The following is a 72,089-nucleotide window of genomic DNA, read 5'->3' as shown; positions in this document are numbered from 1 at the left end:
TAAGTGTCTGATTATTAAAAGTCAGCAGCTGCAGTATTTGTAGCTGCTGACTTTAATTTTTATTTATTTTTTATGGAAACTCCTCTTTAACAAACAAACAACATATTTGAAGTAGGAGCAACAATGTTGCAAAGGAAAAATGATTTCAGAGAAAGATACATTTCATCTCAATATTAAAAGGATTTATTTGGGTAAGTTACAATTGTACCATAAGAATCAATGGCTAAAAATTGCATTGCCGTAGTGCCGATTTTCACTTCCAAAAAATGCTCTTTAAGCCCTTGTACACACATTCGGACATTCTGACAACCAAATCCGTCACTAAATAACGTCATCCTGTTCTGAACGATCGGATTTTCCGACAACTTTGTCCGACAATCCGATCGTTCAGAACAGGATGACGTTATTTCGTTACAACGGGACTATGTTCAGGCTAGTAGCCAATAGCTTTGGTTCTGAGCATGCGCGGCACTTTGTCCGATCGGAATTCTCTACAAACGATTGGACAAAGTCCCAGCTCAGCTTTAAAACTTTGTCAGTCGGATATTCCTACGGAAACAGTCCGATGGAGCCCACACACGGTCGGATTATCCAACAACACGGTCCAATTGGACATTTTCCGTCAGAAAGCCCGACCGTGTGTACAAGGGCTAACACAGCGCTCATTTTGGTATTTACTATAGTGCCCTGTAAAAAAGACATTGTAGCTAAAATGAGAGCTATTTGCAGGTCTGAACATGCTCATCTGTATTGGCACCTAGTTGTACAAAAACTGGGAATTTATCTCTTCTCAGACTTTTAAAGCTATTTCAGTGTAGAAATCACTTTTTCACATAGTTTAAAAGCAGATTATCTTTAAATAAAATACCCCATATTTCAGTACCATTTAACCACTTAAGGACCGCCGTATTGCCAATGTACGTCATTGCAATGGCACGTACAGGCACAAGCACGTACATGTACGTGCTTGCCTTCCAGCGGGTGGGGGGTCCGATCGGACCCCCTCCCGCTGGATACGGCGGTCCGGTTCGCTTCAGAAGCGATCCAGGATGAGGGGATGGCCGTTGGTTTCTGGCCATCCCCTCTCGATCGCTCCTGGCGAATGAGAAGCTTCCTCCCACTGTGTATTGTATACACAGGCAGGGAGGAAGTGATGTCATTCTCCTCGGGGCGGACTTTTTGACCGGACTATGAGGAGAAGACAGAAAGTAAGTGTGCACCAACACTACACTAACATGTAGGCACACACAGGCACACAAACCCCCCCCGATCCCCCCCAATCGCCCCCCAATCCCCCCCGCCCCCCTCCTCCGCCCAGTCACAGTGTCACTGATTGCAGTGATCATTTATTTACTGATCACTGCATTCAGTGTCAGTTGTAAAAGTAAAAACTGTCAGGGCAGTTAGTGTTAGGTCCAGGGTAGCCCCCTACCACCCCCAATAAAGGTTTAACCCCCTGATTGCCCCTAGAGTTAACCCTTTCACCCCCTTTTGCCAGTGTCACTAAGCGATCATTTTTCTGATCGCTGCATTAGTGTCGCTAGGTAGCTAGTTATTTTTTTAGGTTCACCGCCAGGTTTTTATAGCGCTAGGTACCCCAATATACTACCCAATAATGGTTTTAACCCCCGGATTGCCCCTAGTTAACCCTTTCACCCCCTTTTGCCAGTATCACTAAGCGATCGTTTTTCTGATCGCTGCATTAGTGTCACTGATGTCGCTAGGTAGCTAGTTATTTTTTTAGGTTCACCGCCAGGTTTTTATAGCGCTAGGTACCCCGATATACTACCCAATAATGGTTTTAACCCCCTGATTGCCCCTAGTTAACCCTTTCACCCCCTTTTGCCAGTGTCACTAAGCGATAATTTTTCTGATCGCTGCATTAGTGTCACTAGTGTTGCTAGGTAGCTAGTTATTTTTTTAGGTTCACCGACAGGTTTTTATAGCGCTAGGTACCCCCATATACTACCCAATAATGGTTTTAACCCCCTGATTGCCCCTAGTTAACCCTTTCACCAGCGATCACAGTATAAGTGTCACTGGTGACGCTGGTTAGCCAGTTAGTTATTTAGGTTCCCCGTCAGGTTTTTATATAGCGCCAGGGACCCCCATATACTACTTAATAAAAATTTGAACCCCCTGATTGCCCCTAGTTAACCCTTTCACCAGTAATCACCGTATAAGTGTTACGGGTGACTCTGGTTAGTTTTCTTTTTATAGCATCAGGGCACCCACCATTTATTACCCAATAAAGGTTTAACCCCCTGATCACCCGGCGGGTGATATCAATTAGGTTTTAGGGTCAGGGTCTGCGTCGCCCCAGGCAGCGCTAGGTTAGTGCCAGTACCGCTAACACCCACACGCAAAGCATAAACCTCCCATAGTGGTATCGAATCCGAACAGATCAATATCTGATCTGATCAGATCTATACTAGCATCCCCAGCAGTTTAGGGTTCCAAAAAACGCATTGTTAGCGGGATCAGCCCAGATACCTGCTGGCACCTGCGTTTTGCCCCTCTGCCCAGCCCACCCAAGTGCAGTATCGATCGATCACTGTCACTTACAAAACACTAAACACATAACTGCAGCGATCGCAGAGTCAGGCCTGATCCCTGCGATCGCTAACAGTTTTTTTTGGTAGCATTTTATATTTAAATCCGGAAGGCAGTGCTTGGTTTTCGGGGTCCCGTACGCGGCTAGGCTCCCAAAAAGTCCCCCACATGTGGTATCCCCGTACTCGGGAGAAGCAGCAGAATTTATTTTGGGGTGTAATTTGACTTATGCCCATAGCATGTGTGAGCAATATATCATTTAGTGACAACTTTGTGCAAAAAAAAAAAATTGTAAAATTCCTGCAACTTGTGGCAAAATATAAAATATATCATGGACTCAACATGCCTCTCAGTAAATAGCTTGGGGTGTCTACTTTCCAAAATGGGGTCATTTGGGGGGGGGGGGTTTGTGCTATTTTGGCATTTTATGGCCTTCGAAACTGTGATAGATAGTGAGGAGTGAAATCAAAAATTTGCACCCTTAGAAACCCTGAAGGCAGTGATTGGATTTCGGGGTGCCGTACGCAGCTAGACTCCCAAAAAGTCCCACATATGTGGTATCCTCGTACTCAGGAGAAGCAGCAGAATATATTTTGGGGTGCAATTCCACATATAACTATGGCATGTGTCAGCAATATATCATTTAGTGACAACTTTTTGTAAACTTTTTTTTTTGTGTCATTATTCAATCACTTGGGACAAAAAAAAAATATTCAATGGGCTCCACATGCCTCTCCACAACTTCCTTGGGGTGTCTACTTTCCAAAATGGGGTCATTTGGGGGGGGGGTTTGTACTGCCCTGCCATTTTAGCACCTCAAGAAATTAGATAGGCAGTCGTAAATTAAAAGCTGTGTAAATTCCAGAAAATGTACTCTAGTTTGTAGACGCTATAACTTTTGCGCAAACCAATAAATATACGCTTATTGACATTTTTTTTACTAAAGACATGTGGCTGAATAAATTTTGCCCTAAATGTATGATTAAAATTTAGTTTATTCGATTTTTCTTATAACAAAAAGTAGAAAATATAATTTTTTCCCAAAATTTTGGGTTTTTTCCATTTATATCGCAAAAAATAAAAATCGCAGAGGCAATCAAATACCATCAAAAGAAAGCTCTATTTGTGGGAAGAAAAGGACGCAAATTTCGTTTGGATACAACATTGCATGACCGCGCAATTACCAGTTAAAGCAGTGCAGTGCGAAATTGTAAAAAGACCTCTGGTCCTTAGGCTGTTAATTGGTCCGGGGCTGAAGTGGTTAATTATATCACGCTCTAAACATTATTTCCATGTGCAATTCTCCAGGTTTTAGCAGAGTAGGGGTTTGGGCGCTATTTGGTTTCAGAGAACCCCCCCCCCCCCCGACTTTGGTCCCAATGCGATGTGAATTCAGCCATACAATTTGTATGGCTGAATTTGCATCGCACAGACATCGCATGTGATTTGCACTGCAGTGTGGTGCAAATCACATGCAATGTCAGACATTGCATATATGTGAACCAGCCCTAAGGCCCCTTTCACACTGGGGTGGTGTGGGCATCGGTGGTAAAGCGCCGCTATTTTTACCGTTGTTTTAGTGGCGGCATGTGGCTGCTAGCTGGGTGGTTTTAACCCCCGCTAGCGGCCGAAAAAGGGTTAAAACCGCCCGCAAAGCACCGCTGCAGCATAACTGCGCTGTCCAATTGATTTCAATGGGTAGGAGCGGTGAATACACCGCTCCTTTCATCGCTCCAAAGATGCGGCTAGCAGGACTCCGGCTTTCACACTGGAGTGAAAGGGGTCAGTTTTTTCAGGTGCTACACAAGCGTATTTTTAGCGTTGTAGCGCCTGAAAACCGCCCCAGTGTAAAAGGGGCCTAAATGTACATTAGTTTATGTATCATTACATGTATTTTTTTTACATTTGATGTTTCTACCAGAGTCTCACTGTCACAAAGGTGTAAATTCAAGTACAATTGTCAGTTCAGTTGTGACCTACCTGCCAAACTTCACGGCAGTGTATAGTGTAGTGGTCAGTGTATAGTGTAGTGGTCCCTTCCTACAATAGTACTGACCTACCCAATTCCTAAACTGACCTACCTGATTCCTACATTGGCCACTACACTACCCTGCACACCACACTGACCACTACGCTGCACACTGACCACTACTCTACACACTGACCACTACACACTGACCATATGTATGACGTGTCCTATGATGTCATGTCTCTGCAGTCACACACATATGACCAGATCACACACACAGTCACACGCGTTTTGTAGGAAATCTCCTCCTCACCCCTCCATAATGCACACACAGCCTGGCTCTCCTTCTCACCTTCAGCGGGTCCAGCGTGTGTGTGCAGCAGGCCGCCCCGCAGGAGGCCAGGCCCCCGAAGTACTACTATCATGAGACACCCTCCGCTCTGCCATCTTCCCCCCAGCTCTTCTTCTTCTTCCCTCCCCTGAAGAAGAGCTGGGGCCAATTGGGTTGCAGCACGGGCCCCGCCCAGCCAGCGCTGCCAAACCACGAGACGTGGCCGCTTTAAATCGGCGATGGGGAGGTGTGGTGGGCCAAGGGGAAGAGGAGGGAGTACACGTTCTGAAGTGCAGATCTGTGCGGGGCTAGAAGTGGGTGAAAGGGCGGTGGAGGGTGTAGAACACTGTCAATCTGCACCCCCCTCGACCAACCCCTTGGTACGCCCCTGATTAGCGCTGCGGGCCTATGGCGCTATAGTAAATGACCCCCACGAGTCTACAATATTGAACTTTTTCTCAAAATTCAAATTTTCTAAGATACTGAATTTTGGGTTTTCACTAGCTGTAAGCCATAAGAAAAAAAATGCTTAAAGCAGAACTCTGGGAAAAAACTTTTTCCATGTCCTTGTTGCTGATCTACTACATTCACCAACTATGCCATCCATCTTCTGAGCTCTGTAGTTCCTCTGCAATAGCCTTCTGATCTTGCTGAAAAACCATTACTGCCCTGTGATATCCTGTTTGTAAGACCACTGACTGCTATGCCTCCTATATCCTCAGCCAGCGGTCTTATCACTGCCCATTTGTAGTTCTAAAGAAGGGATTTCTATGTCCTCCCTGCTCGCTGTAGTGGGAGGAGGGGTCTTGCAGCCCCCGGTTTGTACCACCCATGGAGGCGGTATCGTTCTCCTCTTCCCTCCTCCTCTGCTCCCTGCCAGCTACGCCCCCGACCTGCTGCCGCCCGCCCGCCATCTCAGAGCGGGGATCGTTACCAGACATTTTGGGCTGTGATAAATCACCCTGAACACACCATCCCCACCATGGAACATGGTGGTGGCAGTATCATGTTTTGTGGATGCTTTTCTTCATCAGGGACAGAGAAGCTGGTCAGAGTTGATAGGAAGATAGATGGAACCAAATACAGGGCAATCATAGAAGAAAACCTATTATGCCGCGTACACACGACCGGACTTTCCAGAAGACTAGATTTGACGGTCTTCCCGATGGACTTTCGGTGGAATTCCAACAGACTTTCTGAACAAACAGACTTGGCCACACACGAACGGACTAAGTCCGTTCGTTTTGAAAGTGATGACGTAAGACGGGACTAAAAAAGAAAGTTCAATAGCCAATAGCTTCCATTGCGTCCTATTTGGTCCGTAGGACCAGCATACAGACAAACGTTTTTCCCGATAGGAATTCAGTCCATTGGACAGATTTGAAACATGCTCTATTTCTAGGTCTGTCTGATTTTTTTAAACGAAAAACCAGATCAGATTAGCCCACACGATCGTATTGTTCGATGAACTGATTCCGTCGGACGTAGTCTGCCGGAAAGTCCGGTCGGCAAAAGACTGAGACTGGGGCAGAGTTTCACCTTCCAGCAGGACAACGACCCTCAACATACAGCCAGAGCTACAATGGAATGATTGAGATTGAAGCATATTCAATTGAAGCATGTGTTAGAATGGCCCAGTCTAAGTCCAGACCTAAATCCAATTGAGAATCTGTGGCAAGACTTGAAAATTGCTTTTCACAGATGCTCTTCATCCAATCTGACAAAGCTTAAGCTATTTTGCAAAGAAGAATGGGTAAAAATCTCTCTCTCTATATGTGCAAAGCTAGTGGAGACATCCCCAAAGAGACTTGCAGCTGTAATTGCAGTGAAAGGTGGTTCTACAAAGTATTGACTCAGGGGGGCTGAATACAAATGCACGCCACACTTTTCACATAATTATTTGTAAAATAAATTTGAAAACCATTTATCATTATATAGCAGTCTTGCATCCTGCTGAGCACTGGTTAAAGCTTATAGAAGGAGTTTTCATTCTGCTCTGACTGTCCTATGAGGCTGCATGACCCCTGACTTTCTGTCTGAACAGTGCTGATTGGCTTTGTGCTGATCACAAGCACCCTCCCAAAAAAAAAAAAAAAAAAAAAAACATCTTTAGCAATACACACCAAACTGAGTGCCTCCAAGGCTCTTTACTATCAGGAGATGGATTGGGGGCAGCAAAAGAAGGGGAGGATTTGAAAATACAGGATTAAACAGCCTTTTTATACAATGCGTCCCTTCCTTCCATGTCCCATAGCGTTCCTGCCTTCCACGTCCCATAGCATTCCTGCCTTTCATGTCCCATAGCACCCCTTCCTTTGCTGTCCCATAGTGTTCCTGCCTTCCATGTCCCATAGCATTTCTTCCATATGCCATAGCGTTCCTTCCTTCCCTATCCCATAGCATTCCTGCCTTTCATGTCCCATAACGTTCCTTCCTTCCATGTCCCATAGCGTTCCTTCCTTCCATGTCCCATAACATTCCTTCCATATGCCATAGCAGTCCTTCTTTCCGTATCCCATAGCATTCATGTCTTCCATGTCCCATAACGTTTATGCCATACATGTTCCATGGCATTCCTTCCATATACCATAGCATTCCTTCCTTCCATGTCCCATAGTGTTCCTGCCTTATATGTCCCATAGCGTTCTTGCCTTTCATGTCCCATAGCGTTCCCTCCTCCCATGTCCCATAGCGTTCCTTCATTCCATATCCCATAGCATTCCTGTCTTCCATGTACCCATAGTGTTCCTTTCTTCCATGTGCCATAGTGTTACTGCCTTCCATGTCCCATAGCGCTCCTGCCTTCCATGTCCCATAGCGTTCCTTCCATGTACCATAGCGTCCCTTCCTTTCATATCTCAAAGTGTCCCTTCATTCCATGTCCCATAGCGTTCCTGCCTTCCATGGGCCATAGCGTTCCTCTCTTCCATGTGCCATAGCGTTCCTTACATTTGCAATAGTGTTCCTTCTTTCCATGTCCCATAGCGTTCCTTTCTTCCATGTGCCATAGCGTTTCTGCCTGCCATGTCTCATAGCATTCTTGCCTTCCATGTCCCATGGCATTCCTTCCTTCCATGTCCCATAGCGTTCCTTCCTTCCATGTCCCATAGCGTTCCTGCCTTCCATGTCCCATAGCGTTCCTGCCTGCCATGTCTCATAGCATTCCTGCTTTCCATGTCCCATAGCGTTCCTTCCATGTACCATAGCTTCCCTTCCTTCCATGTCCCAAAGTGTCCCTGCCTTCCATGTCCCATAGCGATTTTGCCTTCCGTGATCCCATAGCGTTCTCCAGCTTGTAGCACAGCAAGCAAAGCATACTTTTAGACTATATTTAGCAGCGTTTTACCGTCATTTTACCAGTGATATTTGGCTGCTAGCGGGGCAGTTTTAACCCCCACTAGCGGCCGAGAAAGGGTTAAAACCGCCCGTATAGCTACAGTGTCGCTATGCCGGCGGTTTAGTGGCGCTGCCCCATTGTTTTTAATGGGAAGGGGCGCTTTAGGAGCTGTGCATACACCGATCTTACAGCGCTGCAAAGATACGGCTTGCAGGACTTTTTGGACCATCCTGCAAGCGCACCGCTTTCACATGGGAGACACATGAGAGGCTCTTTACAGGCTCTACACAGGTGCTATTTTTAGTGCTGTAGCACCCATAAAGGGCCTCAGTGTTAAAGTATTCTTATAGGTACAAGGAAGCCCAGGTTTTGTTTAACCATTGCTCTCAAGCCTCTCTCACTATCATATTTGGCCATACCCACTTTTTGCCGTGGCACAGACTTATTTTACTGTTGTGGGTTTAGCAACACTTTAATTGTTAAGATTTGATCTCCTGTGTACTTTCTCTAATGCCTCACACATTTCATTTTACACTCCCACATCGTATATATGTGCACAATTTGATTATCCTTTATGCTTATAATTGATATAATACTTTGAGCTTTCTGATCTTTCTCCGTCCACCCATCTGTAGGTGGGTATGGTATGGGCTCTTTTATTCACTTCCATGTTCCCTCTCTTATCAGCAGCATCTACACTTTTCAAATTCTTTCTTAAATTTCCAGGGATGGTAGTTCTGTCTTTTTGCAACTGAAAATGTTGATGATACACTGTTAGTAGCCATCATATACACTTCCTGGCCTTTTCCTTTTTCAGAGACTAAAGTGGCAGTAAACTGTGTAGCAGAGTGTCTCACAGGGATCCAGGAAAGGTCCTGTTCGGGATTTACACATCTCCCAGGCTCCACACATTTCCAAACCTCTGATCATCTGTCCACTTAGGGTTTTACACATCTCTCTTTTGGCAATTTAGACTCACCTGGGACGCACATGCAGACCTCTACAGCCTGGGGAGCAGACAGGTAATGGTTGTTGAAAGCTGTGTATGTGGAGGCTGATGAGTGTTAGGCTTGGCCAGCCTGGTAGTTAGGACTGTGATTGTGCAGTTACTCCCAGCCATGGTTAGTATTTTGCTTTCACATTCAAGGTGGATGGGGGAATTGGATTTTTTTTTCTCTTTCGTTCAACCAGTTGTGTGTGTGTGGGGTGACTTTCCCTACATGTGGGGGGCATGCTTCGTGCGGAGCACGCTCATTTATTCCCAGGACCAGACGGGGACTGTGTTCATGTGAGAATCAAACATTCCCTGGATTAGAGATGAGCTGACCCTGTGCGCAGTATTAAATGTACAGTTCCTTCTGTAAAATTGCTGTCCAGTGTCACTACACACTTTCCTTAAGTATGTTGCATTTAGGAGGGACAGTGCTGAACCCATGCCCTTTCCACCAGTCTGTACCTCTGCCCCCTCACTCCTGCATCTAGTGTAGACCTCATGCGTAGTGATGGACGAACTTCCGACGGGACGTTTCGCGAACGCGAAACGCGAACGGACACAAACGTTCGCGAAAACGACCGTTCGCCGCGGGCTCCATTGACTTCAATGGGAGGCGAATTTCGCAAACCTTTAGGTCGAATTTGCGGCCACGGGGTAATTATTAGGGGGTAGCACGTAGTCCCACCACCTGGACAATAGCATAATACATGTATGAGGTGAATTTGGGATCGATAACTACAAGCATTTTTTTTTTATTTGGGAAATTGTTCTGACAATTCAGGACTATGGAGCTAATGAAGGCAATGGAGGAGAGGGAAGGTCAGGGACCAGGGTAGGCAAACAAGAGGGTGCAGGAGATACAGAGCACTGACAGCAGCACCGTAATACAGAGCACTGACATCAGCACCGTGACATACAGCGCTGACAGCAGCTCCGTGACATACAGCGCTGACAGCAGCTCCGTGACATACAGCGCTGACAGCAGCTCCGTGACATACAGCGCTGACAGCAGCTCCGTGACATACAGCGCTGACAGCAGCTCCGTGACATACAGCGCTGACAGCAGCACCGTGACATACAGCGCTGACAGCAGCTCCGTGACATACAGCGCTGACAGCAGCTCCGTGACATACAGCGCTGACAGCAGCTCCGTGACATACAGCACTGACAGCAGCTCCGTGACATACAGCGCTGACAGCAGCTCCGTGACATACAGCGCTGACAGCAGCACCGTGACATACAGCGCTGACAGCAGCTCCGTGACATACAGCGCTGACAGCAGCTCCGTGACATACAGCGCTGACAGCAGCTCCGTGACATACAGCGCTGACAGCAGCTCCGTGACATACAGCGCTGACAGCAGCTCCGTGACATACAGCGCTGACAGCAGCTCCGTGACATACAGCGCTGACAGCAGCTCCGTGACATACAGCGCTGACAGCAGCTCCGTGACATACAGCGCTGACAGCAGCTCCGTGACATACAGCGCTGACAGCAGCTCCGTGACATACAGCGCTGACAGCAGCTCCGTGACATACAGCGCTGACAGCAGCTCCGTGACATACAGCGCTGACAGCAGCACCGTGACATACAGCGCTGACAGCAGCTCCGTGACATACAGCGCTGACAGCAGCTCCGTGACATACAGCGCTGACAGCAGCTCCGTGACATACAGCACTGACAGCAGCTCCGTGACATACAGCGCTGACAGCAGCTCCGTGACATACAGCGCTGACAGCAGCACCGTGACATACAGCGCTGACAGCAGCTCCGTGACATACAGCGCTGACAGCAGCTCCGTGACATACAGCGCTGACAGCAGCTCCGTGACATACAGCGCTGACAGCAGCTCCGTGACATACAGCGCTGACAGCAGCTCCGTGACATACAGCGCTGACAGCAGCTCCGTGACATACAGCGCTGACAGCAGCTCCGTGACATACAGCGCTGACAGCAGCTCCGTGACATACAGCGCTGACAGCAGCTCCGTGACATACAGCGCTGACAGCAGCTCCGTGACATACAGCGCTGACAGCAGCACCGTAAGCAGCCCCAGGAGGAAGTCAGCACAGCACAGGGATGGTGTGATCCCCTCATAATAAGAACCCCCAGGAGGAAGTCAGCACAGCACAGGGATGGTGGGAGCCCCTCATAATAAGAACACCCAGGAGGAAGTCAGCACAGCACAGGGATGGTGGGAACCCCTCATAATAAGCAGCCCCAGTAGAAATATGACACCGCTCAACCTCTTCAAAGAGGAGGGTAGGGGCATATAGTACGGTGTGCTTTTTTGGGTCAGGGAAGTGAGCCAAATGAATTAAGAAGGTCTGTGTGCTTGATTCCAAAAATTGTTTATAGACATATACATGGTCTACTGATCACATGTGTTGAATTCCTCCGAGATCCATGCCTCATTCATTTTTAGAAATGTGAGGTAGTTAACACTGTGGTGAGCTAGGCGAGTACGCTTATCGGTCACAATCCCCCCTGCTGCGCTGAACGTCCTTTCGGACAGGACACTGGATGAGGGGCAAGCCAACAGTTCGATTGCAAATTGGGCAAGCTCTGGCCAGAGGTCAAGCCTGCCCACCCAGTAGTCTAGGGGTTCATCACTCCTCAGAGCGTCCACATCGGCCGTTAACCCAATGTAGTCGGACACCTGACGGTCTAGGCGTTCCCTGATGCTGGATCCGGATGACACCTGTCGATGGGTCGGCTGAAAGAATGACCTCATATCCGAAGTCACCAACACATCTTCAAACCGGCCTCTTCTTGCAGGCGCTGTTGGATTGGTACCCGCAAATCCTTCTCTGGGAGTGGGAATTGCTCCTCTGCCAGCGCACGCAAAAGCAGAATGCAGCATTTCTCGAAGCAAGGCCTGGAAGTGCTGCATTCTGACAGCCCTCTGCGACGGCGGTAACATTTCCGCCATTTTGTGTTTGTACCGGGGGTCTAAGTACGTTGCCACCCAGTACTGGTCCTTGACCCTCATGCTTTTTATACGGGGGTCCCTATTAAAACACTGGAGCATGAAGGCCCCCATTTGCACTAAAGTGGAAGCGGTGTGGTGGCCTGGCTCCTGCTCATCATCCAGGATAATGTCGTCCTCTTCATTCTCCTCTCCCCATCCTCGCACAACAGGGATCCCAGAAAGGTTTAAAGCATGCTCTTCTTGCTCCTGCTCATCCGCCCCGGCACCATCCTCCTCTGACTCCTCATCAGACTCCTGTTGTTGACTTGTCTCAGATAGAGTAGCCCCCCCTGGGAATTCATCCAGCATTGCGACTTCCTCATCTTCCCGCTCCTGCTCCTCCACAGCCTGATCAATGACACGACGCAATGCACGCTCCAGAAAGAAGGCATAAGGTACCATGTCACTGATGGCGCCATGGCTGCGACTGACCAGTTTGGTGATCTCCTCAAATGGCCGCAGAAGTCTGCATGTGTCGCGCATGAGCAGCCACTGGCGCGGTGAAAAAAAACCCAGCTCCCCAGAACCGTTTCTTTCGCAGAGTTCATACAGGTAGACGTTAACTGCACGTTTCTGCTGGAGCAGCCTATCAAGCATATAGAAGGTTGAGTTCCATCGCGTCGGGCAATCGCAAATAAGACGTCTGACCGGCAGATGGTGTCGCCGCTGAATGTCAGCAAGGCGAGCCATGGCCGTGTAAGATCTTCTGAAATGGGCCGAGATTTTCCTTGCCTGCCGCAAGATGTCCTGGACCCCAGGGTATTTGACAAGGAATCGCTGCACGACCAAGTTTAAGACGTGTGCCATGCACGGCACGTGCGTGATTTTGCCCTGTTTCAATGCGCTAAGCAGATTGGCACCGTTGTCACACACCACTTTACCAACTGTCAAATTGAGCGGTGTTAGCCACTCATCTGCCTGTGAACGCAAAGCTGAAAGGAGTGCCGGGCCAGTGTGGCTCTTTGCTTCCAGGCACAACAGACGCAGCACGGCATGGCAACGTCTCACCTGGCATGTGGAATAGGTTCTGGGGAGCTTGGGCGGTGCAGTGGAAGAGACGCTAGCAGCGGAAAAGGAGGAGGCAGCTGAGGAGGAGAGGGAGGAGGATGGAGTAGGAGGAGGAGAAGAAGAGTCAGGCCTGCATGCAATCCGTGGCGGTAAAACCAAATCTACACGGGTGCCACGGGTTACATGCTTGACGGCCGTCAGAAGGTTCACCCAGTGGGCAGTAAAACTGATATACCTTCCCTGCCCGTGTTTGCTAGACCACGTGTCTGTGGTCAGATGTATCTTGGCACCGACACTGTGTGCCAGAGATACATTCACTTGCCGCTGAACATGGCCATATAGCTCTGGGATGCCCTTCTCTGAGAAATACTTCCTTCCTGGGACCTTCCATTGTGGTGTTCCAATGGCCACAAATTTGCGAAAGGCCTCCGAGTCCACCAGTTTATATGGCAGTAGTTGGCGGGCTATGAGTTCTGACAAGCCAGCCGCCAACCGTTGGGCAAGAGGGTTATCCGGCGTCATCATTTTTTTACGCTCAAACATTAGGCCCACGGAAGCCTGCCTTTTTGCAGAAAAATGTGAGCTTGGCGTGATGGAAGGTGGAGTGGAGGACAATTGTGAGGAGAGAGGAGAAGGAGAAGTAGAAGACGAGGCTGGACGGTGAGAGCCTGCAGTGTGGCTTTGTGTGTTCCGTTGCTCCCACTGGGCTCGGTGATGGCTGCTCATGTGCCTTCTTAAGGCGGTCGTCCCTAGGTGAGTATTGGGCTTACCGCGACTAACGCGTTGACTGCAAAGATTGCAGATGGCAACGCTATTGTCAGCAGCGGACACGTTAAAAAAAGCCCACACTGCGGAGCCATGTGCCGGTGTCCTGGGAGCGCCAGATGTGACCGTACATGGTCGATGACTCGCTCCTGATACATTTGCAGTCTGCTTTGTCCCTGCTGTGCAATGTAAGTCATTGCTGCTTCTCCTCCCTATCTGCTGGTCCATATCTCCCTCTGAACTCCCCTCCTCTTCCTCTCTTGTGGGCACCCACGTGACATCACTAGACACGTCATCATCAACGTCACCTTCCCCACCGCTATAAGTAGAGTAGGCAGCAACACCGGGGACCAACCTCCTCCTTGGGCTGATCTGGGTACTGGCGTCAGACTGCTGAGTAGCGCTTGTTGCTACCTCCTCTTCCTGATCCAATACCAAGAGTGGCTGCGCATCAGAAATGTCCTCTTGATATGGATCGGAAAATAATTCCAGTGACTCAAGCGGAAGGTATGTGGTGGTGGTGGTGGTGGTCGTGTTGTTGGTGGTAGTGTCTTTGGGGGTGCACATAGCAGAGAGTGAAGAAGAGGGTGCAGATCGAGAGGATGAGGAGGGTGCAGAAGAGTAAGGCTGAGCGAGCCACTCAACCAAGTCTGGTGCATCCTTTAAAGTAATTGAACGCACCTTCTGCAACTTCCCACTTTGGCTCAAGCCTGTTGCTCCTGCCCTACCCCTACCACCCCTGCGGAAGGGCCTGCCTCTTCCTCTGCATGTCATTTTTTAAATGACCCTGTGACAAAACTCTTAGTCCCTATACCGCTGAAGGACTGCTGCAGTATAGGTGAGCGGTCAGCAGTGGTGCACGTCAACCCTATCTATTGTGGACCTATAGCGGTCCTTACAGAACAGCAGACTGTACCGCACTCAAGCCTATGTACCGTAGCACCCTATACCAAGTTACCAGTCCTTATAAGAACTTTTGTGGACCAAGCAGGTTGTGTATTAGTGTTTAGCAGACTGTACGTCAGTCCCTATACCGCTGAAGGACTGCTGCAGTATAGGGCAGCGGTCAGCAGTGGTGCACGTCAACCCTATCTATTGTGGACCGATAGCGGTCCTTACAGAACAGCAGACTGTACCGCACTCAAGCCTATGTACCGTAGCACCCTATACCAAGTTACCAGTCCTTATAAGAACTTTTGTGGACCAAGCAGGTTGTGTATTAGTGTTTAGCAGACTGTACGTCAGTCCCTATACCGCTGAAGGACTGCTGCAGTATAGGGCAGCGGTCAGCAGTGGTGCACGTCAACCCTATCTATTGTGGACCGATAGCGGTCCTTACAGAACAGCAGACTGTACCGCACTCAAGCCTATGTACCGTAGCACCCTATACCAAGTTACCAGTCCTTATAAGAACTTTTGTGGAACAAGCAGGTTGTGTGTTAGTGATTAGCAGACTGTACGTCAGTCCCTATACCAATGAAGGACTGCTGCAGTATAGGGCAGCGGTCAGCAGTAGTGCACGGCAACCCTATGTATTGTGGACCGATAGCGGTCCTTACAGAACAGCAGACTGTAACGCACTCAGGCCTATGTACCGTAGCACCCTATACCAAGTTACCAGTCCTTATAAGAACTTTTGTGGACCAAGCAGGTTGTGTGTTAGTGATTAGCAGACTGTGCGTCAGTCCCTATACCGCTGAAGGACTGCTGCAGTATAGGGCAGCGGTCAGCAGTAGTGCACGGCAACCCTATGTATTGTGGACCGATAGCGGTCCTTACAGAACAGCAGACTGTAACGCACTCAGGCCTATGTACCGTAGCACCCTATACCAAGTTACCAGTCCTTATAAGAACTTTTGTGGACCAAGCAGGTTGTGTGTTAGTGATTAGCAGACTGTACGTCAGTCCCTATACCAATGAAGGACTGCTGCAGTATAGGGCAGCGGTCAGCAGTAGTGCACGGCAACCCTATGTATTGTGGACCGATAGCGGTCCTTACAGAACAGCAGACTGTAACGCACTCAGGCCTATGTACCGTAGCACCCTATACCAAGTTACCAGTCCTTATAAAAACTTTTGTGGACCAAGCAGGTTGTGTGTTAGTGTTTAGCAGACTGTGCGTCAGTCCCTATACCGCTGAAGGACTGCTGCAGTATAGGGCAGCGGTCAGCAGTGGTGCACGTCAACCCTATCTATTGTGGACCGATAGCGGTCCTTACAGAACAGCAGACTGTACCGCACTCAAGCCTATGTACCGTAGCACCCTATACCAAGTTACCAGTCCTTATAAGAACTTTTGTGGACCAAGCAGGTTGTGTATTAGTGTTTAGCAGACTGTACGTCAGTCCCTATACCGCTGAAGGACTGCTGCAGTATAGGGCAGCGGTCAGCAGTGGTGCACGTCAACCCTATGTATTGTGGACCGATAGCGGTCCTTACAGAACAGCAGACTGTAACGCACTCAGGCCTATGTACCGTAGCACCCTATACCAAGTTACCAGTCCTTATAAGAACTTTTGTGGACCAAGCAGGTTGTGTGTTAGTGATTAGCAGACTGTACGTCAGTCCCTATACCAATGAAGGACTGCTGCAGTATAGGGCAGCGGTCAGCAGTAGTGCACGGCAACCCTATGTATTGTGGACCGATAGCGGTCCTTACAGAACAGCAGACTGTACTGCACTCAGGCCTATGTACCGTAGCACCCTATACCAAGTTACCAGTCCTTATAAAAACTTTTGTGGACCAAGCAGGTTGTGTGTTAGTGTTTAGCAGACTGTGCGTCAGTCCCTATACCGCTGAAGGACTGCTGCAGTATAGGGCAGCGGTCAGCAGTAGTGCACGGCAACCCTATGTATTGTGGACCGATAGCGGTCCTTACAGAACAGCAGACTGTAACGCACTCAGGCCTATGTACCGTAGCACCCTATACCAAGTTACCAGTCCTTATAAGAACTTTTGTGGACCAAGCAGGTTGTGTGTTAGTGATTAGCAGACTGTACGTCAGTCCCTATACCAATGAAGGACTGCTGCAGTATAGGGCAGCGGTCAGCAGTAGTGCACGGCAACCCTATGTATTGTGGACCGATAGCGGTCCTTACAGAACAGCAGACTGTACCGCACCCAAGCCTATGTACCGTAGCACCCTAGACAGACCAAGTTACCAGTCCTGATAAAGAGCTTTGTGGAACAAGTGAGTTGTGAATGATTAGCAGACTGCAGCAGAAGGGCAGCAGTCAAGTATAATATTCTTTCTATATTTGGAAGAAAGAATATTATACGTGTACAAGCCTATTACCGTACCACTGATACCAGTCCTGAAAAGAACCTTTGTGGAACTAATAGTAACAGCAAGTCTTTAAAATTATCCTCACTGCCTGACACACTGCTTCCTGCCTGTCCCTATACAAATTGGCAAAAAAGAGTAGGCTGGAACGATTAGCTGGAACAGCTCTTTTGTGGACCTGATAGTAACAGCTAATGATGATGATGATGATGATGATGAAGAAAGACTAATCTGGCTGAGCTGTCCCTAAAATAGCAGCATACAGCGCTCTGTCCCTTTATCTAAACTGACAAAAGAAACTCAGGCTGCTGACCTAACACCTATACCAGTCCTGAAAAGAACTTTTGTGTACCAAATAGCTAGCGTTTTCTCTGTCCCTACTCCACACAGGATCCTTTCCCTACAGTGACAGAAGAAAGAATGTAAAATGGCCACCGGATCGGGTGTATTTATAGGTTAGGGGGAATGTCCAAGTGTCCATGAGCTGTCATGTCTCAATTGGTTGTCCTGTAACACATGATAAACGTGTCACGAAAGGTTAAAGTTCTTGTATACATTAAACACGTAAGTCCGCCGGGGCGAACGACGGAAAAAGGCGTTCGAACCCGCGGACGGCGAAAGTCGGAAATTCGCCGCGAAACGACCGCCGGGCGAACCGTTCGGCCATCACTACTCATGCGTGCACTTGTTAACTCCTTCCCTCTCAGCCAGGTATACAGGGTCTCCATGGTATGGGCTTGGTCCTGGTTGCTTTGGGAAATGGACCACTAGTGAGAGAGCCAGATCATGACCCCCTCACTTTTGGTACACCAGATACAATGCTTTACGACTGGCTGCATTGTGCCTTGCACTAGTTCTGGTTAATCCTAGCAACTGCACTCTGCCTTTAACTAGTCCTTGCCAAGTAAACCTTCCATAGTGGCATTGCTTCATACTCCATGTATTCTTTACTGACCCTATTCTTTCATACACCAGAAACCATCATAAATGACGGACCATGCTTAGAACAGTTGATGCAACATTACTTGAACATTTTGTGGCAAAGTCCAACATGAAAATTTCAATGCAACATTCCCTAACTGACTCAACTAGGCTGCCTAGGCAAACCTTAACAAGGTGGTCCATGACTGGTGTTTCCCCCAAGATTTGCCAGTTCTCCAAGCTCATGGTGACCTTTGATGGACCGCTTGGTTGCAGAGGTCCCCTTTTGGTCTTCTGCAGCAAAAGCTGCATCTTCTTGAGAGGGACCTGGAACCTGGCCTTGGCCCCCTTATTTATATCACAGGACGTATAGGCAAGGCCCCTGTAATTGACTTTCTGTTAGGTCTCATTCTTCATGATCAACCTGTGTAGAAACGTATCCACCTTCTGTGTGCATAGAGCAGTGTACGTGACCACAAATAACATGCACTGCTTGTTCCAAATGGAAGTGAAGGGGGGAAAATGAACTGTTCAGGCGCTTATGAGGATGTTAAAAGAAAAAGCCCACATCGCTGGACTGTAGGACAGGAGTGTCAGATTATTACACGTTTTGTAGCTGCTGACTTTTCCTTTTGGAATGGGGTTAGAATTCCTGCCAGATTTTTATTGCTGTCTGCATTCCCATTAAGTAGAGTCTCTGCGCGCTATGTTTTGGACAGGCAGGGCAGCCTATTCATTTGAATGGGCTGTCATGCCTCCTGAATAAGGCTGAGCTCAGGCGTGTTCGCATGGTCCATGTGCAGAGCCTGCCAGGAAGTCGGCGCTGCGCAAATCACAGGCAGTGAGACATTGCCCCGATGCGCGGCTGCAGAGATCGGGCAATGTCTCACTGCCTGTGATTAGCGATGCGCTGACTTCCTGGCGGGCTCTGCACGTGGACCATGCGAACACGCCTGAGCTCATCCCTACTCCTGAAACGCAGGGAAAAGGTCCCTGCAGCATTTTAGAAGTTGCAGCCTGCAGGGGAACTGCAATCCAGTAGGATTAACCACTTAAATACTGCCCAGTTTTATCCCTTTCCTGCCCAGGCCAATTTTCAGCTTTCAGTGCTGTCACACTTTGAATGACAATTGTGTGGTCATGTAACACTGTACCCATGACCTTTTTATCCCCTTACGTTAGTGTTTAGTTAGTAGGAAAGTTAGAGTCTGCAAACAGTTGCACACCCGCAGCAGGATCCACCTGCACAAGTATGAATAAAAGTGAGGGTAAATCCAACATTTTAATTTACCACCGAAACAAAATTAGAGGGGAAATCTTTCAAATGGATCCAGTGACTACTATCTAAAGCTGGCCATATTCACTTTTCCGGTAAGTATAACTAAATGCAAAACCTCCTTCTTTTTTTTTTTTTTTTTTTTTTTTCCCTCTTTGGATAGATTGGAGAGGGATTAGAACACCTGTCGGCTTTTATTGCTGTCTGTGTCCCTGTTAAGGAGATGCACTTTCTTTATTTGTCCTGTTTTACCATTGGAAGTATAAGCAAAACAAAATCCCACATTTTGGATTTTCCCCAGAAAAGTAATAGAGGGGGAAATCTTCCGCTGGGGGTTCCCTAAGGAATTCCCTTAATTTTCAGGGATTTCCTCTCCCTTACTGTTTGGCTATGGGATGGGAAGTGAGAGGAAATCTCCCCAATGGGACACAGATGGTAGGGAAAAAATCTGACAGGGGTTATAACCTTATCCAAAATGGGGGGGGGGGGAGGAGTTTTTACCTATTCTAAGCTAGAATGTTCAGCCACACTTGATGGGGAAATTCTCAACGTTGTTTTCTGATAGTGGAGAGACTTCCCTCCATTCAGAATACACAGATCTGCACTGCAGCACTTTGGCTGTTCTGATTGTAGAAAAATGTTTACGGCAGGACCAGTCGTGATAAAATCAACTTCTCATGAACAGGATTGACCATAAATGGATTGAACAATAATCAATCCTCAATGGTCAGCTGTATTTATTTATTTTGCTCAGTGTTTCAACAGATTTCTCCATATCAACAAACAAGGTTGATGGAGGAATCCCCCCCCCCCTCACTGGGACATTGTATTCTAAGGCTGGCCATACACTACAATTTTTTTTATTAAATTTCCTTTAGATTTACCTTCAACTACGTAGTGTGAGGGCCTGCCTGATTGCATACAAATTGAAAGGGTTTAGATTTGACCTCATATTGCATGGCTTTGGTAAATCTAAAGGAAAGTTGAACAAGAGAATTTGTATAGTGTATGGCCAGCCTAATGGTGGGATCGAGAAATGTTTTCCAGCATGTCCCTTTTGAGAGAAATTGATCAAATGAGCAACTTCTGTAAAACGGGGATGGCCACACACCGATCAAAATTTCGATCAGTGTATGACCAGCTTTAGAAGGGATTTTCTTTTCATTACAAATAGATCCTTTGGCATCCTATTCAGTCTGCAGGACAGAAAGTGAAGGAAAAGCTCCCTATGAAGATGATTGGGGGGGGGGGGGGGGAGTTTGGATGTACATTAGGGCCCCTTTTGCACTGCTCTACAGTGACCTCCCCACTGTGTGGGTGCTGTGTACTGTTTTCTGGCGAAAAACTCCAGAAAAATGATCAATAGGCCTTTTTGATGGAGTTTAGATACTTTGCACAACAATTCTAGTTGGTCATCATGGACAACTCCACTTTGGGGGGGCCCACCCCCCCCCCCCCCCCCATTAGGATCCCTGTGCTAAGAATTTCCATAACTTGCATTCAGTTATTTCTGTGTATAGTCCCAAACTATACTTTTTTTTTTTTTTTTAATTTTGGATGGAGTAGTGAAGGATTAGAACCTCTGTCAAGTGTTTATGGCTGCCTGTGTTCATGCTAGGTAGGCAATTATCCTGATGACCTTGGTCAGTAGGAAAGTGATGAGAAATACAAAGAAGAATTGTCACGAGAAGGGTGAATCTTCCATTGGGACAATGGTCTATTCATGGCACTTTGTAGAGATTTCCTCCTATTTTCTGTGGCTTTTCTGAGACGGAAATCAGTGCTTTCACCATGCTGTTCTATGAAGGGGGGGGGGGGGGAAATGTTTGCTGTACATACTGTATACCTTGTAGTGTTTCTAGTTCTGTACAATTATGAAGAATGTTGTTGCTGGTGCTGCACTATACATGGGCAGAGGTCTTTGTCCTTATCAGTCATATGACAGTTTTTTGTAATCGAGATATAGATGATTATCTGTTTTTGGTTATTCATTGATGGGAGGAGGGAAAGCTTCTTCATATGTGATGTCAGGCCAGCCTCCTAGACACTCAGCCCCTTTGTGCTGCATCACATTCTAGACACATACTGCTGAGCTGCTCAGGAGTCTCATCTAGTTCTCATTTTTACCATACAGGTTCCTCTAAAGGCGGCATCGACTATCTGCAAACATGACCGGCTCTGAGAGAAGTTTGGCTAAAGGTAGGAGTCCGGTGTGACATTTGGATGTGCAGATTGCATGCTTTCCCCTAATGAAAGGTCAGCATTCTTCCATTACAGCTGATATAAAGCATATGATATCAGGATGCACACCATATCGAGGTACAGTGTTTGTGTGATAACTAGGGCTTCTGTCCACGATGAGATTCATATGTTTTGCTGGAATGGCTGCTTGGAAGTTCTCAGAAATCATATGTGCAGGCCCCACTCTGTCTATTACAACAGCTGCTGTGCATGCAGTGAGCCGACGGCTCAGGAGGGGGCAGAACTACACACAGCCAATAGGATGGCAAGCTTGGCCTGGCTGTCATTCTTGTCCTGGCAGATCTTTCTACAGCTTGTATGTTTTCAATTAAAGACCAGAACTCTGAAAGGGACTAACATTTTGCATTGTGCCTTTATATGCTCGCTAACAAATTGCGGATCCTAATTTCAAAACTGAAATGAATGAATTAAGTCATAAGGCACATGGTGGAAGCTAAAAAAAAAAGCTACTTTTACAGGCATTTGAACTTTTTTATTTCTCTACTTAAAAGCTTTTTTGTGTGTTTTTGGGGCACTTGGTGGGTTTTCTTTTCTGCCTGTATGAAGTGGTGTTATGTGGACGTGCTTCTTATAAAAAAAAAAACACTTCATATTCAATGCAGACAGTGTTATATTAAGTATATGCCATTTATATGTAAATTTGCAGAGATGCACTTTTTAATTTTTTTCTGCATTAGCCATTTTGATACTTTAAGGCTTCATGCACACGAGACGCAGATGCAAACGCTGCTGGACACGTGTTGAAACCGGCGTTTAGAAACGCGCGTTTTGCCACGATTTTTACCGCGATTTAGCGGCGTTTTACCGCGTTTTACCGCGTTTGCGTCTAGAAGCGTTTAGTTAAGCTAACATCATAGACCCTCCCCAGCTCAAAAATTAACTATTTCAGCAATTTTGTGAGACCAGAGTGAGTAGCAGCAGCTGTGAGAGCTGCAGTGTACTTGTATTTAGCGTGTCACTTGCCACGGCACCTGCCACAAGTTGTGGATTGTCCACTTGCCACGTGACTTGCCACATCACCTGCCACGTCACTTGCCATGTCATCTGCCACAAGTTGTGGATTGTCCAAATGCCACGTCACCTGCCACAAGTTGTGGATTGTCCACTTGCCACGTGACTTGCCACATCACCTGCCACGTCACTTGCCACGTCACCTGCCACAAGTTTTGGATTGTCCACTTGCCACGTCACTTGCCACGTCACTTGCCACAAGTTGGGGATTGTCCACTTGCCACATCACCTGCCACAAGTTGTGGATTGTCCACTTGCCACGTCATTTGCCACATCACCTGCCACGTCACTTGCCACGAGATGTGGATTGTCCACTTTCCACGTCATCTGCCATGCCACCTGCCACAAGCTGTGGATTGTCCACTTGCCATGTCACCAGCCACATCACCTGCCACAAGTTGTGGATTGTCCACTTGCCACGTGACTTGCCACATCACCTGCCACGTCACTTGCCACATCACCTGCCACAAGTTGTGGATTGTCTACTTGCCACGTCACTTGCCACATCACCTGCTACGTCACTTGCCACGTCACCTGCCACAAGTTGTGGATTGTCCACTTGCCACGTGACTTGCCACATCACCTGCCACGTCACTTGCCACGTCACCTGCCACAAGTTTTGGATTGTCCACTTGCCACGTCACTTGCCACAAGTTGTGGATTGTCCACTTGCCACATCACTTGCCACCTGCCATGTCACTTACCACAAGTTGTGGATTGTCCACTTGCCACGTCACTTGCCACCTGCCACATCACTTGCCACAAGATGTGGATTGTCCACTTTCCATGTCACCTGCCATGCCACCTGCCACAAGTTGTGGATTGTCCACTTGCCACGTCACCAGCCACATCACCTGCCACAAGTTGTGGATTGTCCACTTGCCACGTGACTTGCCACATCACCTGCCACATCACCTGCCACATCACCTGCCACGTCACTTGCCACGTCACCTGCCACGTCACTTGCCACATCACCTGCCACAAGTTGTGGATTGTCTACTTGCCACGTCACTTGCCACATCACCTGCCACGTCACCTGCCACAAGTTTTGGATTGTCCACTTGCCACGTCACTTGCCACATCACCTGCCACAAGTTGTGGATTGTCCACTTGCCACGTCACTTGCCACATCACCTGCCACGTCACTTGCCACGAGATGTGGATTGTCCACTTTCCACGTCATCTGCCATGCCACCTGCCACAAGCTGTGGATTGTCCACTTGCCACGTCACCAGCCACATCACCTGCCACAAGTTGTGGATTGTCCACTTGCCACGTGACTTGCCACATCACCTGCCACGTCACTTGCCACATCACCTGCCACAAGTTGTGGATTGTCTACTTGCCACGTCACTTGCCACATCACCTGCCACGTCACTTGCCACGTCACCTGCCACAAGTTGTGTATTGTCCACTTGCCACGTCACCTGCCACGTCACCTGCCACAAGTTGTGGATTGTCCACTTGCCACGTCACTTGCCACATCACCTGCCACGTCACCTGCCACAAGTTTTGGATTGTCCACTTGCCACGTCACTTGCCACAAGTTGGGGATTGTCCACTTGCCACATCACCTGCCACAAGTTGTGGATTGTCCACTTGCCACGTCACTTGCCACATGACCTGCCACGTCACTTGCCACGAGATGTGGATTGTCCACTTTCCACGTCACTTGCCACGTCACCTGCCACAAGTTGGGGATTGTCCACATCACCTCCCACGTCACTTGCCACATCACCTGCCACAAGTTGTGGATTGTCCACTTGCCACGTCACTTGCCACATCACCTGCCACATAACTTGCCACGAGATGTGGATTGTCCACTTGCCACGTCACTTGCCACGTCACTTGCCACGTCACTTGCCACGTCACTTGCCACGTCACTTGCCACGTCACTTGCCACGTCACTTGCCACGTCACTTGCCACGTCACTTGCCACGTCACTTGCCACGTCACTTGCCACGTCACTTGCCACGTCACTTGCCACGTCACTTGCCACGTCACTTGCCACGTCACTTGCCACGTCACTTGCCACGTCACTTGCCACGTCACTTGCCACGTCACTTGCCACGTCACTTGCCACGTCACTTGCCACGTCACTTGCCACGTCACTTGCCACGTCACTTGCCACGTCACTTGCCACGTCACTTGCCACGTCACTTGCCACGTCACTTGCCACGTCACTTGCCACGTCACTTGCCACGTCACTTGCCACGTCACTTGCCACGTCACTTGCCACGTCACTTGCCACGTCACTTGCCACAAGTTTTGGATTGTCCACTTGCCACGTCACTTGCCACGTCACTTGCCACGTCACTTGCCACAAGTTTTGGATTGTCCACTTGCCACGTCACTTGCCACGTCAGCTGCCACGTCACTTGCCACAAGATGTGGATTGTCCACTTGTCACATCACCTGCCACATCACTTGCCACATCACCTGCCACGTCACCTGCCACAAGTTGTGGATTGTCCACTTGCCATGTCCCTTGCCACGTCCCTTGCCACGTCCCCTGCCACGTCACCTGCCACAAGTGGATTGTCCACTTGCCACATCACTTGCTACATCACCTGCCACAAGTTGTGGATTGTCCACTTGCCACGTCCCTTGCCACGTCCCCTGCCACGTCACCTGCCACAAGTGGATTGTCCACTTGCCACATCACTTGCCACATCACCTGCCACAAGTTGTGGATTGTCCACTTGCCACGTCACCTCACACAAGTTGTGGATAGTCCACTCGCCACGTCACTTGCCACGTCCCCTGCCACAAGTGGATTGTCCACTTGCCACGTCACTTGCCACGTCCCCTGCCACAAGTGGATTGTCCACTTGCCACGTCACTTGCCACGTCACCTGCCACAAGTTATGGATTGTCCACTTGCCACGTCACATGCCAGTCACCTGCCACAAGTTGTTGATTTTCCACTTGCCGCGTCACCTGCCAGGTCACTTGCCGCGTCACCTGCCAGGTCACTTGCCACGTCACCTGCCACAAGTTGTGGATTGTCCACTTTCCACGTCACTTGCCACTTCACCTGCCACGTCACTTGCCACAAGTTGTGGATTGTCCACTTGCCACATCACTTGCCACCTGCCATGTCACTTGCCACAAGTTGTGGATTGTCCACTTGCCACGTCACTTGCCACCTGCCATGTCACTTGCCACAAGTTGTGGATTGTCCACTTGCAATTGCAATTGTTTAAAATATTTTTCTAATGGTTTTTCATCATTTGCAATCATTTTTGTGATTTTTAATGTAAAAAAAAAGGTCACCTTTAAAAACGCATATAAACGCGGCTAAACGCGGTAGCGGCGTTTTGCCGCGTTTTACCGCGTTTTGCGTCTGAAACGTGGAAATTTTTGTTTCTGAACGCATTTTTTTGCTTCTGGAAAAACGAGACTAAACGCAACTGCATAAAAACGGAAAAAAACTAGACTGTGTGCATGGACACATAGGATAACATTGAATGAGTTCAGGGGCAGTTGAAAAAACTGTCCAACTGCATCTGAACGCGTGTTTAACTGCGTCTCGTGTGCATGAGGCCTAAAAGAATCAATAACTAGGAAGTCAAGTCTGTATTGAAATTTAATAAATATATTATCATAAATATTTTGTCTCAAATTGGCCATACACTATGCATTTTATTTCTCCAGTCTCCTTGAGGGTACTTTCACACTGGGGCAGGCTTTGGCTGTAAAGCGCCGCCATTTTTAGTGGCAATTTACTGTCGTTTTTGCAATGCATTTTGACCGCTAGTGGGGTGCTTTTAACCCCTGCTAAGGACCAAAAAGGGTTAAAAGCACCCACAAATTGCTTTGGCAGCACTGCCCATTGATTTCAGGGGCAGGTGTGCTTTAAGAGCCATGTATACACCGCTCCTACAGTGCCTCAAAGATGCTGCTTGCAGGACTTTTTTTCTTTTTTCTTAAGCGTCCTGCCAGTGCACCGCCCCAGTGTGAGGGCACTCAGGCTTTCACACTGGAGTGAGAGGAGTGGCGCTTTACAGGTGCTATTTTTAGTGCTATAGTGCCTGTAAAGCACCTCAGTGTGAAGGGGTCTAAGGGTCTATATAGTTTTGATTTATCTCCGTTGGATATATCAACACTATATAATAGGAGGACACCCAGTCTGTATCCAATCATGCAGGCCCCTGCACTACATAGTTTAAGTTAGATCTAAAGGAGATTGTACAGAGACCTTAAAGCCTTGTACACCCAGTAAGAATATTGAATGATTGTCCTTCATCCCACCAACGTGCCCCCCCCCCCCTTTTTTTTATATATTTTTTTTTTTTTTTAATATTTATTACTGATTACACTAAAATCATACGTTCTGGTATCGTACAAGCATTTCGTGCTTGTCCCTTCAGATAATTTCGGCTGGACTGTCTCCATCAGCTCTCGAAAGCAGTGTACTAATCAGATTATCATACGATTGTTTTGAAAGCGACATTTCTTTTCTGATCTTGTGTACTAGGCTTAATGTTGACCATATAGAAAAAAAGGCAACCTTTGTGTTATCCATCAACATTGTAATACAAGGAAGGGCCTGCCTGATCTGACACAGGTTGCATTGATAGGTTTTTATTTGATTTTTTTCATAGTTTGGCACAGCTAAAGCTCACCACGCATGTTACTATTTAATTGTACAATAGTCTTTAGTTCTACCAACAACTATGCAGTGCAAGGGTCGGTCTGGAAACGAACTGAGAGGGTAGATTAGGTAGGGGCCCATATTAAATTTTTGTTTCATTTTGGTAAATCTAACCTAGATTTGTACAGAGATTACATGGTCGGAGATTGTATAGTTTGTGTACTATGAACCTAAAGCCTGGAACACGCTACAGTTTTTGGGTTGCATGAAAAAAAAAAAACGCGGTCGGAGACGCTGTAGTAATGATCCGACATTAGTTCAGTGATCTTCCCCACTGAGCTATTGGGTTCTGATAGGGGGATGTCCAGAACACTCAGTCTGCTTTGAGTGTTGATGGGGAGTCTGTTGGATGCTGGTTTACCAGCACGCTCGTTCAACAGAAGCCGGCCAAACCGGCCAGCTTCTGTCGGACAGGCTGACATACACCCGTGACTAGGGTGACCACAATTCCAAACTGCTATTCAGGGACAATTTTGCCAAGGAGGGGGGGGGGGGGGTGTTGTAGTCTCGGGGTTGACGGGGATTTCAGGGGCGAGTGATCAAATCATATTATTTCTATTACTACATTGTAATATATAAAGAAATAGTTCAACTCGCCATAATGCAGAATCATTGGGAACCCTGAGCTTGTCACTTGCCACAAGATGCAGCGTGCCACCGTAGGCTGCCACCAGATGCAGTGGCACTTGCCACCCTGCGCTCTTGCTGGCTAAGTCCCTTGATCCAAGTGCCTACCTGATTCCTACACTGACCTACCTGTCCACTACAATGACCCCTACACCGACCTACCTGCCCACCACTACACTGACCCCTACGCTGACCTACCTGCCCACCACTACACTGACCCCTACGCTGACCTACCTGCCCACCACTACACTGACCCCCTACGCTGACCTACCTGCCCACCACTACACTGACCCCCTACGCTGACCTACCTGCCCACCACTACACTGACCCCTACGCTGACCTACCTGCCCACCACTACACTGACCCCTACGCTGACCTACCTGCCCACCACTACACTGACCCCTACGCTGACCTACCTGCCCACCACTACACTGACCCCTACACCGACCTACCTGTCCACTACACTGACCCCTACGCTGACCTACCTGCCCACCACTACACTGACCCCTACGCTGACCTACCTGCCCACCACTACACTGACCCCTACGCTGACCTACCTGCCCACCACTACACTGACCCCTACGCTGACCTACCTGCCCACCACTACACTGACCCCTATGCTGACCTACCTGCCCACCACTACACTGACCCCTATGCTGACCTACCTGCCCACCACTACACTGACCCCTATGCTGACCTACCTGCCCACCACTACACTGACCCCTATGCTGACCTACCTGCCCACCACTACACTGACCCCCTACGCTGACCTACCTGCCCACCACTACACTGACCCCCTACGCTGACCTACCTGCCCACCACTACACTGACCCCTACGCTGACCTACCTGCCCACCACTACACTGACCCCTACGCTGACCTACCTGCCCACCACTACACTGACCCCTACGCTGACCTACCTGCCCACCACTACACTGACCCCTACGCTGACCTACCTGCCCACCACTACACTGACCCCTACGCTGACCTACCTGCCCACCACTACACTGACCCCAACGCTGACCTACCTGCCCCCTACGCTGACCTACCTGACCCCTAAAATGGCATACCTGCCCACTATGCTGACCTACCTGACCTCTACCATGACCTGCCTGACCACTATAACCTACCTGACCTCTACCATGACCCACCTGCCCACTACACTGACTTCCCTGTCTCCTGCACCTAGCTATCTGACCCCCCTGACCACTACACTCCTTACTGCACTACTGACTACTCCCCCACACAAATATAAGGTAGATCGGTGGATTTCACTCACCACCAGGGCCGCCGTTAGAAATCATGGGGCCCCATACAGCCTACCTGATGGGGCCCCATTGACCCCGCCCACAACCCATCCTGGCTCCGCCCATAACCCCACCCCTGCCTCCACGCTGTCAGGGCAGGAGGCAGGAGCATTTAACATTTACAGCGCCCCACCAATCATAACTGCATCTGAATGGGAGAGATGTCAGTGTTTTGACATCTGTGCCCATTCAGTTTGTGTCTTCATACGGAGCTTTCAATCAGGTCTGCATGAAAAAGGACCTAATTGCAAAGCTTGGGTGAAAGGTTATGAAAGGAGAGTGGTTTGGGGGTGGTAAAAATGCAGCTTGGCTATGTATTTTTACTGTCCCTTCCCCCATCACATGTGTAAAAGTAGCATCTCACTATGTGCTCATGGTCATTATCATTATGATGATCAGAGCACAGCAGGTGCTGTGTGGCTCTGTCAGTGTAACATGACTGTGTGATGCTGACTTTGTTATGGCTGTGCTGAGTTATAGTCTGTAACACACAGTACAGTCATATATCAGGAAAGTCAGCACCACACAGTCATGTTACACTGACAGAGCCATACAGCACCTACTGTGCCCTGATCATCATAATAACCATGAGCACACAGAGTCTAGGGACTGCACATGCTACAATAGAGTGACCTGTGTGTGTGTGTGTGCGCAGGGGACTGCTTGCCTGTGCACCACTGCCATTGTCCAGATTACTCCTGCTGCTCTGTCTGTCTCAGCCGTCCCAGTGATAAGTTCCTTAAGCTGCAGCACTTACTGGATGAAGGGAGCCGTATAACAGTAATATCCATCCGCCGGAGAGGCATACAGTGAGCAGGAAGAACTTTAGTTTGTGCAGGTATACTGAGAACAGCATGCGGCACAGCATTGTATCCCTGCACCCAAAAATAGAAAAAAAGTCCCTCTTCTGCTTTCACCTCCTGGGCCCCTCTGGTAACCTGATGGGGCCCAGGAAATGAATATATATTCCTTATATATGTTAGTAATCAAGTGGGTGCAGGTTAATATAGTTATTTCGTGTTTTTTTTTTTTTTTTTTTTTTTTTTTTTTTTTTAGCTAGAAGTTAAAAGCTGCTCGGGCCCCCCCTGCTGGCCAGGCCCGGTACAACAGGGCTGGTTGTACTGCCCTATCAGCGGCCCTGCTCACCACTCCAGGCCAGGATTCCATGAAGATCATCCATAGATGTCTGCTATCCCCCAGTCGCTCCTCTGTATCCCCCGCAGGCCGGGATCTCCCCCAGCAGCCGCCATACGCTCGTCTGCATCGAGCACCGCCCCTCCCCCTCACACACATGGGCTGCCTGTGGCCCGCACCTGAGGAATCATGGGGGACAGCCAGGGCAGGCTGGATCACTGGAGTCCCTGAGCGGGGGGGGGGGGGGGGGGGGAGTGTCTGCCTCATTGGAGGTGTGTGGTGATTATATGGGCTGGAGCCTGGAAGAAGTAAATTGGGCTGCCCACCCCCACGGTACACCACTGGGCTGGCCCGGCCGAATGACATCATTGACATTCAGCAGTCAATGGAAAATCACAAAGGGCTGCATCAGTTTCATTCCGGGACACTGTATTGTCCCGGAATGAAGGTGCCCGGGACCCGGGACAGACCTGCTAATTGCGGGAATGTCCCGGGCAATCCGGGACACGTGGGCACCCTACCCGTGACGAATGTTGGCCTTCTCCTTTTTTTTTTTTTTCCCCCCCGGCCAATGTCTGACATTTGGGGCCCATGTGTACCTGGCTTTAGATGTACATAAACATTGTAGTGCAAGGGTCAGCTTGGTTTGATACTATTTGAATAGATTGTTTTAGATGTGTCCTCATATTACATAGTTTGTGCAATCTCTGTACAAATTGTTTTAGGTTTACCCAATCAGATTGTGTAGTGTATTGGTAGCTTTCATGCCTTTTCATTCTGGTGTGTTTTAAGGTAGATTTATGCTTTATTTAAAGTACACTTTTTTGTTTTTTAAGTTACTGAGCTTTATTTGTAAAGGAAACTTCAGCTTACTGTTTACATTCCTGCTCTTATGTGTTAGGCTGCTTTCACACTGAGGCCCTTTACAGGCACTATAGTGCTAAAACTAGTGCCTGTAAAGAGCCTCTCCTCTCACTCCAGTGTGAAAGCCTGCGTGCTTTCACACTGGAGCTGTGCGCTGGCAGAACTGTAAACAGTCTGCAAGCTTCGTTTGCAGCGATGTAGGAGTGGTGTATACATCGCTCTCAAAGCGCCCCTGCCTATTGAAAGAAAAACCTTTTTTCGAAAACCTGCAAAAATGACGGTAAAGCTCCCCTAAAAATAGGGGCGATTTACCGCCGACGCCCCGGTGTGAAAGTGGCCCAATGGTGTGCTTGCATAAATTACACAGTGGGCGGCACAGTGGTGTAGTGGTAGCACTCTCACCTAGCAGTAAGAAGGGTCGCTGGTTCAAATCCCAACCACGACTCTATCTGCCTGGAGTTTGCATGTTCTCCCTGTGCCTGCGTGGGTTTCCTCCGGGTACTCCGGTTTCCTCCCACAATCCAAAGACATGCAGGTAGGTTAATTGGCTTCTGTCCAAAATTGGCCCTAGTATATGAATGGGGACCTTGGATTGTGGGCTCCTTGAGGGTAGGGACTGATGTGAGTGTGTAATGTACAGGGATAGGGACACTATCTCAGGTTGCACTCACTCAGGTTGAACTGGATGGACTGGTGTCTTTATTCAACCTTACTAACTATGAAACTATGAAACATGCATTGCACTAAAAAGTAGGGCTTGTTTCTCAGTGCAGAGCACAACACGTTGGTTTAAACTGCTCCTATTGAAATACATTGCTTTTGCAATGTATATGCGCTGGCATGCGTTGATTTCAGCACACCTGGCGTGAATGTAGCTTTTACTCTTAGGCTTCATGTACACCGGACGTTTTTACAACTTCTCCTGAACGATTTAACTTGACAGATGGTAACGCACCTTGTCAGTTTTGCTGCGTTTGCATTTTAAAGGCATTTAAAAAATGAATAAAAAATTGGCAAAATGAAAAAACAGCTATAAACAAAATGCGGCTAACCGCGCATTGGAGAGCGTTTGATGCTTGAAATGCCTCTAAACTCAGCTTTTGAACCCTTGTTTTTTTGGGAAAAAAAACCCCTTTAAACTCAACTGCCTAGAAACGACTATAAACGGCCCTGTGTATATGTACTGATAAGATGACGTATAACGTAGAGGAGAGTTCAGGAGCAGTTTAAGAAAAATGCCCAACTGCTCCTAAACGTCTGTTTACCAGCAGCAGTGTACATGAGGCCTTATGTTTGATGGCTCAAAAAGACAGGCTTAGGGCAAGTACCCTTTGGGTTCAGTGTTAAGCTTGTTCAGTCTACCTAGACATGAAGCAGGTGGAGGATCCATTGAATAAGGTTTCTTTCAGCAAGGGAGCTTGGCTTTTGCAAAAGATGGGATTTATCCAAGGCTTTGAATGAGCTTTTCAGCCTTTGAACCATATGAATGCTTCACTGAAGCTTCTAACGTAAGGCCTCCTTCACCTGAGAGATCTAAATGGGTTTGACTGTCCATTTTTCAGCCGGACCTTCATTCAGCTCTATGGAGTGTCACATATAAATGATTTGTCTTTTTACACCCAGCTACCTCCAGCTCTGACCTGACAAAAAAAAAAAACGAAGGGGATCCATTCCTCTTGGGTTGGACAGATTGGATGGCTGTCTGGTATAAAACAGCCAGTCTATTTTACATCAGACTGCCCATAGAGCAGAGTGAGCTTTGCATAAGCAGACCGGTCATCTGCCTGCTCCTCTCAGCTCTGCAAGGGATCAGCAAATGGGTCCGGCCCATAAGAATGGGTCCTTAAAATTGGCTTTTCTTGCAATTACTACAGCCAGGTGAACCAGGGACTTGCGACCCTTTCGCTGCTCAATCTGTTTTTGCATTTCTTTTGCACACATCTAAAAAAAATAATTTTAGGCCTGAAGATTTAAAGTCCACCAAACACAATATAGCTCTATGTGCAACTGTTTATGAAACACAGAAATTCTGTAAAAAAAAATAGGGTTAATTTTAGGGCACAAACACATAATTTTACCCAATTTTCTGGTAAGATGGGGTTGCACCAAGTTAATACATATTAAATGCACCCGTGAAACTGCAACATACTTCATTGCCCCCCTTGTTGATGGGGACAAGGGCCTCTTCCCCACAACCATGGGTTATGGGGGTCTGCAGACGTGGGGGCTTTATCAGCCCCCAGATCCCACCCCCTATATGATTATGGGGTACTCCTACCCATTCACCCCAAAAAAATTGTAAAAGTGAATAGACATTACAAGTCAATTTCTTAACCACTTCAGTCCCGGAAGGATTTACCCCCATCCTGACCAAGCCCTTTTTTTGCAATATGGCACTGCATCGCTTTAACTGACAATTGTGTGACGTTGTACCCTAACAAAATGGACATCCTTTTTTTTAATTTTATTTTTTCCACACAAATGGCTTTCTTTTGGTAGTGTTTGATCACGTGTGTGTTCTTTTTTTTGTTTTTTTTTGCTGTAAACAAAGAGCGAACATTTTGAGGAAAAAAAGCTATATTAACTTTTTGCTATAATATCCCCCCCAAAAAAAATCAAACAAATTTCTTCCTCAGTTTAGGTTAATATGTATTCTACATATTTTTGGTACAAAAAAAAAAATCTCAAGTGTATATTGATTGGTTTGCGCAAAGGTTATTGCATCTACAAAATAGGGGATAGATTTATGGCATGTTTTTTCAGGATTGCGGCAGACACTTAACACTATTTTGGGACCATTGGCATTTATACAGCGATCAGTGCTATAAAAATGCACTGATTACTGTGTAAATGTCAGTGACAGGGAAGGGGTTAAACAGTAGGGGGCGATCAAGGGGTTAAGTGTGTTCCCTTGGCGTGTTCTAACTGTAGGGGGATGGGTTCAGTAGAACATGAGATCACTGCTCCCGATCACTGGGAGCAGTAGATCCCTGTCTTTGCTAGGCAGAACAGGGAAATGCCTGGTTTACATGGGTAGCTCCACATTCTGCCTCTTCATGTCACGATCATGGATATTGAGCCCACAGGCACGCTAGCCGATGACGCAGCAACATACAGGTACATTGTTTTGTGCACCCACGCCACTTTGCTGACGTATAGCGTGAGCCAGTTGGCAAGTGGTTACATTCCATTCCCCCTATGTAGAGCCATCATGATGCCTGCTGTCATCGCTGGACCCCAAAAAAAACTGCCGGGATGAAGGCTAACCATTGAATACCTGCTCTGCTGTTTAACAGTTCTTAAATAGCTAAGGGGTGGGGTCACCCAGCAAGGTGACCAATGGCACTGACCAGTGCATGCTGGGTCAGTGATGTCACAAGGAGGCTGTGCCACCAGGTGACATTACCGCGTGGCCCCGCTCCTTACCAAGTTTAGAATTGGCAAAGAGCGGAGCAGGCATTCAGTGGTTAGCCTGCATCATGGGCAGTATCTGGGGGGGGGGGTTCTGTTACAGGGGTACCTCTGCAGGTGGTGCTTGTGGCAGCAGCCACAGGGAGTAGTGTGACCAGCTTCCTGCAAGAATTTATGACTGGTTTCAGTGAGGTGCTGGCTCATTGTGAAATGGGTTCAGGTCCTGCAGTTGTGGTTTCCCCAGCGGCCTCATGGATGGCTGTACGAGCTCCTGTGACACAATCTGGGGCTGTGGCCAGCCTGGGATCGCCATTGGGTTCTTTGGGGCAGGATGGCGGGGTATAGGCATCGACGTCTCCTCCGTCAGGGGCTGGGCAGCATGTGGTGGCATTTACTCCTGCGGAGGCACTGCCACCTGCTCAGGACAAGGCGACTGACGAGAGCAAGAAGTTAACGGGGGACGCTGATTGTGTGTTTAGCGGATGTGGCTAGATTCAAAGTCTACATGTGTTTCGAGGGGCCGCTGGGAGTTCATTTGAAACCAGAAGTGAAAGACACAGGTTTTAGTAGGGTACATAGAGATATTCTCCCTCTTACCCCTGGAAAAATTCAACCTGGATAAGTTCAAGCCAGACGAAAGCAAGAAAGAGGAGTAGGAGGAAAAACTGCGTTATGGGCTTATTCCTAGGACGTTTGGTAATTTTGATCCAAGAGTTTAATATTCTGGCCAGTGTGATGGGCGAAAAGTCTCCCGAGCAGTGTTTGGCACTTTTTTGCTATACGGATGCGATTAGCGAGGGTCAGCGGGTGTATGGGGGTGTGGCCTGGTTGCATTATGACGAGCAGTTCAGGCAGCAAAAGGCACTCGCTTAGGTGGAACCACAAAGCTATCAGCTTGTGGATGAAGTTAATGAATCAAGCGTCTTTTTACAGGGCTTTTCTGAGCGTTTCGTGATCCCTTGCACCATGGCCAGCGTTCCTCCTGTCCCCACTAATTTGCAGTCCACAAGGCTCCATTCTGTGGTGTCTGCAAAACTGGCTAAGGACGTGGCCTTGGGGAGGATGGCAGGCCTTATCACTGCACCCACTTGGATGAGCTGGTTATCTCTCTGGTAAGGGTGGTTCCCAAGAAGGAACCCAATTCCTTCTGGCTGAGCCACCGTCTTTCCTATCCAAAGGGTGAGTCGGTCAAAGATGCCATTGACCAAGAGTTTTGTGTTGTCTCTTATGCGTCCTTTGACAAGGTGGTTGCATGGGTTCGTAGGTTCGGCAGGGGGGATCTATTGGCGAAGACTGACATTGAGTCAGTTTACCTTTTTTTTATTTTATTTTATTTTATTTTTTTTTGTGCAGCTTGCGCTTGTTGGGCTGCATATGGGACGGTCATTTTGTGGATCTCTACTTGCCCATGGGCTGTTCCATTTCCTGTTCCTTATTCAAAGCTTTCAGCTCATTCTTGGAATGGGAGGTGAAGGACGTGTCAGGCTTGCATTCCATAATTCACTACCTGGACGACTTTTCAATGATCGGCCCTTCAGTAGGTAGAGGTGTGTCATATGCTGTTGGCCACTTTGCAGTACGTCTTTGCCCTTGTACACACGGTCGGAGAATCCGTCGGAATGTGTCCTATCGGACCGTTTTGTCGGATAATCCGACTGTGTGGTATGCATCGGACTGTTTCTGTCGGAATATCCGTCGGACCAAATTTTCCAACTTGCCGGAAATATTTTCCGACAAACTGGTCCGATCGAACATACTCCGATCATGTGTAGAGAATTCCGATCGGACAAAGTGCCACGCATGCTCAGATTAAATTCCTAGACCAAAGCTATCGGCTACTAGCCTGAATGTAGTCCCGTCGTAACGAAATAACGTCATAACGTTCTGAACGATCGGATTTTCCGACAACTTTGCCCGACCATGTGTATGCAACAGTGTCGGACAAGATCCGACGGATTTGGTTGTTGGAATCTCTGACCGTGTGTACAAGGGCTTTGAGTTGTTCGGTGTGCCACTGGCGAATAAGATGACTGAAGGACCGGTCACCACACTAAAATTCCTGGAGATTGTGATGCACTGTAATGATGCAGTCGCTGCTGGGCAAGCTGAATTTTGTGTGCTGCATCATGCCCATAGGTAGGATTTTCTGCAGGCGGTTGGCCAATGCCACATCAGGGGTCAGGGCACCACACCATTATGTGCATTGACTATGGCACACATGGATGACTTGCAGATGTTCTTGGCGCAGTATGAGGGGGGTCTTTGTGGATGAAGGTGCAGGGGAAAGCTGCGCTAAAACATGAATAAATCAAAATGAAAGTGAAAAAGCTGCTGACACTCGGTTAGATGTGAATTATAGATCAAAAGTGTAGCGCTAATGTGTACAGTGAAGTGAAATAGTACATTTATCTTGATGCAAAAACAAATTGTGTGTGAACAATATGAGTGTTGGGACACATGAAGTGCATAAATCAATACAGGATAACAGTCCACGCAGATGTGAATGTGAAAAAAGGCTCTTCTTGTTGGGGTGACCCCAAACCAATGGGACAGGAAAACAACTTGTCTGTAGTCACTCTCAGCAGTACTTCAAATGTAAGTAAATACTCTTACCAACTGGGTTGGACACACATGTTGTACGATAGTGAGTCAGGCTCAGGATCCTATGGGGTCTGAAGCTGGTGCTGTGCCCAGGAGATGGTGGATTCAATCCGGTGTGAGATCACCGACTCTTGGTCCCAAGGCTCTACAAACACTTTCAAAAACAAGGTGGCATCGCCACAAGCAGCTTCTCGTGGACTCTTTTCTTTCAGGGTTCCACTTTAAAATGACTTCATATGGTTTATGCAATGTGCGTGGTTCCTTTTCTGAGGTCTTGGGTCGGAGAATTCAATTGCTGATGATCCTTGTGGATGGTGTCGGATTGCGACTTGTATCTGACTACAGATGCGGCAGGGGCGGTCGGATACAGGGCTTTTTATTTTAAATTTTTTATTTTTTTTTGTGGTGTGGGCAGATGGCCTGACTTGGTGCAAGGCAGACTTCCTGGGCAACCTAGTGCTATTTGAGTTTCCCATAGTGCTGACCTTGCCCGGACCACTTATGGGACGTTGTCTTTGAAACTGTAGCGGGTCAGATTCGGGATTCAGTTTGCACGGCCACTTGGATCGCTTACAAGAAGGTCGGGGGGGGGGGGGGGGGAATGGCAAGTGGTGAATGAGGTAGGCAGGTGTTCTGGTGATGACAATTGGCTGTGCTTGATGCTGGAGTTCATTGACAGGAACATGGAGGACAAGGTATCTATCTCCAAGTTGGGTCAAAAAATGGCCAGCTTAGCCTGTTGGTTTCAGATGTTGGGGGTCTGGGATGTCACGAAACATGCATTAGTGAAGAGGGTTCTGAAGGGCTGCAGACGGGGCAAGGCCAAGCTGGATGCTTGCCGTCCGGTCTCCCGCCACATGCTAGGCGCCCTCATAGGTAGTCTGGGTACAGTCTGCTCATTGGCTTACGAGGCTACGCTTTTTAGGATGGCGTTTTTATATTGGCATTTTTTGGGGCCTTGAGGATTGGTGAGATGGTGTACAGATCAAAACGGGGGGGAGGAGGGGTGGTGGGTTGGACATGTGTGATGTGGTTTCACTTTTCATCAACAGATCTAAAACTGACGACCGTGGTAGGGGTGCGTGGGTTACTTTGGGAGTCATTCAGGGCTCATCTGCGTGCCTGGTGAGGGTGTTTCAAGAGTGGTTCAAGCTCAGGGGGACAGAGCCTGGGCCTTTCCGAAAACTTTGGGATGTGTCCGCCTTGTCCAGGTTCCAATTTGGGTCTTTTTTTTTTTTAATTTTATTTTTTTAAAGTCTCCTGCCTGTAGGCTTCGCTACAAGGGACCATTCCTCCCATTTGTTTAGGATTGGTGTGGCTCGCTGCGGTCTGGAGGACAGGCTGGTGCGTCAGCTGGGGCACTTGGAGTTGCATCGTTTAAGGTTATATGTAAGGCCCCACCTGTTGTAGTGGTTGGAGTTCTGGTAGTAGTTCTCTCAGCCTGTGTCAAGGCTGGGTTGCAATGTTCATCTGTATTTTTATGTTTTGGTTTCGTCTTTCTGTGTCAGTGTTGTGGGGTCTGTTTGGGGTTTAACAGGAGTTTGTGTTTTTATGTTTAGGTCTTGTTTTTCAGGTTCAGAATGTTTCGTGTGGATCCTGGGCCATTATGTGTTTTGGGGGTGAAAAAGGCTGAGGTTAGGCCCGAGGGTCGGCAGTTGGGTTTCCCCAGGGACCAGGCCAGAATTGGGTGGATCGGGGTCCCGGGCATGTCATGGTCCAGGATTCTCCCTGAAGTGCATCACTATGCCAGGCTTGATTGGTCACTGGATGTGCTCCTGCTGCATGTGGGGAGTGAATTATTGGGCTCCAGGCCTCCTGGGAATTGTGCAGGGATATCAAATATGATTTAGTGTTTGCGGTCCCTGTTCCCAGGCACCATTGTGGTGTGGTTGGATATGGTGGCGAGGATGTCCTAGCATTTAGCAGTGTCCATGGAGAGGGTCCAGTGTCCATGGAGACATAAAAGTGAATAAGGCGGTAGCAAAGTTCTTTGTCCTTAACGGAGGTTTGGCGATCCATCACCAGGACTTGGAGAAGGAACCGTGGCTGTTCTTGAGGGGTTGGGGTTCATTTGAGTGCAGTGGAGATAGATCTTTGGGCCTGCAAGACGGTATTCAGCGAGCCCTGCGGGTGTGGTGGGCCACCCAGGTGTAAGATTTCACGCTTTGCATATATGGCAGAGGTCGTAGGGTTTTTGAAGGCGAGGATGGTTAGGGCCGGTTCACACTGCGAGCCGCGGCGAAGCGTCTCCGACTTCCTCGCCGCGACTTGCAGGGGGGGTCAGCGGCGACTTGCAGAGGACTTCTGCATAGAAGTCAATGCAAGTCGCCCCCGAAGTCACCCCGAAGTAGTACAGGAACCTTTTTTCTGAGTCGGAGCGACTCGAGTCGCTCCTCTCAGAACGGTTCCATAGCACTGTATGGGGGCGACTTGCGGGAGCGAGGCGAGGCGAGCCGTGTCGCCTCGCCTCGCGTCGCAGTGTGAACCGGCCCTTAAGTTCTTTGATAATTGATTCATAGTAACTTATTCATTCACATGTTATGTGTTTTTCTGCATGAGTATTTATTGATGTGTTTGAGTTTTTTACACAATCCTTTGTGAATTGAGTAATATGGCAGCATACATAATTTTTTTTAACACTATTTTTATAATATTGATAACCTTACTACTTTGAGCACAGACTAATTGAATTTATACAAATAAATAAAATTAGCATATCATTCAACGTATGTATCTAGTTGGATGGCAGGGACATTTATGGATGGACATACCAGGAGGCATATTTTTTTTAATACCCCCTTAGATCACTGGATAGGGGTAAAGTGTGAGATCACATTCAGTTTGATAAATATAAATTGGCTAATGGGGGAGCTACCATTTTCTTACCTATAAGATAACAGGGTGTATTGCATAGTAAATGCATAACACTAATTAGACATGTACTGTAGCCAGTATTGAGGCTGCTATACAGGGTTATTACAAATTAAATTTGTAGAACACTCTGAAATAGTTGGTATTGCATCAAACAGATGTCTGAGTGATTGGAGAGGTGGAACAAGCATAAAGTCAAATGAACATAAGGGTATACGCATAGGTGTGACTACAGATGGATATATATTAACATTGGTGAGTTTAAGAGGGTAAGCGTAAGACCTATAATATTGCAACCTATAGATCAATCTCTTCTTTTTGAAATATCAGGTTGAAATCTCCTCTTAGCAAGAGTTTCAACAGGTATATACTCTTAACTTGCATGCCTTCCAAACTGCCTTTCTGAAATTGTGCAGTGTCTTGCTAGGAGCATGTGTTCCCTTATATGTATGCTAAGCTGGTGTTTTTTTGTTTTCCCTACATATAGTTTCCGACGGAAACAGGTCGGCATATAGACAACCTGGCACAGTTGATAAGTTTCTTCATCTGGAATTGCTCCCCCCTCCCCATGGCATCGTCATAACCTGTATGGTTATACTGTCATGTTCCCTATGAAAAAGTATACCATTTTGGATTGACTACTGTTTGTAAAAAGATCTCTAAAGTGGTAGTGATGTGAACAGTTCATAGTTCTCTCATATGTCCTGGGTAACTTGTCTACTTCTTGAAAGTGATCAGTCATTTATTTATTTTTTTGTTTAGGCAGTGACGCCCCAGGGCCAGTGCCACAAGGATTGATTAGACTATACAGCATGAGATTCTGCCCCTTTGCCCAGAGAGCAAGACTCGTCCTACTCGCCAAAGGAATCAAGTAAGGAAATGAATTGCACACCATCTGGTGACTGAAATGTTTGTTATAGGCTTTCAAGGATCTATGTATTTAAATTTCTTATTGTACAATTTTACTTTTCAAAAAATGTTTTTACTAAATACAGGTAACTAGACGTGGTGAATGTCAACTGAGCTTTATAAATTAGGTAAAACTCTATTCACTTAGCAAGTAAGAAAATACTTTTAATTTCTATTCCATATGATTCAATGTAAACGGTTTCAACTTTTTTTGCTTTAATTGGATCCTAATATTTGTGCCTCCTGGTATCAATTGGGACTCGACATCCCCCATAATATAAATACTAGGCTGAAATATTGAGATGGGGATTTTTTTTTCAGGTGTCACACCGTTTGCTATATGAATTTACGACAGGTAGAAAATACAATTCTATTTACTACTTTAAAAAAATCTGTTTTTTAGAAAAAAAGGGGGTTACTGTTCTCTTAAATAGTACCCACGGTCTTGTAAACTGTTTTAGTTCCATACATTCTCCCCTTACTATTTACAATTAAATGGAACATTGTGATGTAAAGGTCACAGATGTGCATCAATAATTGTAAACTGGTGTCTGCTTGTTTCTCAGATCCTCAGTTGTATAAACCTATTCTTAGAACCCACAATATTACATTGTTCGTCATACCTAAATTACAACAAATGCAATAAAATCTGTAGTGGAATGTGCATGTGTAGTATCTCGTGCATACACTGACGGCAGAATATAAAAATTCTATTCAGTTACTCAAAAGAAGTGAAATAGATTTCTTTTTTTTTTCCAAAACATAATTACAAAGGTATGTAGCTACAGGCTTGTGGATACCTGTCGACGTGATATTAAAGGCATATACTGTGTGTGGCATCAACCTGGTAGGGTGTCTCTTGTAGTGGCAATTGTAGCGGCTAACTAGCTGCTCGATTGCTATTACAAGCAGCGGGCGGGGACGTTCCCCCCCCCCCCCTTCCTGCTGACTTCCGTAGATTGCTCGGGCACTCCATTACACTGGGAGACCCAAGCTACCAGCCGGCAAGTCCACCAGCTAGTCTGAGACGCATACAAAGACAGGACTATGGTAATCCAGTAGTAATAACATGACATCACTGTCGATTTACTCAGATGTCAATGGCACCATTTTCGGAAAATCAAAGGTATTCAAAAACACTGATCTTGGTGTTTTGCATGCTTTCAAGGTAAGAGGAGGGATTTGGGATCTTAGACCCCCCTCATATGCCAGCATGCAAAGGCGAAAGTGCATGTCGGTCCTGCATGCTAACAGTGATGTCCCACACGTGCGTTATCACCGCACATGTCAGGCTATTGGCAGTAATTCTAGCACTAGCCCACCTTTGTTATATAAAAAAAGTTATACTTCCCTGCTCTGTGCAATGGTTTTGCACAGATCATCCTGATCCTCCACTTCTTAGGTCTGCCCCTTCTGTCCTCTTCCTTCTGCAGAGTACCCCATAGCAAGCAGCTTGCTATAGGGGGCACCCAAGCAGGCTTTTTCCCAAGCTGCTGTTCTGTGTCAATTCACATATGGAGTCCTGCTCTCTGTATCGGTTCACTGCCTGTGATTGACAGTCAATGAGGTGGAAGAGAGCCGCTGCTGTAATCCCCATCGCTGGATCGTGATGGGGCTCGGGTAAGTATTAGGAGGGGCTGGGGGCACACAAGTGTGTGTTTTTTGTTTTTTTTTGTTTTTTTTCTGTCCTTTTAATAGAATTCATGAAAGTAAAAACATTGAGCTTTTACAACCACTTTAAACTTTTCTTAATCAGCATGTACTGTCCTCTATTTGGGACCAAATCCCTCTGTCTCTTGTGCATCCTCAGTTGTCCCTTTTTTTTTTTTTTTTTTTTTTTTTTTGTTCTGATGTGTATATCTCTATACAAAATGTACACTTTTACTAACAAGTGTTGTGCTGCGCTGAAATTTTTGCCTTTCCTCCTATATTGGCTTTTCACCATAACAAAAGCATTAATACAAAGGAAAAAAAACTGAGGTAAAAAAATGCATTTGTGTGGTTTGGTCATTAGTTTTTTTTCTCATATTAGATCTTTGTGGTCAGTGTAACTGGGGCACGGATGTGTCCTTTGACTACATACTGTGTGCTAAAAGGTAGTCTTGGTTATTTCAGAAAACTGGGAAGTATCTTAAAGGCCAAGTTAATCTTTTAGAGCATGTTGCATCCATAATTCAGACGTAACCTGCTCCAGGCTTGCCTCAGATCCTTCTCTCCCTGTGACAGCAGGTGGGAGATCTTCTCCCCCTGCACCCACTGTCACATTTTGATAATGGCATGGATCGCTGCACACAGGGCTGCGCCATTCATTCATAACGATCTGTGAAAGCGAAGACCACATACTGTTGGCTGACTGCTTGTAGTTCTGAATGGACTGTAAGGGCACTGGTGAGCACTCTAATAGTTTATTCACAAGACCTGCAGCTTGTAAACAGTCAGCCCGTATCATAGATATTGGCTGAAAGCTGCAATATTTGTGTGCAGGATCCTGACTTTGCACCCTCGATCCACTAACCATGAGTTCAATGCTTTGCAGGCTCCTGAGGGGAAAAAATAATGCTTTTTTTTTTTTTCCTGCACAAATGCGTGCATTTATTTTTTTATCCCTGAGGGCTTGTTCATGCCACAAAAATGCACTCCAGGATGCGTTTCTACATGCATGTTAACTTTTTTATATATTTTTTTTCTGCCTTTTTATTTCACTGTACTGGGGTCCGGTGCTTTTTTTTTTTTTGATGCGTTCCAGTGCATTCTTGATGTTTTACCATGTTCCACTACAGGAAAATTAAGCATGTTCTACTTTTATTTTTTGTAACTGAAAAGTTTTTGGAATTGACCACACTGGTGTGAACTATGCCATTGGAAACCAAATGAGCTACTTTCCATGCATCTTTAATGTACTGGCCCTGAATCAGTATGGCCTTGGTGTAACAATTAGAAACTGAAAATAATTTATTTGGCAGATAAATAGTTTACATATACTGTACATGCTTCAACCATACAGTATATTTACCTATTTTGCTATCATTTTTTAACCACTTCAGCCCCGGACCAATAAACACCCTAAGGACCAGAGGTCTTTTTACAATTTTGCACTGCTTTAACTGGTAATTGCGCGGTCATGCAATATTGCATCCAAACGAAATTTGCTTCCTTTTCTTCCCACAAATAGAGATTTCTTTTGATGGTATTTGATTGCCTCTGCGATTTTTTTTTTTTTTTTTTTTTTTTTTTTTTTTTTCTTTCTTTTTTTTTTTTTTTTTTTTTTTTTTTTTTTTTGGGTGATATAAATGGAAAGACCGAAAATCTTGAGGAAAAAATGATATTTTCTACTATTTGTTATAAGAAAAATCGAATAAACTCAATTTTAGTTATACATTTAGGGCAAAATTTATTCAGCCACATGTCTTTAGTAAAAAAAAAAGTCAATAAGCGTATATTTATTGGTTTGCGCAAAAGTTATAGCGTCTACAAACTAGAGTACATTTTCTGGAATTTACACAGCTTTTAATTTACGACTGCCTATCTCATTTCTTGAGGTGCTAAAATGGCAGGGCAGTACAACCCCCCCCCCCCCCCACAAATGACCCCATTTTGGAAAGTAGACACCCCAAGGAAGTTGTGGAGACGCATATTGAGCCCATTGAATATATATATATTTTTTTGTCCCAAGTGATTGAATAATGACACAAAAAAAAAAAAGTTTACGAAAAGTTGTCACTAAATGATATATTGCTCACACATGCCATAGTTGTATGTGGAATTGCACACCAAAATATATTCTGCTACTTCTCCCGAGTATGGGGATACCACATATGTGGGACTTTTTGGGAGTCTAGCCGCGTACGGCACCCCGAAATCCAATCACTGCCTTCAGGATTTCTAAGGGTGCAAATTTTTGATTTCACTCCTCACTACCTATCACAGTTTCGAAGGCCATAAAATGCCAAAATAGCACAAAAGCCCCCCAAATGACCCCATTTTGGAAAGTAGACACCCCAAGCTATTTACTGAGAGGCATGTTGAGTCCATGAAATATTTTATATTTTGCCACAAGTTGCAGGAATTAAAAAAAATTTTTTTTTTGCACAAAGTTGTCACTAAATGATATATTGCTCACACATGCTATGGGCATAAGTCAAATTACACCCCAAAATTCTGCTGCTTCTCCCGAGTACGGGGATACCACATGTGGGGGACTTTTTGGGAGCCTAGCCACGTACGGGACCCCGAAAACCAAGCACTGCCTTCCGGATTTAAATATAAAATGCTACCAAAAAAAACTTAGCGATCGCAGGGATCAGGCCTGACTCTGCGATCGCTGCAATTATGTGTTTAGTGTTTTGTAAGTGACAGTGATCGATCGATACTGCACTTGGGTGGGCTGGGCGGAGGGGCAAAACGCAGGTGCTAGCAAGTATCTGGGCTGATCCCGCTAACAATGCGTTTTTTTTTTTTTTTTTTGGAACCCTAAACTGCTGGGGACGCTAGTATAGATCTGATCAGATCAGATATTGATCTGTTCAGATTCTATACCATTACGGAGGTTTATGCTTTGCGTGTGGGTGTTAGCGGTACTGGCACTAACCTAGCACTGCCTGACGCAGTGAGACGCAGACCCTGACCCTAAAACTTAATTGATATCACCCGTCGGGTGATCAGGGGGTTAAACCTTTATTGGGTAATAAATGGTGGGTGCCCTGATGCTATAAAAGGCAAACTAACCAGAGTCACCCGTAACACTTATACGGTGATCACTGGTGAAAGGGTTAACTAGGGGCAATCGGGGGGTTCAAATTTTTATTAGGTAGTATATGGGGGGTCCCTGGCGCTATATAAAAACCTGACGGGGAACCTAAATAACTAACTGGCTAACCAGCGTCACCAGTGACACTTATACTGTGATCGCTGGTGAAAGGGTTAACTAGGGGCAATCAGGGGGTTAAAACCATTATTGGGTAGTATATTGGGGTACTTGGCGTTATAAAAACCTGGCGGTGAACCTAAAAAAATAACTAGCTACCTAGTGACACTAGCGACATTAATGCAGCGATCAGAAAAATGATCGCTTAGTGACACTGGCAAAAGGGGGTGAAAGGGTTAACTCGGGGCAATCAGGGGGTTAAATCTTTATTGGGGGGTGATAGTGTTAGGTCCAGGGTAGCCCCCTAACTGCCCTGACAGTTTTTACTTTTACAACTGACACTGAATGCAGTGATCAGTAAATAAATGATGACTGCAATCAGTGACATTGTGACTGGGGGGGGGGGGGGGGGGGAGATCGGGGGGGGTTTGTGTGCCTGTGTGTACCTACATGTCAGTGTAGTGTTGGTGCACACTTACTTTTTGTCTTCTCCTCGTAGTCCAGTCAAAAAGACCGCCCCGAGGAGAATGACATCACTTCCTCCTTCCTGTGTATACAATACACAGTGGGAGGAAGCTTCTCATTGGCCAGGAGCGATCGAGAGGGGATGGCCAGAAACTAACGGCCATCCCCTCATCACGGATCGCTCCTGCAGCGAACCGGACCGCCGTATCCAGCGGGAGGGGGTCCGTTTGGACCCCCCCACCTGCTGGAAGGCAGGCACGTACATGTACGTGCTTGTGCCTGCCTGTGCCATTGTAATGACGTACATTGGCAATACGGCGGTCCTTAAGTGGTTAATATTGGTCAGCTTGTACATTAAAGTGTTCTTAGCACTTGGTACAAATGCATTTCCTTCATGAAAGATAGATATATCTATAGATATAGATATTAAACATTTTTGCTTGGATCTTCCAGCATGAGAAGCAAAAGTATTGTTCACTATTCTGTGTTTAAGGCATCTCATTTATGAGTAGGATGCCAACACATTGCAACATAAATCCCCCCCCCCCCCCCCTTCTGGAATTTTGGTGCATCTCTAGGAAAAATTGCACTAGCGTGAACAGGGTTGACTGGTTGAAGTATAGGGCAACTAAGTGTGTGTGTGTGTGTGTGTGTGTGTGTGGTTTGCTAATGGAATAGTTGAACCATCCTGACCATGTGTGCTGGGCAAAGCTGCATGTGGCAAATGGCACACCAGTTTGACATTTTTTTTTCTCGTGTTATAGGCATGAAGTGGTGAACATTAATTTGAAGAACAAACCGGACTGGTTTTTTGAGAAGAGCCCTCTGGGTCTGGTACCTTCACTTGAGACATCTGATGGGAAGATCATCTATGAATCACCAATTGTTTGTGAATACCTGGATGATGCTTTTCCTGGGGCAAAGCTGCTTCCATCTGACCCTTATGAAAAAGCAGAACAGAAGATGTTGCTGGAAACTTTCTCTGCAGTATGTATGAGAACTGTGTTCTTTGGTGGGTGGTGGAAAGGTGCATATGAAGGTTCAAGCCTCTTTAGACCAGTTATCGCCAAGTTGCTGCCCTGCAGCATTTAACTTGACTGATCCTCAAGGCACAATTCTTCCCTGTGACGCTAACTATGGAGTGCTACTCCTCCCTCTGACACCAGCAATTGGGTGCTATTCTTTGCATTGACAACTATGATACGAAGAAAGGGAGAATTATTCCTCCCTCTGATACCAACGATGGGGCATGGATTATATACATGCTTAACCCCAGGGCACTTTACTCACCCTGGCCATAGTCTGCCTCAACCCCCCCCCCCCCCAAGTCTTAAGGACAATGAACTGGACCTTTGTTTAACCTATTCAAGGAACTCTGCCTTGGATTGAAGTTCCTGATAATCTGCTGGATATCTTGGTTATCCCAGCAAGCTGAAAGTAAGGAAGGTGGAGGTGGTGTCCCTTACAGCCTAGTTAGGTTCCAGCTTTCATTTTCAGCTTTTCACTTTTTTGCAACCAACTCTTTGCCATAATTCCAACAACATATACTCTTTCCTGCCTTTTTATTTACATTTTCCAAGGAGTAAGACTGATTTGATGCAAAATACTTTCATGTGAATGCTTTTTTCCAGCATTTAAAACAAAATAGACTGCGCTAAAATCCAATTGCAGTGGAGAAGAATTCATATAATGCCCAACGTAAAAGCGTTCTATGATATTTAGTTACTATGGGAAACGCAAAAAAAAAAAGCAACAATTTCTGGGAAAATTGTGTGAAGTGTTCTTGCCTCCACCTACAGTAGTCTACAACTGGAGTGGGCGGAGTAACTGGGTGGAATGGCTTGAGTAACTGTGTGGTTGGAGTAACACTGAAAAGTGTTAAAGCTTAATATATTAAAAAGTCTAAATGGTAGTAAAACATTCCCATCATTAACTGAAAGAGCTGAACATTTTTCAAAAAACATTTTTTTTTTCCGGGATATTTATTATAGCAACAAGTATTGCTTTTTTATTTTTTAAATTGTCACTTTATTTTTTATTTTGCTCCTTCATCCAAAGTAGTGGTGCTGTAATACAGGAGGTGTTAGTGGCTAGATTACAATGTGAAAATGGCCTAAATTAAAATGGTAAGCTGCAATATGATCTTTTTAATAGCGCTTTAAGTGTAAAGCTCATTGATGTTACTATAGCTGAATAGGTATAGGGAGGTAAACGGAATAAAACCATGGCTGTAGACAGTGGTGTAGCTGCATCGGAGCGGTTCCTAGAGTAAACTTTTTTAGGAAGACTTTCTCCCCATCCATTCACTACCATCCAGTATTATGCTGCTGTCATGTGATGCCAAGAAGAATCGTACAGGGGAAACGTCAAACACAATTTTTTTTTTTTTTTATTTTTTTTTTTTTTATTGCTAACCTTTATTGAACATGATGCTATAAACATATTTTTTTATTTTTTTTCAGATCACACCTATATTTTACAAGATCTTGCTGGCATCAAAAAACGACGTGGCAACTGAAATAAAATCACAGTTCTTTGAAAAGTTCAAAAAGTTGGAAGAGGTAAGATTTCTCAGATTGCTTAACCACTACAGCCCCGGACCAATAAACACCTTAAGGACCAGAGGTCTTTTTACAATTTCGCGCTGCTTTAACTGGTAATTGCGCGGTCATGCAATATTGCACCCAAACGAAATTTGCGTCCTTTTCTTCCCACAAATAGAGCTTTCTTTTGATGGTATTTGATTGCCTCTGCGATTTTTATTTTTTGCGATATAAATGGAAAAAGAGCGAAAATTTTGAGAAAAAATTATATTTTCTTTTTGTTATAAGAAAAATCGAATAAACTAAATTTTAGTCATACATTGAGGGCAAAATGTATTCAGCCACATGTCTTTAGTAAAAAAAAATGTCAATAAGCGTATATTTTTTGGTTTGCGCAAAAGTTATAGCGTCTACAAACTAGAGTACATTTTCTGGAATTTACACAGCTTTTAATTTGACTGCCTATCTCATTTCTTGAGGTGCTAAAATGGCAGGGCAGTATGACCCCATTTTGGAAAGTAGACAACCCAAGGAAATTGCTGATGGTTATGTTGAGCCCATTGAATATTTATATTTTTTGTCCTAAGGGATTGAATGACAAAAAATAAAAATATATATTTTTTTTTTTTTTACAAAAAGTTGTCACTAAATTATATATTGCTCACACATGCCATGGTTATATGTGGAATTGCACCCCAAAATACATTTTGCTGCTTCTCCTGAGTACGGGGATACCACATGTGTGGGACTTTTTGGGAGCCTAGCTGCGTACGGGGCCCCAAAAACCAATCGCCACCTTCTGGATTTCTAAGGGCGCAAATTTTTGATTTCACGCCTCACTACCTATTACAGTTTCGAAGGCCATAAAATGCCAAAATGGCACAAAACCCCCCCCCAAAATACCCCATTTTGGAAAGTAGACACCCCAAGCTACAGTGGCGTGAAAAAGTGTTTGCCCCCTTCCTCATTTCCTGTTCCTTTGCATGTTTGTCACACTTAAGTGTTTCGGAACATCAAACCAATTTAAACAATAGTCAAGGACAACACAAGTAAACACAAAATGCAATTTGTAAATGAAGGTGTTTATTATTAAAGGTGAAAAAAAATCCAAACCATCATGGCCCTGTGTGAAAAAGTGATTGCCCCCTAAACCTAATAACTGGTTGGGCCACCCTTAGCAGCAACAACTGCAACCAAGCGTTTGCGATAACGTGCAATGAGGCTTTTACAGCGTCCTGGAGGAATTTTGGCCCACTCATCTTTGCAGAATTGTCCTAATTCAGTTACATTAGAGGGTTTTCGAGCATGAACGGCCTTTTTAAGGTCATACCACAACATCTCAATAGGATTCAGGTCAGGACTTTGGCTAGGCCACTCCAAAGTCTTCATTTTGTTTTTCTTCAGCCATTCGGTGGTGGACTTGCTGGTGTGTTTAGGATCATTGTCCTGCTGCAGAACCCAAGTTTGTTTCAGCTTGAGTACAGGAACAGACTGTCGGACATTCTCCTTCAGGATCTCTTGGTAGACAGCAGAATTCATAGTTCCTTTTATAATGGCAAGTCTTCCAGGTCCTGAAGCAGCAAAACAGCCCCAGACCATCACACTACCACCACCATATTTTACTGTTGGTATAATGTTCTTTTTATGAAATGCAGTGTTCCTTCTACGCCAGATATACTTGGACACACACCTTCCAAAGAGTTCCACTTTTGTCTCATTGGTCCACAGAATGTTGTCCCAAAAGTCTTGGGGATCATCAAGATGTGTTGTGGAGAAATTGAGACGAGCTTTGATGTTCTTTTTGCTCAGCAGTGGTTTTCTCCTTGGAACTCTGCCATGAAGGCCATTTTTGCCCAGTCTTTTCCTGATGGTGGAGGCATGAACGCTGAACCTTAACTGAGGCAAGTGAGGCCTGCAGTTCCTTGGACGTTGTTGTGGGGTCTTTTGTGACCTCTTGGATGAGTCGTCGCTGCGCTCTTGGGGTAATTTTGGGCGGCCGGCCACTCCTGGGAAGGTTCACCACTGTTCCATGTCTTCGCCATTTGTGGATAATGGCTCTCACTGTGGTTCGCTGGATTCCCAAAGCTTTGGAAATGGCTTTATAACCCTTTCCAGACTGATAGATCTCAATTACTTTCTTTCTCAATTGTTCCTGAATTTCTTTGGGTCTCGGCATGATGTGTAGCTTTTAAGGATCTTCTGGTGGACCTTACTGTGTCAAGCAGCTCCTATTTAAGTGATGCCTTGATTGTGAACAGGTGTGGCAATAATCAGGCCTGGGTGTGGCTAGATAAATTGAACTCAGGTGTGGACAACCACAGTTATAGTATGTTTTAACAAGGGGGGCAATCACTTTTTCACACAGGGCCATGATGGTTTGGATTTTTTTTCACCTTTAATAATAAACACCTTCATTTACAAATTGCATTTTGTGTTTACTTGTGTTGTCCTTGACTATTGTTTAAATTGGTTTGATGTTCCGAAACACTTAAGTGTGACAAACATGCAAAGGAACAGGGAATGAGGAAGGGGGCAAACACTTTTTCACACCACTGTATTTGCTGAGAGTCATGTTTGAACGAAAAAGAGATTGATCGGTGGGTATGCCCACCATTAGAATACCTCCCTTCATCCACCCACTTCTAATGATGGACATACATGCACCATTTATATATGCCGAAGCATGGGGGCATCCTCCCGCAAAAAAGTTATGCCGCGTACACACGGTCAAACTTTATGTATCGTGGCAGCAAACGCTGTTGCTGTCAAGATAAATAAATCCACGCTGCAGCTAAATGGCGTACCTGAAAACATGAAAAATGGTTAACAATAAAACACAGTAAACAGTGAGGGGGAAGGAAGGAGGGGGAGGGAGGGAGAGGTTTTTTTTACACTTTTTTTGAACTGTAACATTTCGGGTCTCTCAAAATGCGATGGCATCTTGGGAGACTCTGTGTTAGTGTGCCTAGCCTGTGAAATGCTGTACCCTACGCTAATACTTCACTAGTGTGTGGTAGCGTTCAAAACACTCACCAAGGTAAAGACCAGGATTGCCAGGACAGCGTGGACAATAACAACGGGTGTCACGCCTAAATACGCGCTTGGTACAGACACATCTTTTTTGGGGGGCTCGTTGGGTAGGGGTACTGGGGATGGCATAAGCATAATGCCTCTCATGCAGCCGGCTTACTGCATTTGGATGGGAATGGTGAGGTGCAGAACTGTCTGGATACAGAAGCTCTGTGACAACCTCTCTTTGGAAGAAAAGAGAGGTTAATGTCCCGCCTGAAGTTTTGTATAGCACAAAAGCATTCAGCAAAGCCAATTGAAATAAGTAAGCAGACACTTTTTTGTACCAGCGTCTGGCCTTACGGGAAGCTAGATACGGCGCCAACAACTGGTCATTGAGGTCCATCCCTCCCATATTTTTGTTATATTCATGGACACAGAGGGGTTTCTCCACAATACCAGTCGCCGTAGATATTTGGACCGTCGTGTCTGCATGAAGGGAGGTAAGAACGAAAACATTCTTATTATCCCTCCACTTCATAGCGAGCAAATTATTACACCGATGGCAGGCTCTCTCCCCCAGCCTAAGACGGGAATCTACAAAATTAGGTCGCACTGTGCCACATGCTCCAATCTGATTATCAAACAAGTGACTAAACAGTGGCACGCTGGTGTAATAATTGTCCACGTACAAGTGGTACCCCTTTCCGAATAAGGGTGACACCAATTTCCACACTATCTTGCCAGCGCTTCCTATGTAGTCAGGGCAGTTCTCCGGCTCTACGTAACTATCTTTACCCTCATAAACCATAAAGCTCCATGCATAGCCTGTGGCCCTGTCACAGCACTTATAGAGCTTGACCCCGTATCTGGTACGCTTGTTGGGAATGTACTGTTTGAATGACAAGCGACCAGTAAATTTAATCAGGTACTCATCAACGCAGACAACTTTTTGGGGAGTAAACAAGTCTGCAAAACATTGGTTGAAGTGGTTTGAGGGGCCGAATTTTGTAGAGCCGATCGTATTCAGGGTCTCCACGATGACGACAAAGTTCATTGTCACTGAAGTGCATGAACCGCAAGATCTGCTCGTATAGTTTCCTGGACATGGAGTTAGAGAACACGGGCATGTGGTCAGTCGGATGCGTGGACCAATAAGCCCGCAACGTCATGAATTTGTGTGCCCATGTTGAGGGAAAGGCCCAGAAAGGTCTTAAATTCGGAAACCGTAACTGGTTTCCAATCTCTGGCAAGAGACGGCAACTGGGGATTAGCGGCGATGTGTTGACCAGCATATAAATTGGTTTGGTCCACAATAGATCTATAGAGATCTTCCGTGAAATACAGAGAATAAAAATCAAGTGGCGTAAAATCATCTGTGTCCACCTGAATACCGGGTTGGGCAGTGAATGGGGGAAGTACTGGTGCTGCAGAAGTGGTGGGCACCCAATCAGGATTGGCGAATTCTGCAGGAAGGGCACTATGGGAACGACGGGCCTGTCTTCGTCTTCTTGGTGGCAGCGGGACACTACTTGTGCTTGCCACCTCGCCAGCTTGAACTGCACTTATGGGACTCGCCACATCACCACGTGATACTGCAGTGCTGGATGTATGCCCAGGGTGTACTAGGCCGCTGGTGCTTGCCAGTTCACCAAAAGGATGAGCGGCGCTAGTACTGGCTCTATACTCCATACGAGGGACTTGCGGTTCCTGCACCTCAACAACATCAGAAGATCGAGGTCGGGTAAGCCTGACGTTAGCAGGGACCTCTTCTTCGTCGTCAGAGCTATCTGACATGGAGGCGTTGTCCTCTACAGGTTCGTATTCTGAGCCTGAATCTGACAGATCGGTGTCTTCCTCTTCACTATCTGTCATGCTCAGAAATGTGTAGGCCTCTTCACTAGTGTACCTTCGCTTTGCCATTTTGGGCTCTAAATTTAGGGGTACAGTAGTGACTCACAGGTAAAAAAGCACCTAGCCTGTCAGCGACTGTATAAAACGCTACAAACAAAAACTGTTAGCGATCGCAGGGATCAAGCCTGACTCTGCGAACGCTGCAGTTATGTGTGTTGTGTTTTGTAAGTGACAGTGATCGATCGATACTGCACTTGGGTGGGCTGGGCTGGGCAGAGGGGCAAAACGCAGGTGCTAGCAGGTATCTGGATTGATCCTGCTAACAATGCGTTTTTTTAGAACCCTAAATTGCTGGGCACGCTAGTATAGATCTGATCAGATCAGATATTGATCTGTTCGGATACTATACCACTAAGGGAGGTGTATGCTTTGCGCGTGGGTGTTAGCGGTACTGGCACTAACCTAGCACTGCCTGGGGCGACGCAGACCCATTCTGACCCTAAAACCAAATTTATATCACCCGCCGGGTGATCAGGGGGTTAAACCTTTATTAGGTAATAAATGGCGGGTGCCCTGATGCTATAAAAAGCGAACTACCTAACCAGCATCACCCGTAACACTTATACGGTGATCACTGGTGAAAGGGTTAACTAAGGGCAATCAGGGGGTTAAAACCTTTATTGGGTATTTATTTATATGGGGGTACCTGAAGCTTTATAAAAACCTGACGGGGAACCTAAATAACTAAATAACTAACTGGCTAACCAGCGTCACCAGTGACACTTATACAGCGATCGCTGGTGAAAGGGTTAACTCTAGGGGCAATCAAGGGGTTAAAACCTTTATTAGGTTATATATCGGGGTACCTAACGCTATAAAAACCTGGCGTTGAACCTAAAAAAAAACTAGCTTCCTAGCGGGACCAGTGACACTAATGCAGCAATCAGAAAAACGATCGCTTAGTGACACTGGTAAAAGGGGGTGAAAGGGTTAACTGGGAGGGCAATCAAGGGGTTAAACCTTTATTAGGGGGGGTAGGGGGATACCCTGGACCTAAAGGGGCCTAACACTAGCTGCCCTGACACTTTTTACAGTCACAACTGACACTAAATGCAGTGATCAGTAAATAAACACTGCAATTAGTGACACTGTGACTGGGGGGGCGGGGGGCGATCGGGGGGGGTGATCGGGGGGTCACTGGGGTGAAATGTGTGCCTATGTGTCAGTGGACTGTTGGTGCACTTACTTGTATGTCTTCACTCCGCGCTGTCCGGTCAAAAAGACCGCCACGAGGAGTGTGACATCACTTCCTCCTCCTGTGTTTACATTTTCACAGGGGAGGAAGTTCGTCACTGGCCAGGAGGGATCGAGAGGGGGTGGCCAGAAACCAACGGCCATCCCCTCATCACGGATCGCTCCTGCAGCGAACCGGACCGCCGTATCCAGCGGGAGGGGGTCCAATCTGACCCCCCCACCCGCTGGAAGGCAGGCACGTACATGTACGTGCTTGTGCCATTGTGATGACGTACAATGGCAATACGGCGGTCCTTAAGTGGTTAATATGGGGGGGGGTGACCCCACTTGCCATACTGCACATTATAACAAGTGCATAGGTGTGCGCAGGGAACGTGCAGTGCCACGTCCCCTTTGCTGCTGCGTGGGATGTTTCAGGATGGGAGAGCAGGGGAAAGGGCTAATCAATGTTCACTGGACCCTTCCTTTTCTAAATGAGCACAGTGAACACACTCGCCCACTGTTCATTCACAAACTGAAGCATTTAGTTTAATATGCTTAAGTGTGTTTGCGCAAAAGGAGTTTTGGCTGCACCCCAAAGCTCAGTCACCCCTTTCAGTCCTTACTGCCTGTCTGGAGGAGATAAAGGAGTGGCTGGAACAACATTTTTTGCAATTGAATAGTTACAAAACTGAGTTTATCATGATTGGTATGTCTCAACAGATTAAATCATTGATAACCAGTGTTGCCTTTTCTGGTTCCAAAATTCCAGTCTCATCCACAGTTACTAATTTTGGTGTCAAAATGGATTCTCAACTCCCCTATGAAGCACATATAAATCATGTATGTAAGAATTATTTTTACCATCTTCGTAATAACTCTAAACTTCGTCCTATTCTTTCCTTTTCTGATGCTGAAAGGTTGGTTCATGCCTTTGTCTCCTCTAGGCTGGATTATTGCAACGCACTTATTGGGATTCCGAGAGTCTGCAGAGGTTACAGTATATTCAAAACTCTGCAGCGAGGATCCTAATGAGAGTGCGGAAGCATGAGCATATTACTCCGATTCCTAAATCTCTTCATTGGCTCCCGATTTCTGCTAGGATTGAGTATAAGGTCTCTCTTCTTACCCATCAATGCGTATATGTACATGCTCCACCTTATCTTAAGGAACTTCTTAAATTTTGCAATCTATCTCGTTCCCTTCGCTCAACTAATTTGAATTGTCTAGAGATTCCAAAAACTAGATTGAAGACAATGGGAGATAGGGCTTTCTGTGCTGTGGCCCAACTTCTGTGGAATGCTTTGCTCGATAGTTTGAGGGTTTATCAGTCTACTGAAAAGTCTTAATCCTTTTATAAAAGTATCTTTTTAGTTAATGGTTTTTGATTTATTTGCTTGTTTTGATTGTAACAATGTAACACTTTGGTATCTTTTGATGGAAATTGCGTTATAAATAAAATGTATTAGTATTATTACTATTGCAATAGGCTGCATACACATAACTATCACACATTAACATATGTTTGTTTATGTTTCATACATCATGGGGCACAGAGTTGAGCTAATATTAATTTACTTACTGGGTTTAAACCATCTCTAGGTGAATGGACACTAGGACAGTCTTAGACAGGAAGTGATCCCCTATATAACCCCTCCCATACAGGAAGTACATCGTGTGTGTTTTTTTTTTTTTTTTTTTTTTTTTGTTTAACCAGTGTCTGCAAGGTGGATGGGCACATTTGAGCTCTGAGCCTAGTCTGGGAGCATGAAGACTTGTGTCATATGCGAATACAGCCACGCCTGTTTGCCAGGACTTTGTACGCATGCGTAGAATGTCTCGGCGCACAGCCAGCTTATTTAAGCTGTGTATGCCAATCGTCATGCAGTGTTTTCAGAATGCAGCTGTAGGACACAGAGCAGACTCGTGTGAGTCACCAGGTGTTGCTTGGCAGGCTAAGGTTCTTAGCAGAATTGTTGCATAGGAGCTTGGTGAGCCCTATTAAAGGGTCTCCCTTCTGAGGTGTGATACTACACCCAGGTAATCCCTTTTTGTGGCTTGTAATGTCTTTAAAAAAGAGCAGCATGACTAACACTACAGGGAAGGGCTCACCTATGTTATCAGTAGCTCCTGACAAACCTAGTCGTATTCCCTAGTGTTGTATCCCCTGAAATACCAGAGGCTTCCAGGCAACCTGAGCTGCTGCACCTATCTGGTATTGTGCCCAGTCAATGCTGTTGCTTCACCTTTTTTATTACCAAGGATGAACTGTCCTCAGCCCTAGCTGGGTTAGCGCATAGGATTGCTGGCATGATTGCCTCCATCCCGCAGGATGCCAAGAAGCTTAAGAAGCTTGACAGATTACCCCCCCCCCCCCTCCCCCTCCTATGTTGTAGCAGGAATAGGCTGAGGATGGGGAGGAGCTCAGGACTCTGCGGAGGGCCTGGCACATGAGTTTGCTTCTGGACAAGAAGATATCCAGTTTGTGTCTGCCTCTGTTGCAGAAACTTTTGCTTCAGACTCTTAACAAAATGGTTCATTCTGCCTTTAACCACTTACAGACCGGACCATTTTGCGATTCGGCACTGCATCGCTTTAACTGACAATTGCACGGTCGTGCGACGTGGCTCCCAAACAAAATAGACAACGTTTTTTTTTCACACAAATAGAGCTTTCTTTTGGTGGTATTTGATCACCCCTGCGGTTTTCATTTTTTGCGCTATAAACAAAAATAGCGCAACAATTTTGAAAAACGCATTTTTTACTTTTTGTTATAATAAATATCCCCCAAAAATATATATAAAAAAATTTTCCCTCAGTTTAGGCCGATAAGTATTCTCCGCTGAAGTGCAGCCCCCCTCCTTCCTCCACTGGGCCATTTAAAAAGCGCAACTTTGTCCTCAAAAGGGGAGAATAGGAAGGGGTCATCAGGGCTGGCGCCATCTTGCTTCTGCGTGCATGGTGGCATTGGTAGTGTGAATACCAGTGCATTCTCCATAGGCAGGCCATATTTAATCATCACCTAATGGGCTCTAGGGTCCCGAGAAGCTGTGGAGGCAGAATGGGGGGCCCTGAAGAGTGGTCAGGTCTGCAAGATCAGGTAAGGATGTGTGCGGTGTGGACGGAGCTCACATCCCGGTTTTTGGCCACGCCCCTGTACTTGATCCTTCCCCACAACTGGGTCGTATTATGACCTGTTCCATCCTTTGCCAAAAGTGATGTCAGCCTTTTATTTAAATTAGTTCGGAAGAGACGGCCTTCCTTGGATGTTGACATTTATTTGTCTAGATCTGTGGAGATGCAAGGATCTGACTCTTTTTTTTTTTTTTTTTTTTTTTTTTATTTTTTTACCAAAAGGACCCAAGAAGGGGCAGAGAGCTTCCATTGCCAATTGGGTCAGTTGGTCATTCAGGCCTATCGTCTGAAACGTACTTGCGTACTCGAAGGAATTGTACTGATGACATAATCTTTAAACAAGAGGCAAATATTTTAAGAGCACGCCTACATGCAAGGGGAATATTCAAATACTGGACTCCAAAAAAAAGCCTACAAGAGTATGTGCCAGAACTTGCAATGATATACTCTACAATCCCTCAACCAAAAAAAAATCTAAGCCTATCTCAATCATCACAAGATTTTCCAACCAACACATAGCAATCAAAAAGGTTGTGATGAAATACTGGCACATGCTGACCATGGATCCTGCCATTGGCATATAACAAATACTAGCTGCCTAATATGTCAGTTATACATTGTCTAACATCTTAAAGCAAATCTAGAAAGTCTGTGCCCTGTGGAGAAAGTTGGCCACAGAAGTAGCTATTACATTTTAGGAAACTTGCTGCATAATCTTTGCTGGAGCTGACCATATCGGAGAAAGATGGGGACATGTTCCTGCTGCGCCACATGGCCTCCAGGGTCCCTCTTCTTGCAGTAGGCTGGTAGTCCTGGCGACTCTTACCTAGGTTTACCTCTATTGCAAGTACCTCATGGAGATTGGTGCATGTGCAATGGATCTGCGGTTGCACTGTGACTGTACCATATAATCTCTACATTTGGGAATTGTCAAATGAGATTACTACATTTCAGACTTTTTATTTTTTTTCCTTTTAAAGTTATCCAAACAATTTAATTTTCAGTTTCCTCCTTTAACTAAAACTTCCTACAGAGCTGTTTAAATAGGTACTGCTATGACTTGTCCTGCTCTGTATGGAAAGTTAAACTTGAGCTATTGAGCTCTGTACGCTAGCTTTTCTGTTTGGAAAAGGAAAGTATAGCATGGATAAATAAAGCATAAAATGCCAATTAAAAATGCCTGACTAAAAATAGAATGTATAGTTCTAAAATGTTTTATTGCAATAAATAGAAAAACATAATGTTCTTAAATCTGACAATGCAAAAAAGTTAAATCCTCTATACAGTATTTTTCTTTCAGTATAGGTCAATATTTATATGTAGTGATGGACGAACTTCCGACGGGACGTTTCGCGAACGCGAAACGCGAACGGACACAAACGTTCGCGAAAACGACCGTTCGCCGCGGGCTCCATTGACTTCAATGGGAGGCGAATTTCGCAAACCTTTAGGTCGAATTTGCGGCCACGGGGTAATTATTAGGGGGTAGCACGTAGTCCCACCACCTGGACAATAGCATAATACATGTATGAGGTGAATTTGGGATCGATAACTACAAGCATTTTTTTTTTATTTGGGAAATTGTTCTGACAATTCAGGACTATGGAGCTAATGAAGGCAATGGAGGAGAGGGAAGGTCAGGGACCAGGGTAGGCAAACAAGAGGGTGCAGGAGATACAGAGCACTGACAGCAGCACCGTAATACAGAGCACTGACATCAGCACCGTGACATACAGCGCTGACAGCAGCTCCGTGACATACAGCGCTGACAGCAGCTCCGTGACATACAGCGCTGACAGCAGCTCCGTGACATACAGCGCTGACAGCAGCTCCGTGACATACAGCGCTGACAGCAGCTCCGTGACATACAGCGCTGACAGCAGCACCGTGACATACAGCGCTGACAGCAGCTCCGTGACATACAGCGCTGACAGCAGCTCCGTGACATACAGCGCTGACAGCAGCTCCGTGACATACAGCACTGACAGCAGCTCCGTGACATACAGCGCTGACAGCAGCTCCGTGACATACAGCGCTGACAGCAGCACCGTGACATACAGCGCTGACAGCAGCTCCGTGACATACAGCGCTGACAGCAGCTCCGTGACATACAGCGCTGACAGCAGCTCCGTGACATACAGCGCTGACAGCAGCTCCGTGACATACAGCGCTGACAGCAGCTCCGTGACATACAGCGCTGACAGCAGCTCCGTGACATACAGCGCTGACAGCAGCTCCGTGACATACAGCGCTGACAGCAGCTCCGTGACATACAGCGCTGACAGCAGCTCCGTGACATACAGCGCTGACAGCAGCTCCGTGACATACAGCGCTGACAGCAGCACCGTAAGCAGCCCCAGGAGGAAGTCAGCACAGCACAGGGATGGTGTGATCCCCTCATAATAAGAACCCCCAGGAGGAAGTCAGCACAGCACAGGGATGGTGGGAGCCCCTCATAATAAGAACACCCAGGAGGAAGTCAGCACAGCACAGGGATGGTGGGAACCCCTCATAATAAGCAGCCCCAGTAGAAATATGACACCGCTCAACCTCTTCAAAGAGGAGGGTAGGGGCATATAGTACGGTGTGCTTTTTTGGGTCAGGGAAGTGAGCCAAATGAATTAAGAAGGTCTGTGTGCTTGATTCCAAAAATTGTTTATAGACATATACATGGTCTACTGATCACATGTGTTGAATTCCTCCGAGATCCATGCCTCATTCATTTTTAGAAATGTGAGGTAGTTAACACTGTGGTGAGCTAGGCGAGTACGCTTATCGGTCACAATCCCCCCTGCTGCGCTGAACGTCCTTTCGGACAGGACACTGGATGAGGGGCAAGCCAACAGTTCGATTGCAAATTGGGCAAGCTCTGGCCAGAGGTCAAGCCTGCCCACCCAGTAGTCTAGGGGTTCATCACTCCTCAGAGCGTCCACATCGGCCGTTAACCCAATGTAGTCGGACACCTGACGGTCTAGGCGTTCCCTGATGCTGGATCCGGATGACACCTGTCGATGGGTCGGCTGAAAGAATGACCTCATATCCGAAGTCACCAACACATCTTCAAACCGGCCTCTTCTTGCAGGCGCTGTTGGATTGGTACCCGCAAATCCTTCTCTGGGAGTGGGAATTGCTCCTCTGCCAGCGCACGCAAAAGCAGAATGCAGCATTTCTCGAAGCAAGGCCTGGAAGTGCTGCATTCTGACAGCCCTCTGCGACGGCGGTAACATTTCCGCCATTTTGTGTTTGTACCGGGGGTCTAAGTACGTTGCCACCCAGTACTGGTCCTTGACCCTCATGCTTTTTATACGGGGGTCCCTATTAAAACACTGGAGCATGAAGGCCCCCATTTGCACTAAAGTGGAAGCGGTGTGGTGGCCTGGCTCCTGCTCATCATCCAGGATAATGTCGTCCTCTTCATTCTCCTCTCCCCATCCTCGCACAACAGGGATCCCAGAAAGGTTTAAAGCATGCTCTTCTTGCTCCTGCTCATCCGCCCCGGCACCATCCTCCTCTGACTCCTCATCAGACTCCTGTTGTTGACTTGTCTCAGATAGAGTAGCCCCCCCTGGGAATTCATCCAGCATTGCGACTTCCTCATCTTCCCGCTCCTGCTCCTCCACAGCCTGATCAATGACACGACGCAATGCACGCTCCAGAAAGAAGGCATAAGGTACCATGTCACTGATGGCGCCATGGCTGCGACTGACCAGTTTGGTGATCTCCTCAAATGGCCGCAGAAGTCTGCATGTGTCGCGCATGAGCAGCCACTGGCGCGGTGAAAAAAAACCCAGCTCCCCAGAACCGTTTCTTTCGCAGAGTTCATACAGGTAGACGTTAACTGCACGTTTCTGCTGGAGCAGCCTATCAAGCATATAGAAGGTTGAGTTCCATCGCGTCGGGCAATCGCAAATAAGACGTCTGACCGGCAGATGGTGTCGCCGCTGAATGTCAGCAAGGCGAGCCATGGCCGTGTAAGATCTTCTGAAATGGGCCGAGATTTTCCTTGCCTGCCGCAAGATGTCCTGGACCCCAGGGTATTTGACAAGGAATCGCTGCACGACCAAGTTTAAGACGTGTGCCATGCACGGCACGTGCGTGATTTTGCCCTGTTTCAATGCGCTAAGCAGATTGGCACCGTTGTCACACACCACTTTACCAACTGTCAAATTGAGCGGTGTTAGCCACTCATCTGCCTGTGAACGCAAAGCTGAAAGGAGTGCCGGGCCAGTGTGGCTCTTTGCTTCCAGGCACAACAGACGCAGCACGGCATGGCAACGTCTCACCTGGCATGTGGAATAGGTTCTGGGGAGCTTGGGCGGTGCAGTGGAAGAGACGCTAGCAGCGGAAAAGGAGGAGGCAGCTGAGGAGGAGAGGGAGGAGGATGGAGTAGGAGGAGGAGAAGAAGAGTCAGGCCTGCATGCAATCCGTGGCGGTAAAACCAAATCTACACGGGTGCCACGGGTTACATGCTTGACGGCCGTCAGAAGGTTCACCCAGTGGGCAGTAAAACTGATATACCTTCCCTGCCCGTGTTTGCTAGACCACGTGTCTGTGGTCAGATGTATCTTGGCACCGACACTGTGTGCCAGAGATACATTCACTTGCCGCTGAACATGGCCATATAGCTCTGGGATGCCCTTCTCTGAGAAATACTTCCTTCCTGGGACCTTCCATTGTGGTGTTCCAATGGCCACAAATTTGCGAAAGGCCTCCGAGTCCACCAGTTTATATGGCAGTAGTTGGCGGGCTATGAGTTCTGACAAGCCAGCCGCCAACCGTTGGGCAAGAGGGTTATCCGGCGTCATCATTTTTTTACGCTCAAACATTAGGCCCACGGAAGCCTGCCTTTTTGCAGAAAAATGTGAGCTTGGCGTGATGGAAGGTGGAGTGGAGGACAATTGTGAGGAGAGAGGAGAAGGAGAAGTAGAAGACGAGGCTGGACGGTGAGAGCCTGCAGTGTGGCTTTGTGTGTTCCGTTGCTCCCACTGGGCTCGGTGATGGCTGCTCATGTGCCTTCTTAAGGCGGTCGTCCCTAGGTGAGTATTGGGCTTACCGCGACTAACGCGTTGACTGCAAAGATTGCAGATGGCAACGCTATTGTCAGCAGCGGACACGTTAAAAAAAGCCCACACTGCGGAGCCATGTGCCGGTGTCCTGGGAGCGCCAGATGTGACCGTACATGGTCGATGACTCGCTCCTGATACATTTGCAGTCTGCTTTGTCCCTGCTGTGCAATGTAAGTCATTGCTGCTTCTCCTCCCTATCTGCTGGTCCATATCTCCCTCTGAACTCCCCTCCTCTTCCTCTCTTGTGGGCACCCACGTGACATCACTAGACACGTCATCATCAACGTCACCTTCCCCACCGCTATAAGTAGAGTAGGCAGCAACACCGGGGACCAACCTCCTCCTTGGGCTGATCTGGGTACTGGCGTCAGACTGCTGAGTAGCGCTTGTTGCTACCTCCTCTTCCTGATCCAATACCAAGAGTGGCTGCGCATCAGAAATGTCCTCTTGATATGGATCGGAAAATAATTCCAGTGACTCAAGCGGAAGGTATGTGGTGGTGGTGGTGGTGGTCGTGTTGTTGGTGGTAGTGTCTTTGGGGGTGCACATAGCAGAGAGTGAAGAAGAGGGTGCAGATCGAGAGGATGAGGAGGGTGCAGAAGAGTAAGGCTGAGCGAGCCACTCAACCAAGTCTGGTGCATCCTTTAAAGTAATTGAACGCACCTTCTGCAACTTCCCACTTTGGCTCAAGCCTGTTGCTCCTGCCCTACCCCTACCACCCCTGCGGAAGGGCCTGCCTCTTCCTCTGCATGTCATTTTTTAAATGACCCTGTGACAAAACTCTTAGTCCCTATACCGCTGAAGGACTGCTGCAGTATAGGTGAGCGGTCAGCAGTGGTGCACGTCAACCCTATCTATTGTGGACCTATAGCGGTCCTTACAGAACAGCAGACTGTACCGCACTCAAGCCTATGTACCGTAGCACCCTATACCAAGTTACCAGTCCTTATAAGAACTTTTGTGGACCAAGCAGGTTGTGTATTAGTGTTTAGCAGACTGTACGTCAGTCCCTATACCGCTGAAGGACTGCTGCAGTATAGGGCAGCGGTCAGCAGTGGTGCACGTCAACCCTATCTATTGTGGACCGATAGCGGTCCTTACAGAACAGCAGACTGTACCGCACTCAAGCCTATGTACCGTAGCACCCTATACCAAGTTACCAGTCCTTATAAGAACTTTTGTGGACCAAGCAGGTTGTGTATTAGTGTTTAGCAGACTGTACGTCAGTCCCTATACCGCTGAAGGACTGCTGCAGTATAGGGCAGCGGTCAGCAGTGGTGCACGTCAACCCTATCTATTGTGGACCGATAGCGGTCCTTACAGAACAGCAGACTGTACCGCACTCAAGCCTATGTACCGTAGCACCCTATACCAAGTTACCAGTCCTTATAAGAACTTTTGTGGAACAAGCAGGTTGTGTGTTAGTGATTAGCAGACTGTACGTCAGTCCCTATACCAATGAAGGACTGCTGCAGTATAGGGCAGCGGTCAGCAGTAGTGCACGGCAACCCTATGTATTGTGGACCGATAGCGGTCCTTACAGAACAGCAGACTGTACTGCACTCAGGCCTATGTACCGTAGCACCCTATACCAAGTTACCAGTCCTTATAAGAACTTTTGTGGACCAAGCAGGTTGTGTGTTAGTGTTTAGCAGACTGTGCGTCAGTCCCTATACCGCTGAAGGACTGCTGCAGTATAGGGCAGCGGTCAGCAGTAGTGCACGGCAACCCTATGTATTGTGGACCGATAGCGGTCCTTACAGAACAGCAGACTGTAACGCACTCAGGCCTATGTACCGTAGCACCCTATACCAAGTTACCAGTCCTTATAAGAACTTTTGTGGACCAAGCAGGTTGTGTGTTAGTGATTAGCAGACTGTACGTCAGTCCCTATACCAATGAAGGACTGCTGCAGTATAGGGCAGCGGTCAGCAGTAGTGCACGGCAACCCTATGTATTGTGGACCGATAGCGGTCCTTACAGAACAGCAGACTGTAACGCACTCAGGCCTATGTACCGTAGCACCCTATACCAAGTTACCAGTCCTTATAAAAACTTTTGTGGACCAAGCAGGTTGTGTGTTAGTGTTTAGCAGACTGTGCGTCAGTCCCTATACCGCTGAAGGACTGCTGCAGTATAGGGCAGCGGTCAGCAGTGGTGCACGTCAACCCTATCTATTGTGGACCGATAGCGGTCCTTACAGAACAGCAGACTGTACCGCACTCAAGCCTATGTACCGTAGCACCCTATACCAAGTTACCAGTCCTTATAAGAACTTTTGTGGACCAAGCAGGTTGTGTATTAGTGTTTAGCAGACTGTACGTCAGTCCCTATACCGCTGAAGGACTGCTGCAGTATAGGGCAGCGGTCAGCAGTGGTGCACGTCAACCCTATCTATTGTGGACCGATAGCGGTCCTTACAGAACAGCAGACTGTACCGCACTCAAGCCTATGTACCGTAGCACCCTATACCAAGTTACCAGTCCTTATAAGAACTTTTGTGGAACAAGCAGGTTGTGTGTTAGTGATTAGCAGACTGTACGTCAGTCCCTATACCAATGAAGGACTGCTGCAGTATAGGGCAGCGGTCAGCAGTAGTGCACGGCAACCCTATGTATTGTGGACCGATAGCGGTCCTTACAGAACAGCAGACTGTAACGCACTCAGGCCTATGTACCGTAGCACCCTATACCAAGTTACCAGTCCTTATAAGAACTTTTGTGGACCAAGCAGGTTGTGTGTTAGTGATTAGCAGACTGTACGTCAGTCCCTATACCAATGAAGGACTGCTGCAGTATAGGGCAGCGGTCAGCAGTAGTGCACGGCAACCCTATGTATTGTGGACCGATAGCGGTCCTTACAGAACAGCAGACTGTACTGCACTCAGGCCTATGTACCGTAGCACCCTATACCAAGTTACCAGTCCTTATAAAAACTTTTGTGGACCAAGCAGGTTGTGTGTTAGTGTTTAGCAGACTGTGCGTCAGTCCCTATACCGCTGAAGGACTGCTGCAGTATAGGGCAGCGGTCAGCAGTAGTGCACGGCAACCCTATGTATTGTGGACCGATAGCGGTCCTTACAGAACAGCAGACTGTAACGCACTCAGGCCTATGTACCGTAGCACCCTATACCAAGTTACCAGTCCTTATAAGAACTTTTGTGGACCAAGCAGGTTGTGTGTTAGTGATTAGCAGACTGTACGTCAGTCCCTATACCAATGAAGGACTGCTGCAGTATAGGGCAGCGGTCAGCAGTAGTGCACGGCAACCCTATGTATTGTGGACCGATAGCGGTCCTTACAGAACAGCAGACTGTACCGCACCCAAGCCTATGTACCGTAGCACCCTAGACAGACCAAGTTACCAGTCCTGATAAAGAGCTTTGTGGAACAAGTGAGTTGTGAATGATTAGCAGACTGCAGCAGAAGGGCAGCAGTCAAGTATAATATTCTTTCTATATTTGGAAGAAAGAATATTATACGTGTACAAGCCTATTACCGTACCACTGATACCAGTCCTGAAAAGAACCTTTGTGGAACTAATAGTAACAGCAAGTCTTTAAAATTATCCTCACTGCCTGACACACTGCTTCCTGCCTGTCCCTATACAAATTGGCAAAAAAGAGTAGGCTGGAACGATTAGCTGGAACAGCTCTTTTGTGGACCTGATAGTAACAGCTAATGATGATGATGATGATGATGATGAAGAAAGACTAATCTGGCTGAGCTGTCCCTAAAATAGCAGCATACAGCGCTCTGTCCCTTTATCTAAACTGACAAAAGAAACTCAGGCTGCTGACCTAACACCTATACCAGTCCTGAAAAGAACTTTTGTGTACCAAATAGCTAGCGTTTTCTCTGTCCCTACTCCACACAGGATCCTTTCCCTACAGTGACAGAAGAAAGAATGTAAAATGGCCACCGGATCGGGTGTATTTATAGGTTAGGGGGAATGTCCAAGTGTCCATGAGCTGTCATGTCTCAATTGGTTGTCCTGTAACACATGATAAACGTGTCACGAAAGGTTAAAGTTCTTGTATACATTAAACACGTAAGTCCGCCGGGGCGAACGACGGAAAAAGGCGTTCGAACCCGCGGACGGCGAAAGTCGGAAATTCGCCGCGAAACGACCGCCGGGCGAACCGTTCGGCCATCACTATTTATATGATCATAGATCATACTGGAATAGCTCAAAGCCAATGGTATTAAAAAATGTTATGTCTTTGCTCTACCTTGTCTTCAGGCTCTGGCTAAGAAAAACACACCATATTTTGGTGGTGAATCTGTGTCATTTTTTGACTATATGGTGTGGCCCTGGTTTGAGAAATTCAGCTTTTGTGAATTGGAAGGGTAAGGCTTTTTTTTTTTTTTTTTTTTTTTTGTTTACTCAATGTGATAACTGGAATAGTTTGTCAAACATATTGCAGTTGCAATATCTTCTTGTTTTAAAATAACCACTTGCCCTTCAGAAGATTTACCCATCTTCATGACATGCCACTTTTTGCAATCCAACACTACGTTACTTTAGCAGCCAATTGTGCGGCAATGCAACAATATACCGAAATAAAATTTGTAATTTTTACCACAAATAGAGCTTTATTTTGGTGGCATTTGATAACCAAAAATCATTTTACTTCCTGCTATAAACATATCCAATGAATGTAAAAAATCTAATTTCTTAAGATTTAGGCCAATATGTATTCTGCTACATATTTTTGTTAAACAAAAAATCCCAATAAGCATGCATTGACTGGTTTATTCAAAAGTTATAGCATCTACAAACTATGGGATATATACTGAAATCTGTATTTACTTTTATACTACTATTGGCTTATAGCAATATTGCGGCCGACATTCTGACACTTTGTGGGAACCAGTGACACTAATACAGTGACCAGTGCTAAAAATTGTCACTGTACTGACACTGGTTGGGAAGGGGTTAAACAGCTAGGGCAATCAAAGGGTTAAATGTGTTCCTAGACAGCCAGTGTTTGTGTACACTTTGTGGCACTTTTACTAAGAAAAGTGGCTTTCATTCCCTTTTGCAGGGAAAGAAAAAATCCATCACACCCCCCCCCCCCCCCCAACAGGACTGAGCTCTGCCTTGTTTACATAGGCAAAGCTCTGTCCTGTGTCTCTGTTCAACAATCGGCAGGTTCCAGCAGACATCCATTGGATGGCACCCGCTGATGAGCTTCTGCTGTGACAGATCGCAACCAAAGCGGCACGCTGGCAGCTCCTACCCAGACGTGCAGAATCGCGTATATGTGACTCTGCGCGCCCTCCCTGGGGCAGTCGGAGAAGCAAATTTTGTATTACATGAAGTTGGAAATTATACTAGTCCCCAGATTTTACCTTGAGCTGACTACATCCAAAGTGCTGTGAAGTGAGGCATCTGGCCCAGGCCAATCTCCCAATATGTAAGTGCCCTTTTACTCCATTTTTAATTTTAAAAGTGTCTGTTAAACCTTTTATGCCATGTTGATGCCTGTATTCCTACTGACATAGGGGCTGGCTTTTGAAGAGATGGGAGCCCAATACACTGGTACTTTTACATTCCTGTTTTCATTTTTAAAACGCTAATTCCCTGAGAATGGAGCTGCCAAATTTCTTTCCAAGTCGTCCTGTTCTTAGAAACATACCCTTGTGTATGTTGAAACTGAACTCTCAAATAAGTAAATATTGTCTAAATACATGCATATTCTTACTTGATCCTTGGTGTGCTTTGTGCATTTCTTCCAGATGTGTGCAGTATTGCAGTGTGAAATGTTTGTGCAGGAGCTTCCTGTACAGCGCTGCTCTCTTCGTGTAGGTCTGGTCTACCACCCCCTCCTGTAGGGTTAGGGCTTTCACACTGGAGCAGTGCGCTGGCAGGACGTCAGGAAAAGTCCTGCCAGCAGTTTCTTTGGAGCAGTGTGTTAACCGATGCTCCCCATTGATTTCAATGGGGCAGCGTGGCTGCACTACCGGCAAAACTCCACTAGTGCAGATTTTGCTCCACTCTTTACAGATCTTAGGGTTTCTTGGCTGTCTCTTTCCAACTCGCAGTTTCAACTCCTTCCCTATAGGATTAAGGTCTGGAGACTGACTAGGCCACTCCATGACCTTAATGTGCTTCTTGAGCCACTCCTTAGTTGCCTTGGTATGTTTTGGGTCACTGTCATGCTGGATCCATGACCCATCTTCAGTGTTTTGGCTGAGGGAAGAAAAATGCTGTCTAGGACCATAAGAATACCATCCCTACAGTCAAGCATGAAGGTGGAAACATGCTTTGGGGCTTTCTCTGCTAAAGGTACAGGCCAACTTTGCTGCATTGGGGCCATGTATTGTAAAATCTTGGATGAGTACCTGCTCCCCTCAGCTAGAACGCTGAAGACGGGTATTTCAGCATGACCATGACCCAAAACATACCGCCAAGGCCACAAAGGAGTGGATCAAGAAGCACATTAAGGTCATGGAGTGGCCTAGCCAGACAACAGACCCTAATTCTATAGAAAAATTATGAAGGGAGCTGAAACTTGGAGTTGCCCAGCGACAACCAAGAAACCTTAAGGATTTAGATCTGTAAAGGGTGGACCAAAATCCCTCCGGAGATATGTGCAAACCTGGTTACCTCTGTGATTGCCAACAAGGGTTTCTTCACCAAGTACGAAGTCATGTTTTTCTTGGGGATCACATATTTTACGCACTGAACTGCAACTTAAGTTATAGCATTTGTTTGTGTTTCTGGGTTTTTGGTTGATATTCTGTCTCATTTAAAATGCACCTATGATAAAAATGATGGCCCCTTATTTCTTTGTAAGCGGGCAAACTTACAAAATCTGCAGATCAAATGTCCCCACTGTAATAGGTGGGCCTGCTGGGTCCCTCCCACAGCTCTACTCTCTACACATGTTATGTGAAGCACAGTGATGTCATTGCTGATTTTACAAGTTATTAATTGGGTTTGCAAAGAGATTTAGTGCGCACACAAAGTTCAGTTTTAGTTCACTTTTATCCTTGGCGGCTATTGAAGAATATATTTAAATGGAAGTTTGTGTGCATGGAGTTCAACTTCTGTCAGGCTATAGAATAAAAGCTTATCTACACATCCTAAAGATCTTTATTTCAAAGGGTCTTTTCATAGACATGCACTTTTTGGATTGGCTAAGCGGGAGAGGAAATATTAATGGGGAATGGGATGCTCAACTACGACTAGCTAGATGGTCATTAAAAAAAGTAGCACAAGACATGTCAAAGTGATTTTCATGTTTTTGTTTTTCAGCCTCTTGGATAAAACCCCAAACGTCAAAGCTTGGCAGGATCGTATGCTGCAAGACCCAGCTGTCAAGGCAACCTACACTGAGCAAGAAGACTTTGCGGGATTTTTCAAGCTCTATGTTGAGAACAGTGTGGAAGCTGCTGATTACGGCCTTAATTAGGAAAACTGTTCTCCAACATTGTGACCTAAATGTTGTGCCTTTTACACAGTAATAATCAGTCCTGTCTCCTGTGATAAATGCCGTTTAAAGCAGGGTTTCCCAGCCTCTGGAGGCCACTAACTACATCCTTTCCAGCCAGCTGTATAACTGTTAGTTACAGTTTAAAGAAGGAAACCAATTATTTTAACCCACAATTCTGGTATAGGATCGAGAAGATGAAGCTGTTGGTTCCTGAGGGATTGTTTGGAGAAATGTTAATCTTAAGCCCTTGTACTTCAAATTACAAAAAAAAAAGTAAAAAAAAATTCCAGAAATTGAGCAGTGTGTGTGTGTGTGTGTAACATTGGTATGACCAGTGCATGGGCTGCAGTGAATTTTATGAGAATTTTGGCTTTGTTTTTTCTAAGGGAAAATTATCAAAGCAATTGCACTTTGTTTTAAAGCATTTTTTAAGTTCAAGTATAAATAAAGGCAATTTTTTTTTTTTTTTTTTTTTTTAAAGCTTTGGATAGTCTTGATGGATTAGAACACCTGTCATATAATTTATTTTTAATTTCTTTCTGTGCCCATTTTTAGGGAGATTCACCCTCTTTGTCCTTTTGACTCTTATCGAAAATTAAAGTAAAAAATTTCCAAATTTTGGGTTGTCCCCAGAAAAGTAATAGAGGGGAAATCTTCCAATGGGAACATTAGTTCTGGTGACCTGGAAGTGCCCAAAGAATTGTCTTAATTTGCATGGATTTCCTCTCTCAGCCTTAACTATGGGACACAAATGATGAAAAATCTGATGGTTTATGACCTACTCTGTCTATCCAAATTTTAAGGAAGTTTTGCCTATCGTTCTAATTTCCCTTGAGAATGTCATGTGACCTGTGACGCAACGTGTCGGGAGGAGGAGCAGCAGCAGCCAGTGACGCCAAGCCTACAGTGTCCAGAAGCACAGGGGGGGCTGTGAGGAGTACAATCTGATATTTGCTGTCATTCCATGCTCCAAATAGAGAGCTTTTGTGAGTGAAACGACGAGTAATTAGTTGATTTGTGACTGCAGTACCACACTATGCCTTGTCTTTTCTCTTTCATGGTAAATGTGAATTAAGAGCTTAGAGCAAAAGATAAGAGATATGCGTGGAACAGCAATTCAAATTTGCTTCGGCATGGTGTTTGCAGACTTGATATAGGAGACTGCAAGATAGGACTTATGTGAAGTACACACACACACACACACACACACACACACACACACGTGTACATGCGTACACACACACACACACACACGTACGTACGTACGTACACACACACACACACACACACACACACACACACACGTACGTATGTGCGTACACACACACACGTACGTGTACGTGCGTACACACACACACACGTACGTGCGTACACACACACGTGCGTACACACACACGTACGTACGTGTACGTGCGTA

At 46.4% G+C, this 72,089-nt stretch overlaps 1 protein-coding gene across 1 annotated transcript; it reads left to right on the top strand.

The window, feature by feature from the left end:
* The first annotated feature begins 21,443 nt into the window (after positions 1-21,443).
* Positions 21,444-70,969, top strand: LOC143930712 (glutathione S-transferase omega-1-like). The gene is made up of 6 exons (XM_077455249.1): positions 21,444-21,608; positions 40,916-41,024; positions 47,156-47,378; positions 48,854-48,952; positions 67,474-67,580; positions 70,495-70,969. Exons 1-6 carry the CDS (start codon positions 21,578-21,580, stop codon positions 70,649-70,651), a joined length of 726 nt encoding a protein of 241 aa, XP_077311375.1. The 5' UTR covers positions 21,444-21,577; the 3' UTR covers positions 70,652-70,969.
* The last annotated feature ends 1,120 nt before the right edge of the window (positions 70,970-72,089 follow it).

The sequence above is a fragment of the Lithobates pipiens genome, unplaced genomic scaffold, assembly GCF_037356315.1.
Source record: "Lithobates pipiens isolate NorthernLeopardFrog02 unplaced genomic scaffold, aLitPip1_a1.2 Scaffold_25, whole genome shotgun sequence".
Classification (NCBI taxonomy): domain Eukaryota; kingdom Metazoa; phylum Chordata; class Amphibia; order Anura; family Ranidae; genus Lithobates; species Lithobates pipiens.
This window is presented reverse-complemented; position numbering and strand designations above follow the sequence as displayed.

Excerpts from the sequence above, each read along its gene's own strand:
- LOC143930712 (XM_077455249.1), top strand. The coding sequence starts at position 21,578 with ATGACCGGCTCTGAGAGAAGTTTGGCTAAAG. Across the intron at positions 41,025-47,155 it reads CTACTCGCCAAAGGAATCAA|GCATGAAGTGGTGAACATTA; the intron begins GTAAGGAAATGA and ends CTCGTGTTATAG. Across the intron at positions 48,953-67,473 it reads AGTTCAAAAAGTTGGAAGAG|GCTCTGGCTAAGAAAAACAC; the intron begins GTAAGATTTCTC and ends CCTTGTCTTCAG.